The sequence below is a fragment of the Microtus pennsylvanicus genome, chromosome 3, assembly GCF_037038515.1.
Source record: "Microtus pennsylvanicus isolate mMicPen1 chromosome 3, mMicPen1.hap1, whole genome shotgun sequence".
Classification (NCBI taxonomy): domain Eukaryota; kingdom Metazoa; phylum Chordata; class Mammalia; order Rodentia; family Cricetidae; genus Microtus; species Microtus pennsylvanicus.
The window spans coordinates 138,539,185-138,611,273 of record NC_134581.1 but is presented as its reverse complement, the minus strand read 5'-3'; the positions used below and the strand labels follow the sequence as shown (position 1 = coordinate 138,611,273).

At 42.1% G+C, this 72,089-nt stretch overlaps 1 protein-coding gene across 2 annotated transcripts; it reads left to right on the top strand.

Annotated features, from left to right (window-relative positions):
- The first annotated feature begins 15,618 nt into the window (after positions 1 to 15,618).
- Tgfbr1 (transforming growth factor beta receptor 1) lies at positions 15,619 to 67,404 on the top strand. 2 transcript variants are annotated; one of them, XM_075967255.1, is made up of 9 exons: positions 15,619 to 15,796; positions 41,765 to 42,010; positions 46,501 to 46,731; positions 49,440 to 49,670; positions 55,351 to 55,518; positions 55,903 to 56,059; positions 58,099 to 58,223; positions 59,393 to 59,523; positions 63,226 to 67,404. In XM_075967255.1, the coding sequence occupies exons 1-9, from the start codon at positions 15,706 to 15,708 to the stop codon at positions 63,349 to 63,351; spliced, it is 1,506 nt and encodes a 501-aa protein (XP_075823370.1). In that variant the 5' UTR covers positions 15,619 to 15,705; the 3' UTR covers positions 63,352 to 67,404. The 2 variants fall into 2 exon arrangements, with proteins under 2 accessions (XP_075823370.1, XP_075823369.1); XM_075967254.1 differs by having other exon boundaries at positions 46,489 to 46,731.
- Positions 67,405 to 72,089: the final 4,685 nt, after the last annotated feature.

The window sequence follows — 72,089 nt, the reverse complement described above, 5'->3', positions numbered from 1 at the left end:
CCAGCAATAATTTACCCTATTCAAAAGATTATTAACTTTTCTATGGAGTCACCAAAAGATGGACACCCTGTCCTTGGTGGGCCAATCCTTCTGTTCCTGGGATTTTAAAAATATATGGCAAGGTGGGGAGATCCCTCAGCTTAGGTAAAGAGGGCGCCCTGCTCTTCCAGAGGACTTGAGTTGGGTTCTTAGTATCCGCATCAGGCAGTTTGCAATAATAATATCTTTTATTTAATACCTTACATGCCCGGTATATATTATAATAATACCCTATATACCAGCTCTGGCCTCTGTCAGTGCATGCATTCACATGAGCATACTTTAATTCCCCCCACCACAAATAAACATAAACAAAAAAATTAAAATGCGTTTTTAGAAAGAAAATAGCACCAAGGCATTCTCTACCTCTGGCTTAACCATCTAGAGCAAGCCTGAACCAACTTGGCTATCTTCTCCCATCTCGTGAGGCATACAAAAAGATGTTTGGAGCAGAGGATAAAGCTAACTCAGAAGAAGCTGAGATGAGACATGAAGGTGGGATGTAAAGGATCTAATAAAATCATCTGTCCTTGTCAATTTGTGTTATGACAGCCAATATCCATCTTTCGATTTTAAATTATAAATTTTTCTTCTGCCCCTTTGAGCTGGGTTCCTTTCCAGAGAACCTTGTAACCTACAGAATCTTGACAACACTGGTGCTTCAGAAACCAATGGTCCTTCTTCCCGGGCAACAGATGGTGTGGACGTGGATTTTTAAGGCAGCCTTCTGTGGCTACTGCAGAGGACCCAGGTTCAGTTCCCAGAACTCTCATCAGGCAGCTCCAGGTCATCTCTTCTGGCCCCACAGGTACTTGTACACACGAGGTGCACATGCATATGTTCATATAAAAACAGAAGACAAATATCGTAAAAGGCAGCGTAAGCCTTCTCTATTCTTCCCACTTCTCCCTCCTAGGTTTCTAAAAATAGAGAAAACCTCCAGGGAAGGGTCACGTACCAAATCAGTGACAGATGTAGGATCTCGGCACAAAGTCATTTAATGAGATAAAGCTGAAAGTGCTGCCCTCGAGATGTGTTGAATCCATCTATCCCACCTGGCACTCTGGAGGATGCCAAAATCAGGTCTACAGGGAATGCGAAGCTGACTGGGACCACCACTGGCTTAAAAACTGGGACTTGGATTGGAAATGGCAGTACAAGAGACTTGAATGAATGGGCAGACGGTTGTTCATCCTCTAGCTTAGGCAATAAAGGAATCAGGCAGGCTTCTCTAGGGAAGTAGATTTGATGTATGTGGGTGCACGTGTGTGTGATTAAAGAGAGTTTTACTAGAATGGATTACATGACCTGGGCTGGGTAGGTCCAATGTGGTACAGTGCCCGGGAACCTGGGAGCTGCTCAGTCCACAAAGCCAGACCAGTGGCCATCAGGCTGACATCAGCTGAGTCAATGCCTTGGCAGTCACACTCTGGTGCTGAACACCTGGAACGTTCCTGGAGAGTAACTGGTCTTTAGTCTGCCTTTAGGGTCAGAAGCTGGAGTCTGACATGAAGGATGGACAGGCAGCTGCAGCGTAGGTTAAATGCACTCACCAGCGAGGGGTGAAGGCGGAGGGTCTGAGGGGTTTGGTTTCCTCAGACTTTACCTGGCCACCTGTCAGAAGGTGCTGCCAACTCCGAGGAAGGGTCTTCGCCCCTCATTTGAGCCTTTCCAGAAAAGCCCTAACAGCTCTGCCCAGAGAGGTGTTGCTTAATTGATTCCAAATACCTGAAGTTGACAATCAACATGAGGGCTCCCATTTCCAACAGGAGGAAATGGACCTCTCATTCCAGTCCAGAGCCTTCTTTAGAGGCTCCCCATGGCCAGATGGACTACCCAGATGAACTGAGGTCTTTCCTAATAGGCATGCAAGGCTAGGACTTGCCTAACGGTGTAGCTACAAAAGGGAGGCAACCTAGCACCTCTAACTAGCTTCAGTATTGAGCCACTGGGTGCATGACCCCCTGAAATGCTCACCTCTATCACCTTGCCTACCAGAGACCCCCCCCCAACCACATTGCACAGATGAGCTTCAAAGTCCCTGGGTTTCTTTGCCAGAAGGCAGCATTAACTGTAACAGATATGGGAGGGAATTCATATAAAGAGTATTTGGTAACTACAATACAAAGAAATTCTGAGTCTGACTTGCCTAAAATTGAGATGGTTGCTTTCATTTTCTTCTCTCTCAAGCTGATTTCTCCAAATGCTTTAGTTACTGCGGTAACTTTTGTTTCGTTTTGTTTTACTACGCTGTTTTCTTTCAGATATCTGTTACCCACACCCAACTTGAAACTCACCAGGGACAGAGGATTAGCGTCTACTTTGGAGGCTCTCTTGGGGTCTGTGGATTTATGATTCCTTTTGTACTTGTCCCATAAATCCTCGAAGGCAGAAAACAGCTCTGCTCTATGGGTTCTTGTGAGAATGTGCATCCCAGCACTCATACTGAATTCTAGTCGGTTTACCCTTCTTTATTTTTTTAATTGCTCAAGTCAGCAAGCTGAACATGTTTCTGGAGATTTTCTGGGTTTCTGTTGAATTCTGTCAGCAGATGTGGAAAGTGACTGTGTGAATGTAGAATTGTGAACGTGTGCGTGAACTGCGTGCACGCTTGCCTCTGTGTGTGTGTGTGTGTGTATGCACATGCTCGTGTGCACGCGAGTGTTTGTAAAATTAAACTTGTGCAGGTTTCCAACAAAGAGGCCCCATGAGCATGCGCCTAACTGCTTTCCAGTCTGTGCTTCGTCTTTGTGCTTTCCAGAGCATGTGATTAAAGGGGAATTTGAGCCAGGGGAAGGAACAGCGGCAGTCTCTTGTGAAAACCTTTAGCTTGTTTTGTCCACAGGAGTACTTTCTTGGCTGACCAGGAGAAAAGCCTGGCTCTGTAAGGAACAATACAACTTGGATAGGGCAGAAAGATGAGGGGAAAAGGGGCCAGTATTGAAGGGAGACAAGTCATGCAATCCAGCAGGCAATAGATGAAGCAAGAGTGACAGATGACAAACAGGCAGTCAGTTCGGAGGTTCTAACAAGGATGGAGATGGACCGAGAGCAGTAGTATATGTGAGATGCAGAAAGGCATGCACATCACGGAGGTGAGATCTATAGGCTGAGTACAGGCCTGGGATTCCTGTCTTGGAAGGGGCAATGGTCAGAGGGAGGCTGGGCCAGACTGGGAGGAGCTGACATTACAGAAGATGGAAAGGATGCTCAGGTACATCAGGCTGCCTGTCCATGAGCCGATGTGTCTAGAGATGCTGAGACAGGTGAATGTTCATCAGAGGACAGACCTGATGCTGGGAGCTTTCAAAAGCAGAGCATCAGGCCTCTGTTGTGGGACCAGTTCTTGGAAGCATGGTGAAAATGCAACCTGCCAGACCTGAGCCCTGGATTAGAGGGTCTGAGCGGTCCATACCCCACCTTAGTTCCCAAAAGAGGATGATGAAGACCAGAGGTTTGTTTCCAGGGACACGGGAAAAGCAGCAGGGATAGGGTCAGCTTCTTCTATTTTTAGCAAACCAAACACTCAAAAAGAAAAGTAAGGAATAGCTACAAGTATTAAACAAAACACACACACACACACACACACACACACACACACACACACACGGTACTCTCTCTCTCTCTCTCCCTCCCTGCCTCCCCCCACACAAATACACTCACAAATTTATATACACCAAAAAAAAAACCCCAAAGTTCACTTTTGTTTTGGGGTATTCATGGAACATTTATGAAATCAATTATAAACATAAAAAGAAATTACTTCCCTAAATAAAAAAAAATTGTTGGTCACATTATTTCACAACAATGTATTTTAAATGACATTTATAAGAAAGGCCCAAGTGAAAACAAAACAATACAAAACACAAAACAAAATAAAACAAAACATTTTCCTAAAGTAACCCAAGCATTTGGGGAGCCAGCTTGAAAGACGGGGGTGGGGGTAGACAGCCTGTGAGCATATTTCTAATGTTAGCGAAGCAGAGAGACAATGCCAGAAGCAGAATTTCTCCGGTACTCTATTGGCAAAATAGCTTTTGTTTCAACCTGCTTGGATCCCAATAGCAGTTCCAACAGTATTCTATAACAGAAACTGCTAGTGATTTCTAATTTGTCTGTGCAATAGGGGAGGTTGCATGCAAGAGATTTTGCTCCTGGTAGTTAGTAGATTGGGGGCTGGAGAGATGGCTCAGCGGTTAAGAGCACTGCCTGATCTTCCAAAGGTCCTGAGTTCGGTTCCCAGCAACCACATGGTGGCTCACAATCATCTGTAATGAGGTCTGGTGCCCTCTTGAGAAAAAGACCAGATCAGTCATCCTCAACAACTTAGATCATGAAACCCAATATGGACAAGTTCAACAGAACTGCCATAAATGGGCTGCCCATGCATGCTTCAGCATTGCCAGGGCATAAATTTCATTCAAAATTTCAGAAGAAGAAACAAAAAAAAGTCACTGAAAATTTGGCAAGGATAAAAGATTTTGAGGCTAAAATCCTAAGGGAAGGAAGGAGCTCAGGAGAACTGGAGGGCACTGTTGGCTGCTGCTTTGAGGGTATGTGCTGAACCATGTTCCCTTGAGTTTGTTGTCTGCTCTCATAGGGCAGAGGGACTAGAAGACAAAATTCAGGGACTATCAAAGGTCCCTGGGTACCCCTCCCTTCCGGAATTGAAACCCAAAGGGTCTACACCTCCAGTGAAAGGAGGAACCAGAAATAACTACTAACCCTGGAGCCCCCAGAGTTTCCAGAACCTAGGGGCTGGATGAAAAACGACAAGATAATAGACTCACTGAGAATTTGAAGCTACAGACTGGCGTAGTTCTTGAGTTTTTAAAAGTCTTTATTTAGTGTGTGTGTGTGTGTGTGTGTGCACATGAGTGAACAAGAGAGAGAGAGAGAGAGAGAGAGAGAGAGAGAGAGAGAGAGAGAGAGAGAGAGAGAGAGAGAGAGAAAGTACAGGCCATGATACCATGGCATATCTCCACCCTCCACCTCCAGTGCCAGGAACTGAAGTTGAATTCAAGGACCAACAGAACCAGGAGAATCAAAGCCATGATGCTCCAGAGCCTTGGACTGGCATTCTGTGAAGCTTTTCTTCTGATCGCTAGGAGTTCCAAACGGGGACAGAGAAGAACAGTGAAGGACAGACAGAACAGTTCGCATCACTGTGATCAGATGTGCTCAGGGTACAGAAGGCCTCGTGGAGGGATGGGGGCCTTTTGAGCAGTGCTCTTGAGCATGCTGAGCTGCATTGCCAAGGAAGGGAGAGAAACTCTTATGGGAGGCATTCCTTTGGCAGGCAGGTAAAAGCAACAGGGTTCACCCATCAGGAGAGTGTAGGAAAGTTTACCGTATGCAGGCTACAGTATGTGCAAGTGTGTGGAGATCAGAGGGCGACCCCAGATTTATTTCTTTCCTTCTGCCATGTCCTAGGGATTAAACTCAGGCCATCATGTTCTTTGGTGGGAGCCTTTCCCTGCTGAGCCATCTCTTTTTAAAAGTCCCTTCCTTCCTTCCTTCCTTCCTTCCTTCCTTCCTTCCTTCCTTCCTTCCTTCCTTCCGAGACAAGGTCTCACTGTGTAGACCTGGCTGGCCTAGAATATACTATGTAGACCAGACTGGAACTCATAGAGATCTACCTGACTCTGCCTCCTGAGTCCTGGAATTAAAGGCATAAATCTCCCTCTCACATATTTTAATGCCCAGAGACATACTATCTTCATAGTTCAAACAATAAATGAACAAAGAATAAGTCAATATCCTAATTTTTGTTGTTGTTGTTATTGGTTTTTGTTTTTTGTTTTTTGTTTTTTTTTGAGTCAGGGTTTCTCTATGTAACAGCCTTCACTATCCTGGAACTCACTCTGTAGAACAGACTGGCGTTGAACTCACAAAGATACATCTGTCTCCGCCTCCCCAGTGCTGGAATTAAAGGTGTACGCCAGCACTAATCAGCTCAATATCCTAATTTACAGTCATCATAGACTGGCAGCTGTCCTGATGGCAAAAATAAATGTGAAGCCTAGATATAAAGCCTAATCTTTGTATCAGATCTCAAAGAACCTAAGGAAAATGAGGAGTTGTTTATTTAAAAAAATTGATGGTGAAAAGCAATATATAATAGAAATGATCAAATGGAAATAAATACCCAAGAGTTTTAATTGAAAAATTAATGTATTTGAAAAAGACCCATCTATAACTTGCATACATTTGAACTATGCAATAATTGAGATTAAAACATCATAGAAACTATTGGAAAAGAAAATTTAAAGATATAGCTCAGTTTTAAGTTTATCTCTAGGTTAAAAACCTATATAAGGGTAAATCTGATACATTGTCACAAAAATCTCCCCCTAATAGAAACTCCAAAACATTGTTGAAAAAATTTAAAAATGAAAAGATATCATGTCCTTGGAGGACCAGATTCAAAAATACCAGTCCTTGCCAGAATGATTTACCAAATGCAATTCCAATACAACTCTGAGATAACCTTTACTAAAAGGTGTTGACAGGGTTGGAGAGATGGCTTAGTGGTTAAGGGACTGCGCTTTACTTCTAGAGGACCCAAATTCAAGGGCAACCCTACCGTAACTCTAGTTCCAGTCCAGAGCCTCTGTGGGTATCTGCATTCGGCTGTACAAAGACTTACAAATAATTAAAAATACTAAAAGATAAATATTTTTAAATGTATTGATAAACTTTCATTAAAGCTTGCTTATCACTGTAAATATTTTAGAATAGGCAAAACAAAGTTGGAGAACTTATTCTCCTTGATTTTAAGAGTTAGCAGAGTTACCAGAAAGTACAGAAATCAAGAAACATGTCATTAAAAGCCACAAATAGCTAAGTAGAAAAGAAAGTCCAGAAATAGGCTCATGCATCCATAGGGAATTTTTGTGTATATTCATTTCCAATTCATGTGTGTGTCTGCGTGTCCATGTGTGTATTACATGCTTGTACATATGTAGAGGCCACTGGTGTCCTCCACCTTGGTCTATAATGAGACAGGGTCTCTCACTTGATTCAGCGAGTCTAGCTAGCCAGCTTCTCCTGCTGATGCCCTGTCTCTGCTTACTGAGCTCTGGCATTCTGGGTGGACTTGGCAGTCTACTGTGTACTTGTGTAGGTACCGGAAGTTTGAACTTTGGTCTTCACGCTTGTGTCACAAGCCCTTGTCCACTGAGACATCTCTGTAGCCCTCTAAATAATGTTTGAGAAAGGCACCACTTTAGTTCTATGGTGGAAAAGTGCATTCAATAAATCATATCATATACAGAAAAAATCCTTGATTATCCCTCACATTTTACAGATTAATTTAAGACAGCTTAAGGATTCAATTTAAATTCTTAGATTATAAACAATAAGAATACCATGTATAAGGGTTTTTTTGTGATTGGTCTTTGAGAGTGAAACTTCTGTAGGACACTATAATGTGGGTTGCATGGGCTTGTCCATTTGTTAAAGTCCATGGAATATACAAGTATTGTGACAATTCCTTCCCTGGAGAGATATAAACAATGTATACCCTTCCTCATAAGGCCCCAATGATAAACCAAAGTACAATTCCACCAAAGTGCACCCTGGGAAACGAATGAATTCATCGGGCTTACTTACAGAGAACAAGTGAGGGATTACAGGAGTGTGGGAGACCCCAAAGCAGTCATACTGTAAAGTGCTCACTCAGAAGAATTGATAGATTCTCCACAGCCATACAGATAGAATTCCCTCCAGTTAATCTCCCTAATCTATCCACTAAAGTACCCAGAGGCTGTGTCCAATTAAGGTAGAATTGAATACATGCTGAGAGGAGTGGTTGGAATCTCAGGAGGAAAGAGTCCAATGGTCTCCCCAATTACTCCTTCTCTAAAGAAGTGTGCACAGCCAATGGGCCATTAGCTACAGTCTCTTGCAAGCAGACACAGCTGATCTGGTGTGAACAGTGGCTATTTTGCTTGGAGAACCCTGTTCTACAACACTGAAAATGAACCAAATGTTAACTGATATGATTGTGTTTCTATGCAGGTTCCCTGTTTGTAACATAGGTATCATTCTGTGTGGGGCATGGATGCAAGGGAAGTTGCGTGTAGGAAGGGACAGGGGGCAACTGGAAGGAACCCCATGTAATGTCAAGTCATTTTGGCTACAAATCAAAAACTGCCCCCCAAGTAAAGCCAGGGGCTGGGGATATGTCTCAGATGGTAGAATGCTTGCTTAGTATGTACGGAGTCCTGGGTTTGATCCCCAGGTTTGATCACTGTACAAACTGTGAGTGGTGACACATGTCTGTAATCCCAGCACTTTGAAGTTAGAAGGAGAAGGATGATAAATTCAAGGTTGTCTTTGACTATTGCGTTTAAGGCCAGCCTGGGCTGCATGAGACCTTGTCTCAATCAATCAATCAATCAATCAATCAATCAATCAAAATAAAGTCTTTTTTTTTTTGAGTTCTTCGTGACAGGCCTGGAGAGATGGCTGAGCCGTTAAAGGCTAGGCTCACAACCAAAAATAAAGTCTTTTAAAAGCCATAAACATAAACACAACCAATCAAACAAACAAACAAAACTAGCCAGGAAAGAAAATCAGGCAGTTTACAAAGAAGAAACTGTTAGACTATTATCTGATTTCACGTCAACAGCCGTGGAAGGCAGCGCCACTCCACTGCTCCGGACGCTGAAAGAAAACAATTGACCTAGTAATCTGTGTCCAGTGAAAACATTATCTAACAAAGATGATGAAATAAAAACATTTATATCAAAACAAAGCTAAGATGTCATATTAGTTACTTTTATATTGCTGTGATAAACATCACACCCAAGCTATTATAGAACAAAGAGTTCAGTTTGGACTTATGGTTTCTGAGAATTAGAGTCCATGACGGCAGAGCTAAGGCATGGTTGCAGGAGCAGCTGAGAGCTCACATCGCTAGCCAAGAGGAAGGCAGAGAGAACACTGGGGGAAACAGGAGGAGTTTGAGACCTCAAGCCAACCCCCAGGGATACACTTCTTACAACAAAGTCATGCCTCCTCCTTCCCAGACAGTTCCACCATCTGGGGAACAAGTATTCAAATGCCAAAGATTATTAGGGGACATCTAATTCAAAGTGTCCCCGATGGTTTGCTCCAAAAAGACTCAAAAGGGTGAATTTTAGTCAGAATGGAGGTGATACAGAGCAGGGAGTCAAAGATAAAAGAAATGAACATCAGAAGAATCTCTTTGTAATGTGATCTCATAGACTCCTTTATTTTAAAAGATGGAGTCTATTTCATCATTGAGCAGGGAAAAAAATCAATGCTGGCTTTGTTTCTCCTATTTTGCTTTTTTAAAAAGAGATTTTCTTTTTAATTACATGTTTACATGTATGTGCCTATGTAAGAGTAGGAACATGTGAGTGCAGGTGGCAAGGAGGCGGGAGCTGAAGTTACAGGTGGTTGTGTGAGGCTGGGTGTAGATTCCGGGAAGCAAAGTGGGTTTCTCTGTAAGAACAACACAGTACACACTCTTAGTCCCTGCCGTCTCTTCAGCCCCATCTCCTGACCTTCTTTATACAGATACACATTTCTAATTGACTTCCTCTCTTATGAGTCATGTGGGTCAGGGCCCCACAACGACAGGAAAGCTGCACATATGATATCTCTACAATGTGATGGCTTAAGCAAGACCCACATAACAACACCAGTTAGCATTCTAACATGAATGGGAGAAATTTCATAAGGCCCTTAGATCAAGAGCTCCATGGCTACTGAGGGAAGGAGAGTCAGTTTTTTCCAGGGAACATGCTCCCTGATAGATTATCCCAAGGGGCCAGTCCTAAATACACTTACATAGATATAAATGAACTCAATAGGTTGATATGAGTGTGTGTGTGCGCGCGTGTGCAACAATAATAATTAAAGAAAAAGAGGTCATGAATTTGAGAGGGAGGTGGTGGTGAAATGGAGAAGTTGGAGGGGAAAGAGGGTGTAAATGCAATACTCATGATGAAATTCCCCAAAAACTAAAAAATAAGTTAAAAATAAGGGGAATGACAATAATATAAATAACAAAACATAAATACAGCCTTGCAAGGTAACATATGTATATATATATATGATATATATTCACACATAGATATTATATATACAATAGTGATACATATGTGTACATATATAATAGAATTGCTGAATGTGGCAAGCAATAACTTAAGGTTGAAAAAAAAAAAACTCTAGCAAGACATAGAGATTGGCGAGATAAAAGTCAGCTTGAGCTTTGACCAGAAATGTCTCAATTTAGAAACTGAACAGATTAAAAACCCAGCCTGCAATGTCGCAATGTCAATTCAATTTGATAACGCTAAGTCGCTGTGTTCTCAAATATGTGGGCCTGGGGTCAATGTCTGTAAAATCTCCTTCAGGCCTCAAATGTGTTAAGCCACATCCTTCTGATGCAAGTCTCAGGTTCCCAGCTCGTTTATACGTATGCTTCTGACCAACTAATTCAATTAGGTCACTAGAAAAGCTCACAGATCTCAAGGAAAACCTTAGACTTCCTAGCTAATTATGAAAGCTATTCCAGTCTGTGAAAGAAGAGATGAATAGGACCAGCTGTGGGGGAGAGGCACGGAGCATCCGCGCCTTGGAAGGAGGTACCTTTGAGAAGCCTCCATGTGTTCGGCCACCCAGAAGTGTTCCCATTCTTGCCCTGTTGAGCTTTCATGGAGACTTCATCACATAGGCGTGGGTGAAACATGGATAAGCATGTAAAACATGACTGGACACGAAGTTACGTTCTAGAGTGCCTAGCCTGGGTAGAGAAGCTTAGCAAGGCTACCAGTCTGATTTTGCAGCATCCCTGGAGAGGGTAGAAAAACTCTCTGTTAAGTTCAGGTATTATGTCAAACAGGATGGCTAAGTTTCTATGTTCAGTGCCTCCAAGACTCTGTGTGTGTGTGTGTGTGTGTGTGTGTGTGTGTGTGTGTGTGTGTGTGTTGGAGAGGGGGAGTCGTTTTTATACTCAGCTTCAGGGAAGAGAAATTCTAGTTGCTGTGACTTACCTTGAGGACAAAAAGGGAGCTAGAAACCGTGGATCATATACATATACACACATATACATATATATGTGTGTATCATAATTTCTATGCTTTGATTTTGGTCTCTGCTCAGTTCCTGCCCAGACCAGTGGGGTAGGGCAGAAGTAAGCCTAATAAGTGCTAACCCTGCATTGCCATGGTAGCATGCCCAGGCTAGCCTGCTGGAGGAGCTGACTGACCACCTAGAGGAAGGAGCTGACTGACCCTGACAGCGTGCTCATACCAGAGCTTAGCTGAGACGGCTTATGTTGGTCTAGACCAGAGAAGCCACTGTACCTACCCACAGTCTCCTGGACAATAGCACGTGCCCATGGTTCCCAGCCACTGAACTGTGAGGTACATTGTTATTCAGTCAGGAGCACCAAGAGTGAGCAGTCCCTAGCAAGAGCATGAATCAATAATATTCTTCAGGTCAGAACACAAGCTAGAAACTGCTATGTCAGAATAGGCTTATGAACAGAAACGGGATATTCTAAGATTTAGAACGAAGACTTACCTTTCCTCGTGCAGTAGGAAATAGATAAGTGCTTTAGAGCTGGTGTACTCGATCCCCAAGTTTATTTGGGACCCATTTTCCTCCCTGTTAATCCTGCTGTCAGCCATCACCAATATGTTGCTGTGTCTCCAGGAGCTGCAACTATGTTTCAGGAAGAAAGTGAGGACGTGGAGTGTTTGTTTGCCTCTTGTTTAAATGGTGTTTTAGTCAGGTTTCTTTAAGAAAAGTGAACAGACAAACCGTATGTGTCAGTTTATTAGAATATCCCACAGGATGTATGCATTCCAACAGAAGCTCTCTCACACTGGAGAGGCTGAGAATCCAGGAGTTGCTCAGTCCAAGAGGGTGGATGTCTCAGCAGTCCCAGCCCAGTGTTGGAAAAGCCTGGAGAACCGCTGATCTTCAGTCTGCCTCGGATGCCCAAAGAAGCTATGTCCAAGGTTGGTGAAGGACTTCTACAGCGATGGCATCCATAAACTTGCTGAGGAAAGCAGGCAAAACAAAGAAACAGGGGGGAAAAAAAGATAAAGATAAAAATTTCCGGGCTACCACCAAAAGATGCCACTTAGGGTGAGACTTCCCACCAAATAATCTGACTGAGAAAATCCCTCACAGGAAAGGCTCAAGGCTTGGGTTTAGTAGATTCCAAATCCAGGTGAGCTGACAGCCAAGGTTAGTCACCACAAATAAAGGGAAACACATTCAACTGGGAAGGAAACAGATTCTAGTCGTGTTTTTGCTGGACTGATCTCCGCTGAATGCTCATCTAGGTGTGGAGTTTGAACAAGTTGAGATCACTCCAGGCCCCCAGTGAGCTGCTTTCCCTTAAGAAGGTAGGAATCTGGTACCAAGCAAATCTAGGAATGGCTACGGATGAGGCAACTTTGCTCTTTATTTCAGAGAAAGCATCTTACTTAAGAGAATCGTCCGAAGGGAAAAACAGCCAGTGTACTCAGTGTAAAGACTGAGAGGTTTTGCTGAGCAGGGGACAGGGCACTGGAGTAACTTCCAGGACCAGCTCCACAGCTGACCCGCCAAGCAATGATCCTCATCCTCTCTCTTTTCCCCTTGAAATCAAGACATTAGAGAGAACCTTTCGAGAAGTGGTGGAGACTAAGATGGGAATGACCATTTGGGACGGATTCCCTACCTGCAACCATTCATTTGGTCTCACAACAAAGCTGTGCGTAGGCTATTACCTCACTTAGAGGGGCGGTGGCAGGTGGGGGGCGTGCACATGTGTGGTTGTGGGGGTGGGATGGGGAAGGTGGAATGAGTAGTAACCATACAGGTCACAGATCCGTAGCCAGAAAATGCCCAGGGTGACTAGGCTCTGTAAGTCTCCAAGGCTGGGGGCTTCTTCCCATGGCCCGACCTGTCTCCAGATGAACATGGGTTTGTCCATTTTGCTGGATTTAAGTAAGTCAAAGTCTTCGGAAGTTGGCCAGGTGTCCTGGGCAGCAGAACCTCCTGAGGAGTTTACCGGCAATGCGGGTTCTAGGACTGCCTCCCGAGGAACTCAAGCAGGCTTTCCAGGGCCCACACCTGGACATCTGCATGAGGAAATCTGCAGCCAGAGAGCCCGCCCCCCCCCCTTCTAAAATGACAGTTTACTGTTCCACTCTAACCCAGCTTATTTTCAGTTCTGTGGCTCATGGAAATTTCCTCCTAATATCAGGAAGATATGGTTTAAAAATAATCTGTTTCCCCTTCCTGGTCCTCGGTTTTCTAGTGAGCACACTTAGTTCCATGGAAAATGTTAAGGACCTGGAAGTGTGTCACGGACGGCCTCACGTTGATCAGTACAGGCTTCTGAAGGCAAAGCCTTGGGTGAGACTCAAGGTTAACATTGTGCAGAGGGGATGGGCAAAGAAAATGGCATTAACTAAATATTTACTATGTCTCAGACACTGCTCCAGACACATTGTGTCATTAAGGCACCCTGGCCTTATGAGTCAGTCCCTTTCATTTGTAAGTGGGTTAGGTGCTTTTATTATTTGCTACCCACTAATAAAGATAACCAGAGGGGAAAAAACCTATAGGATTAATTATTCATGCGTTAAGTAAAAAAAAAATCTTTTGAGATCTTATGCAAGACACACACTAGACCAGGAAAAGTAAAGTAGGGGAGGGGCATCATCTTGGCATTTGTCTGTACCGCCTGCGGTGGGGGGGTGGGGGAGTGGGGAGCTGAAGAGACAAGAGGGCTAAAGCAGGAGGGCTCCAAGTTCCAGTCTAGACTGGTTTACATATAACGAGATCCTGTCTTTAAAACCCAAGGGCTGGGGGAGGTGAGTGGTTAAGAGCCTTGCTGCTCTTTGCAGAGGAAGGGGTTCTGTTCCCAGCACCCACATCAAGCAATTCGCAACCACCTGTAACTCCAGTTTCAAGGGATTAGAGGCCCCTCTTCTGGGCTCCAAGAAACACAGCATTCGCTTGGAGCACATACTCGCAGGCACACACACAAATCTTTAAAAAGGACGTAGCTTATCTGTAGAGTACTTGCCTAAGAAGTACAAGGTCTTTGGGGCGGGGGTGAGGTGGGGGCAGGCACCGGACATTTGGGTGTGACAAGACCCTTGAAGTCTCCCAGAGTCAATCGCATTTGAAGCTGGCCAGTCAGTCTCTGCGGCTTCAGTGCACTTGAGCCAGGGAAGCTGAGGGCTGCTGGATCTGGAGCCCCACAGAGCAGGCCAGGGAGAGCCAGCCTGTTCAGGCTCTGGCAAGTTGAGGACTTGCTCAAGCGTGTCCTAGCTGCAGCCAAGGTGGAGTTTCAGACCCCATCTCTAACCCCCACGGATTCTCTTCCTAGCAGGATCTAACTCGTGGGAAGTGACTCCGAAGCAATTTACCAATCGATACTAGAGGCCGGCTGATTCCTACTACCGAGCTTTATTTAATTTCTAGTTCAAATCACACAGAAAATAAAATTTTCTCCTTAAAAGGCTCTGCGGAAAAATGCTGTCGGTGCCATGCGGCCGCCTCCGTGGCTGTGTTTGTGTCTGAAGAAAGGACTAGTCTGACAGGAAGAATTACAAATCTGGAGCTCATTTTGGCGTCCCCGAGGGAAGGTGGGTGGAGCGTCTCACAGTAAATTAGGAATTCAGAATGAAAGCGGAGCTGAGTTTATTTGGGTTTTTAGTGACACCTCGAAATTATTACACAGGCGTGTCGGAGACAGCTCAAAGTACCTACGACTGCACCCGCTTCGCCCCGGGGCGGGATGCTCGGTAGGGCAGTTCCCCCCTCCTTCGAAACCCGTGGGACTCTCCGCTTCCCTGCGGGGTCAGGAAGGGTGGGAGGGAAGGAGGGCGGCTGGGATCCCCAGTCTGGGTTTGTTAATGCTGCTGAGAGGCGGAGGCCAATCGGGGGTGTGTCTGGGCTCCGCCTCGGGTATCCGGATCTGGGATCCGACTTTCGGACTGGAATTTGAGGAGGGAGCGACAAGGTCTGGGGCGGACGTGGAGAGCAGGAAGAAATCGGGTTATCTTGCAGGGAGGCTGGAAGTTGAGGCTTTGGTCCAGGCAGGGGAAGTTGAACGGCGGACGGTACTGAGGGTCTGAGTGGCGAGAGTTGGGCTTTGCTGGAGCAGGGCTGTACCGGGGAAGTCAGGGTGGGGTTGGGGTAGAAGAAAAGAGCGTGCAACGGTCACAAGCTTTCCCTGAGCCACTCGCACAGGCACACCCTGCGCTCAGCCGGGACCGCGGGCTCCGTCTCGCGCGCTGGCTGGACCCTGCCCCCACCCGCCGGTAGAGCGCGAGCCGCCCCGCTGTGGCAGGAGTAGGGGCGCCCAGCGGTGCGGGGGCGTGGCCAGAGGCCCAGCAGTGCGGGGGCGTGGCTAGAAGCCGAAGCCCGCGGCCGCCCATTGGCCACCCAGAGGCCCCGCGGGCGGGGCTCTCGGCTGGGTCCCTCTAGGGCGCTCTCGGGCGGCGGGGGAGGCGGGGTCGGCGGGAGCCGGGCAGCCAATGGGCGCGCGTCCCTCGAGCAGTTACAAAGGGCCGGAGCGAGGCCGCGGCGGCGGCGGGGAGGTGGGGCGAGGCGAGGCTTGCTGAGGAGAAGCTGCGGCCGGGGCCGGGCCGGGCCACAAACGGTGCCGGCGGGACCATGGAGGCGGCGGCTGCTGCTCCGCGTCGCCGGCTGCTTCTGATTGTGTTGGTGTTGGTGGCGGCGGCGACGCTGCTACCGGGGACGAAGGGTGAGCGGCGGGCGCCTGCGGGGCGCGCGGGCCGGGCCCGGCCTCTGGCTCGCTTCTGCTCTTTCTCAAACATGGCGCGGGGCCGGGGGCGCAGGTGGCGGCGCCCGGCCGGCCGGGCTTTCCTGACCCGGCAGGCGCCACGCGAGCCGGGGCGGGGAGGAGAGGCGGGGCGGGGGCGGTGTCGGGCGCGGGTGGCCGAGCGCCGGGAGGCTGGTCCTCTGAGTCTCCCGGGGGCAGCGACTGGCTAGCCTGCGGAGGTCGGGGGATGCCCTCGGGGGTGCGAGGCCGGCCGGGACCGTGGCTCCCGAGTCCTTTCCCAAGTGGGTCCGGGCCTGGGGCTGCTGGGGTGTGGGAGGGCACCGGAGTGGAAGCGGTCGGGGGATCGGAGCTTGGAGGGCTCCCCAGGGGTTTGTAAGGGAAGCCGAGGGCCGAGACCCCGGGTGCGCGGCGCTGTCTCGAGGGAAGACACCCGCCAAGGGCGACTCATCTTCCACTCGGGGGGCTTTGTGTGAGAAGCGGGCTGGAAGATGCGCGGAATGTTCGCTCTTCGTGCGTCTAGGAAGAGTTAAGAGTCCTGTAACCAGAGGGCTAGCGGTTGTCTTGCGAGTAGAAACTTGAACGTTTGTTCACTCTTCAGGTTTGGGAACGTTTTAATGGGATTGATGCTGTAGACTTGACCGAATGCTTCATTTTCTCGAAGGGGTCGTTGCTTTGGATATATGGTTTCCTTAAGTGAAGGTAGTTTTAGGATCAGACTTATGTGTAGCTGGGTTTTGAGTGGGAAATGTTGTGTGGTTTTCCAAAATATTAATGCTGATTGTGATACTGGATGTCACCCCGTGGAGGGAAGAGGGAAAACTTTGTCAGTAACCGAATTAAAATAGGAGAAAGCAAAATACCGAGGCTCAGCGTTAGCAACTAAAATACAGTAAAAATACATTTCTGTTGCTGAAATTTGATAACAATTTTTTTTTTAAAAAAACTAAAACAAGCTAAAAAATGGTCTCTCTAGACTGGTTGCTAGCTATTGTTAAACTTAATAGTTAACTACTTACTATGAGTCGATTATAATGCATATACAAAAGGTACACCATAGTACAGTATCTGACACCCATAACCGAACCTTCAGGGCTACCAGTATTTGTCCTGTATATTGACATGAAAACTAAGATGCAGGAGATTAAGTTCTTACTAAGTGCAGAAGTTAGGATTTGCACTTAGGCCTTTCAGAGTTCAAAATCGGTGCACCTGCTACACCAAAGTAGCATAGCCCACCTAAAGAACAGTTGGTATTTAATACTTACAGCTTAGGTGTCTTTTTAAATTTACTTGAACATATCCTCCACATAGGTCTGCGTTAGAAGATACTGTGGGTTCTAACATTGACTTAGAAGATACTGTGGGTTCTAACATTGACTTAGAAAGGAAGACAATTAGGGGCAAAGTGGGAGAATTGTAATAATTATGCATCAACTATAAGTGGCCCTTGCTCTACTCAGTTCTTTGACTAAAGCAATTCATTCTTTTCTACCTAGGACAAAGCACGGCACATGCATGTATTTAGCAGTTTTGATTTGGAGGCTGAGAAGGTTGGTCCATGCCCTGGAAGAGTTTATCTCCTACTTAGGCAATTGTGTAATACAAACTGGCCTAGATGCTCTTACTGCTCAGAGCCTAAACTAGCACTTCATAAACTTTTCCTATTTGCCACTCTCTTTTTCTCAAGAAATTCAAGGTCTGTGACCTTGAATATATAGCGTAGAAAGCAGGTATATAAATCAAACATTGTGATACTAATTTAAAATTATTTTAAAACAATTGATTGGTACATACAGTTTTGCCATTTATTAAAGACTAAAGCAAATTTTCATAGTAATGAGGTGGGTGCGTTTATTTTACATAAAGAATTAAATCATTCAATGCCACTTCACGTAATGTGTTTAGGGCCATTTCAGAAAGTGTTGGAAAGTCTGTCTTAATCACAAGATGAAATTCATTTAACAATTTTTAACTTAAACAGTTTTTAAAATCAAACATTCTAACACACACACCACTTTGTACACATGAGGAATGGAAATCTTTTCTGTAGTTAGCCATTAAATTTCTGAAAGAGTAGAAAATTTTGTATGTACAGCAAAAACATTAAAACTCATAAAATAATAGTCTGGACTGTTTTGGCACTGCGCAGCATGACAACGTGTATGTTCAGAGCCAAGGCCGTAGTGAAGTTGCATGATGCAGCGTAAGCACGTACTGCCAGAAACACCTCAGATTCATTACTCATTTGATTTTGACTTAGTTTTGGGGTGTTGTATATTCAGAAGTCCTCTTCTGTTGCCAGAGTTTTGGGGACCCTCCCTAGCACCTCTATATGGAGTTATGACTCAGTTTAAGAAGCTGTGGCCAGCCTGGCACAGTGGCACATGCCTTTAATCTCACCACTTGAGAGGCAGAGGCAGAGATCTCTGTGAGTTTGAGGACAGCCTGGTCCACATAGTGAGTTCTAATCCTACCTTAAAAGAAGCTGTGGCTTAGATAAGTTAGGCTGATGTTTCAGTGTGTCCTTTTAAACATTCAGAAAAAACTTGTATGTCTTTTCTTTATAATTTAGCTTCTTTTAAAACTGCAAGTTGCTCTTCACTGTCTATTATTTATATTTTGCTGCCAATATAGATTTTTGTAGAGAAATTGGTTCTTTGTCACTGATACACAGTATTACTGTTTATATTTGTATCACATGTTCAAATGCTGTTTGTTGCCTGCCATTTCATGACTTTCTTGGAAAACATTCCTACCAGCTTAGTCTTGCCAGTTACCCCCTAAATCTACTTTTTTTTTTCTTTATGAACCAGTGCCAAACTGTTCTGGGCTGTCCATCGAGGTTTGAAGGTCTCTGCTGTGTAGTTAGTACCCAGAGCAGCACTTGACGAGGCTTGTGATTAGGGCCACCCACCTAGAGAGATGACATCTCCACTACAAACTCTGCGTTCTAGTGGTAGCTGCTTTCCCACCAGTTTCTGACTCTTCAGCCCTCTCACTGCGGGCTTCACCTTGTCCCTTCTATGGGAATCAGAGGACAGAAATTCTCAGACTGACATTCTGTGTAGGCTTCACTTAGCTCTCTTTGAATGCCGTCTCTTGGAAATGTATAGATTAAAGTTTGTGTTACCCATTGCTACCATCCTGTGTTGTTGACTAACTGTATGAGTACGTATTGAGTATCCAGGGTAGTAGTAGTAGTATGTCTTTTCGTTATGTCCTTAGAACCCAGCACTGTGTCTTATATTATGTTCTACATAAATGTGTCTTGATTAAATAAATTCTGTTTGACTGGGTAGTCCTATTTATGTAAGTACAGATTATTCTATATTAATTTAGAGTTACATATTTATTCTATATATATAAAATTGGAGAACGTTGCGTGATATGATAAAACAGCTATTTACTTTGTGATACTTGCTTTGTATAATTCATGAAATTGTAGAAATCAATTGAGAAAAGTATGTGAAGTTTCTGGTTTTTTAGCAATGAGTAGGATAGCCACTGCCCAATAGGCTATTTGTGTTTTGATTGGTTAAATAAGCTACTACCCTTGTAGTGCCTATTGTTAAATGTTTTTAATACAACTTTTTTTATGGAGAGACATATTAGTATTTGACAAGGAAGTAGTAGTATAGACTGAAGTGACTGGAGAGGGCTTCCTGGACACTTTCTGACTAAAAATGGTTTTGAAGGGTCTCTAGAATTCAGATAGACACATAGGAGGATTTGATGATTTTTAAAGTTCTTTATGTTTCCAGTTACTGCAGGACAAGAATCAAGCCAAATTATTTTTTAGAGTTAGGTTCCTTAGTCTGCATTGTGTGTTTGAATGTATACATGGATAGAAATGAGACAGAATGGAAATTTAAGTGGGTGGTGTAAAGGAGAATAACATAATGGGAGCTTGCTCGCCAGCGCTGGGCATTCCAGTTGTGACAATCATAGGTAGATTGTCATTTCAGTTTACCCTGGAGAATCCCAAGAGTTATCACATTCTCAGGGCTCCGCAGTGCCAAACTGAGAAAACAAGGAATTGGGTTTTCTAGTTCCAAATCTGTGTCCTGTCCTGTGCTTTAAAATTAAAAGTAAAGGACTTGAAGATGAGGGAGGAACTGGATTAGTGCTGATTTCCTTAAGTAAAACTGATCTTGAATTAACAAAATTTAAGAAAAGTGAGTTTTTCAGGAGGGAGGGAGGATGCTTATAGGTAAAAAGTCACTGTTTTTTATTGCTCATTAAGTAACTTGGCATAGTACTTACAGTTTAAGAGCAGTGGGCTGACAGGATTGTTGCATTTGTCTTGGTGTTAAGAAAGGTGTAGTTGAATTGGGTGCATGTGGGGGAGGGGCTGCACACTGTGAGCCCTTTGCTGCGCTTTCTTGTCATGACTTACATAACACAATGTTTTCTGAACAGATGGACTGTGGTTTACTATCATGTGATTGGGACACATTTTTACTTCCTACTTCTGGAATTAAGGGCAGATGCTGGCATGTTTCTCAGGGATGTTTTGCTTTTCTTCAAAAAAACTTGCTCTAGGAAATTTTGGACTAGTCTCAAATTTATAGTCACTTTGACCCAACCTAGCTGCAGCATTTAGGGCAGCATTGTAGACCTCCCACCCTTTTTTTGAGAAAAGGTCTCGCCGCTGTAGCTCAAACTTGCTAGGCACCTAAGACTGACCTTGAACTTCTGATCTACTGCTCCCAGAAGAGTGCAGATTTATTTATTTATTTATTTCCTTTTTTTTCCTGTATTGAGGGTTGAACCCAGAGTTATTTTGTTTGTTTGTTTTTAACATGCTGAGCAGTTGAACTACATCCCTAGCAGAGAATGTGTTTCTGAACCGAGTTTTCTTAAGAACACATCCAAGCACTTTCCACAAAAATTAAAAATCATTTTGTTGAAGTAGATCCTTTTTTAACCGTATAGTTGGCCTACAGTCCAGTCACTGTAGGTCAGTCTAGTGACTACTTTATTGTGAACTTATAATTGGTTGACTTACCAGGTTCTTGTTTTTGTTTTACCATATATATCCATTTTTTAAATGCCAGTGGAGTAAAGCTGACTATATATGGGTTCAGTTTTACTGATCTGATAACATTTTTTTTTTGTTTGTCTGTTTGTTTTTTGTTTTCTTGAGTCAGGGTTTCTCTGTGTAATAGTCCTGGATGTCCTGGAACTCACTCTGTAGATCAGGCTGGCCTCAAACTCAGAGATCTGCCTATCTCTGCTTCCCCAGTGCTGGGATTAAAGGCATGCAATCACTGTCTGGCCTAATAGGGTATTTTATAAATCTTTTCCCCCATTTGGCAACCTGAAAACAAGACATGCAAAAATAATTCCTAGCTCAAATAACAACCCCTAGCTATACAAGTAGGCTGCATTAATATTCATTAGAAGAATATAATGTAAGCAATTACTTATCTTGTCTCATTTAACCTAATAGCCAACCCTGGATGCTAGTTAGTAGCACACAAAAGGAGCAGATTCTTTTTTACACACTGATTAATTTTGAAAAGTCTGTGGTGGTACAAATCAAACCTGGGGCCTTGAACATGCTGAGTAAGCCTTCTGTCCTAAATTAAATCCTTGGGGCCACAAAATGGCTGCATTTGTCCCAGGTCTAGGCAGCCAGTGCTCAGAAGATAACTGTGGATTTTGATGACATAGATCCTCTTCAGCATTCTATAGCATGAACCACAGTTCCTAAGGTTTTGTGTTTGACCTTTCACTAATAGAGACTTTTATAGTAGCAAGACTGTACTTCAGTTGGAATAGCTATCTATAGACTAATAATAGCCTAGCTAGTAAGCCACAGATGATGGTGTGCTACCATTAACCCCTTCTATCTGGGTAGACAAGAGTTTGCTTAGGTTGGGACTTAGTTTGTATCTATTAAGGTATATGCATGAGAAGCTTCTGATTTCTGTTTGACAGACAAGAAAATCAGAGTCATATTGTTAGGGTTACTCCAACAGGAAGTTCTTCTTTCCGTGAGAATATGAATCAAACTTCTTATTTTTCTACCTTAAAATTTTATTTATTCATTCATTCATTCATCTGTGTATTTGTGTGTCCGTGTATGCAAGTGCCTATGTCCTTCTCTATCATTCTCTGCCTGTTCCTTTGAGGCAGAATCTCTCCCTGAACCTGGGGCTTATATTTTCTCAACTAGGCTGGAAGCCAGTAACCCTCCCATTTTACGGAGCTGTGCTTGCTACATTTGTGCTAGGATCTGAACTCTGGTCATCAGGATTCTGTAATGAGCTACCGTAACTACTGAGTCGTCTCTTCAGCGCCCCCCTCCCTTTTTAAAATAGTTTTGAAACTTGGTCTTGCTATAGAGTCCATGCTGGCCACTGTGTAGTCCCAGACTTTCCTGGGGCCTTAGCTGCTGTGTGCTAGGATTACAGGCATGTACCGCCATGCCTTGTGGCTTGAGCTTGTCTTAATTACAGTTTGGTTTTGCAACTGCATTTGACTCAGTGTGTAATCTTTCCTTAAAGTTATATTTTTAGGTAATTTGAGTATCACTCATGAACCCAATCATAGTTGATCTTTTTATTTGTATTGGTTTGTAGAGCCCATATTAAACTCCTGCTTTTAAAAGTAAGTATAGAAGTGAAAACAACTGAAATTTTGGATTAGAGAAAAACAAAACAGAGCTATCAGCAATTATTAACATTAAAATAGATGCTTTTTGTATTTCTGCACACTAAAAATATACTTATTTTTTTCAGTTATTTTAGTGTTTATGTACGTGTGTGTGTGTTTGTAGCCAAGTTCATGTCATGCAGATGTCAAGTATCTTCCTATATTGCTTTCAACCTTTTTGAGACAGGATCTCTGACAGAACCTGGAATTTGCTGTTCCTGCTAGACTGGCTGGCTAGGGAAAATTCAGGGAGTGCTCTGCCACATGCTGAGATTAGTTCAGCTGTGCTCAACTTTCTATGCAGGGGTCTTAATTCACCTTGTCCTGCTTGCACAGCTAGCACTTTACCAGTTGAGCCACTCCCCTTCAAATACTCTGAACTATTGTGTTTAGAAGTTTATCAGTGCTGATAAAAGTGCTTTACATGACAAAGTTCCAGTTTGAAAATGTTTTTCTTAGCAAATATTTAGTAATGGTTAGCAAGATGGAAAATACAGAAAACTTAGACGACAGGCTTTCATTTAGAAATTACAGTGCTGAGAGACATTGGCACAGACTCAGCTATAGCAGCCACAAAAACTACTTTGCAGAGGCGGTGGAGGTGTAGCCGTCTTGCAGGGGGTGGTAGGGCGCAGAGGATGGAAAGAGAAGCAGTCCTGGTTCTCCCGTCAGAGTGGCACCATGATAAAGTTTTAAGAATTTTCAGCAAATGAGTAAAAGTTTGTCATGTTGGGGATGGATGAGTAAGAGAATTGTGAAAACTGGGCTAGTAGTTTTACTGTGGGGGGAAAAATGTTTACCTGTACCACAGAGGAAGTGGAACAGGGCAGCTGCCTGGAGAGACTTTGGAATTAGTTTGATGATATTGGAAATGGAGTGGAAAAGGAGCTCTGTGACATGTCAGTCAAATCGGATTTAATTCTGTTTCCTGGCACCTGAGTGGCTTCTTCCCTCACCTCTCCAAAGTTGCTCAGATGTTCCTTTTTCTCCAACCCATTTTACAAACTGTTATAGTCTTCTTTTTTTTCTTTTCTGTTCCCACATGGTCTATTTATGTATGTAAATACCGTATATATTTCCTGTGTTTCTTTCTTTTTCCTGCTAGAGGGCAGATGCCAAGAAAGCAGGAGTCTTTGTGTTGACTGGTGTATCTCAAATGCACAGAAAGTGCGTGGTAAATAAGTAAGTGGCCGCAGGTCTGGACCCCTGGAAAGTGTCTGTTATAAGGAGTCTGGAAAGAGAAAGATTAAAGAAAAATGAATTGTGACTTGAGAAAGTTGAGTTAGAGGTATCCAAGTGCAGCTGTCCGGTAGGGAGTGAAGAGCAGACTCTAAGCAAGGAAATGCCTTGCCACTATCTTCTTTCATCCTGCACTCTTTTCTTTGGTTCTGGAAGTCTGAAAAGCCATATTAAGAAGGGTGTTCTAACCCTGAAGTCCTAACTTGGATCTGGATCCTGCTTGGTTCATTGGAGTGTTCCTCGCTCCTATGTTGCAGGGCCTTACTTTGTGTATTTTCCCACTTGCCTAACACAGAAGATAGGTGTTCAGAATCTGATCTTCTGTTATACTGAACTAAGGAAAACATCCAGTCTATTTAGGAATTTGCCTGGCTCCTGACTGAGAAGACAGGAAGTCTCCTGTTTGGAGTTTAGGTTTACACCATTGGTCTCAGGTCATGGTTGCTGATATTACATGAATCTTTCTTGGAGTTCTCCAATCCCTGTCCTGTTAAACGGTTTGTTTTATTTTGTTTTGTTTTCTGCTACTCTTCTGTCCATGACTCAAACCCAGTGCTGTCTATCTCTAGACTGTTTCATTTTCTATTTGAACTGCTCTAACTGAAGTTTGTTTCCCTTCTGATTTTGAAGGCAGCTTCTCAGAAAGTAAGTAGTGTCTTTGTTTCTAAGAATAGATAACACAACATACCTGTCTATAATTATCTTCTAATGGGTGTGTTTCATTGGGAGCACTTTGCAAAGGTTAAATGTTCACTTGCATGGCCACTGTGAAGGTAGTACACAGCAGTGTTTGTAATGTACCTTGTGTGAGCCTGACATAGTAGATACTCACAAGTGGGAATTAATACATATTTAAGTAAGTGAGGGACTACCTTCAAAAAGAGTTGTTTGACAAACTGAAGGTGATTTCAGCTCAAGGAAGAACTTTCTCAGTAGCAGCTGTCACAAAGTACCTGTTACTGCAAATCTGCAGGAGGACTATGCAGGCAGAGGCTGAAAAGCTGTGGAAGAAATTTCTTGCACTATGTGGAAGATTGGATTTGATTATGTCTCAGCTGTTTCTCCTGGAGAATTCTGTGTATTTTCCTTGTTTACTTAGTGTTTTTAGCTGATACACAAGCTAAGCCCCACTAGGATTCATGTTTCAAGATGAACATTAATTTCATGAGGCTGGGGAGATGGCTCGGCAGCTAGGAGTGCTTGCTCCATTTCCATAGAACCAGAGTTTGGTTCCCTGCACTCACATCAGGTGACTCACAACAACTTTAGTTTCACAGGGTCTCACTCTCTCTTCTGGCCTCTGCAGGCACCATCGTATCCCCATGCAGATACCTACAGACATACATGTGCGTGCATCGTGTGTGCGCTCACACACCCACACTTAAAAGATAAAGTCTCTTTTGAGCACTGGCTTCTTTTAATTTCCGTATTGAACTGAGATATTTTACTTATTGATTGTCTTGTACCCTGGCTATTCTCCAAAAAGGAATTTAGCTTGAAATAAAATGAGACCAGAAGTAATGACTGGGAAACAGAAGGACTGGTAGCTGAAGAGGGCTTTGCATTATACTTAGCACAATACTTAGTTAGCTGTTAATTTTCTAGCAGCAAGGGCAAAGGAGGAAACTGAAGATCTCTTTGCCTATTACTAAGAATTCATGAACAACCCTCACCCTCCACCCCCACACAACAAGATTTTGGTTTAACCCAAAGCGCCAAACCCCCCAAGCACAAGATTACTGTGCTCAAAGAACCCCCAAGGTATAAAGTTACTGCTCAGCCGGGCATCTCTGAGTTCTTGTCCTAAGACCCACTCTTCCACACTTTCCTAGGGTTCAGTTTCGTACCTTCTGCCTCTGTCTTTCCTTATTTAAGGCTGTGATTCAAGTGTGGACATATGAGTCCCTAATACCATGGAACAGCTGATGCAAAGCTGGGACATTGGAATTAAGCTTTGCTAGAAGCTAGAGAGAGGATAATGGATAGAGAACAGCATGAAACTATTTGGGCTGGCTTATAAAGACATTTTCCTAATGTTCTTCGATTGGCCTGTGTCCATCTGGAGGGCATCATCAAAGAATGGTCACCAGAGATGAACAGAACGAGACATGATTTTCTTCCAACAGATCCATGTAGGTCAGATGTTGAGAATGTCTTTGTTTTGATTACTTTAGGGGAGATCACATGTACCCAGAGTATGTTCCCCTGTTTTACCAGTCTAAGATACCCACATCAACTTGAGGAACATTCTGTGTTTTGAGGCTTTCTAGAATCTTCCTGTTTCTTAGCAGAATCTGTTTTTATGTAAGCACCCAGAAAAGGATTGATTTGTATTTGTTACTCTTCATGACTTATAAGGATAGCTTTCCTTTCTAAATTTTATTTATTTACTGTAGTAATTATTATTATTTATTATTTGAGTAGTTGATGACGACTTTAGGTTCTTTCCAGATTTATTTATTTATTTTGGCAGTTGTTGACGACTTTAGATCCTTTTCAGTGTTTCCCTGATTTCACCAACAGGGCAAACCTAAAGTTCACCTTACTTTTGATTACTTGCTTCAGGATAACCATTCCATCTAGGTTTCTTAGGTGTGGACCTCACTGGTTACATAATACTGTATTTATAGTTCTAGGACACCTTGTACAGGCATCCTGTTACATTTCTACAATATAAGAGCCTTAAATATGCATTGACATTCAGATAGATCCTTTGACAAAAGCAAAAATGAAAAGCCTTTGTACTGGACGCTAGGACTAATGGACATATTTGAGAGCGCTGAGCATGGAGGACTTAGCCAGACCTACTCTGAATACAGCGACAAGAGGAGCAACTGCGGCTTCTCATTTGTATGTGCGTGCGTGTATGGTTTTTTTCTTGATTGATTCATTTCTAAATTGAACTGTAATGTGCTCTAATTGAGTCTCTTTGTTTAGCACATGGCTGTTGATTTGAGTATTCTCCAATAGAGAAACTGACATTTTAATTTTGTTATTCAATGTGCAACAGATTTAAATAAAACATCAAGATGGTCTATTGTAGATTTCCTTCAATGGTAATTATATGTAATTATTTTTACCAAAATAAACAAGTTAAAGTAGTTTTAGTTATTTTATCTAATTTTATATTTGGAAAAAAATTACAAACCAGGGGCCAATTTGCTTGTGTTTCTCAGTGAGGAAAGATATTCTGATTGCATGCCCCATACAGCTTTGGTATTGACACGTGACAAAAACAAAGCATAGCAGGATGAATTCTTTCTTCTTTCTGTTTTGTGAGTCGAACATCATGATAGGCAGGTCCTTTACCACTGAGCTTCATCTATCCCTAGATGAGATATATCAACTCTTAAACCCTTTTTAAACATTGTTTTGTTGTCGTTTTGTTTTTGTTGTTGTTGTTTTGTAAAGACAGGGTCTTATTCAACTGCCCATCCTGGTTTTGAATTTGTGATTCCATTGTCTAAATCTCTCAAGTAGCTAGAACCTGTGAGCCCCTGGACCTGGCTTATGGATTGCTTTCTTAGAAACTGAAGTGTTTATCTAATTCTTCTTTATCAATAAAAACTTGAAAGTCAGATATTGGGCTAAGAACTTAAATGATCAGAGAGGTGGTGGAGAAGTGACCAGTGACCTTCCCCCCCTTCCTTCACCCAAAATCCAAAATCCTCCCTGCTACTTCCTGTGTCTCTGTATGTTCTTGGTCCTCCAAAACCTCTCTGGCTAATTTTGGTCAGCTAGGAGCTAGCTCCATCCTGTGATTTAAAGTAAACTTTATTGACAGTTTGAGGAGTGTCAGGGTGCAATCAAAATATCCCACAACAATGAACTAATTTTTCCATCTTAAATTATTTTGCTTTTCTTAGTGTATTTTACTTTTGTGTCTTTTTACTTGTCCTTATGCATGTAAAAGTAAGTCTGTTTGTTCTCACATGCGTGATCACCATTGTGTCTTACATGTTACCTTTTTATTAAACAAAAAAGGCCATTTATTTTAGTGAAATCTCATTTGTCATTCATTTGTTTGTTTTTGAGGCAGGGTCTTACAATGTAGCTCCAGACCATGCTGGCCTTGAACTTACAGAGATCCACCTGGCTCTGCCTCTCCAGTGCTGGAATCGAGTCAAATTCAGCTTGCCCTTATCTGCTGATGGGAAATGTAGAAAAGAGGGTGGTAGGGAGGGAGCAGGCATCCAGCAGAAATGCAAGCTCAGAATTAAGGGTGCCTTGCAAAGAGTGTGCCCTGAGGAAATAGTCTTCCTAAGCAGCTGGGTGCTTTAATAGTTTGGAGTCCCTGGAACTGGGAAAACAAGTCTCACAGAACAGGTGGATATAATCACCTATGATCTATTCTAAACCATAGCTAGAGCTTAGTAATTGCTGACTTGCATATAACTGTCATAATTCTGTAAGAAGAGTCTTCTGTGCTGTGTCTTCACTTCTCCAAGTGATACCAAAGCCCTCAGTCCTCTGATCCTAGCAGGTCTTTATGTTTCTCCCACCCCTGCAGGCTTTCTTCAGTAACCACTTGTTAGTAGCAGTTGGAAGCTTACCACATTTCTACTGCCGAGTTTCTTGATATCTAAGTTTCATGGTCTGAAAACGTATCTCATCCCAGACTTTTCTATATACAAAGTTTAGACTTAAGCATTCACCAAAAGGAGTTCAGTTACTGTGAGGTGGTTGTTTCCACCCCAGGGAGTCTATGAGTCAATGGTTAAAATAGTATAGATACATTGTAGAATTATTACCGAAGAATTCATTTTGCTGGTTTAAGAAATCAACTTGCAAGTCAGGTAGTGGTGGTGCATGCTTTTAATCCCAGCACTCGGGAGGCAGAGATAGGCAGATCTCTGTGAGTTTGAGACCAACCTGGTCTACAAGAGCTAGTTCCAAGACAGCTAGGGCTATTAAACAGAGAAATCTTGTCTTGAAAAACTGAGAGAGAGAGAGACAGAGACAGAGATAGAGAGACAGAGAGAGATATCAACATGCATGGTTTAATTCCGTTTTTTTCTTATAGGAGGGACTATAGTTGCTTGTTTTCAAATTTCTTTTCTGGTGGAGATGAATAATTCAGATGAGAGAAGGCAAGAACACACAAGCTTGTGTAACTACTATGTGTTATCATTTTTAAGTTTTCAAGCTTTCTAATAGTGCCTACCATCTAATTTTGCTAGGGTCAATACATTTTTCATTCAGCAAACAATTTGGAATTAAGTAAAGCTCAATACAGAGGGAATCAACCAAGGGTAGAATGAATTTGCTTCAGTAGAACAGGGAATAAGAATTTAATGTTGTGAATGCTACCTTTTTTATTATCAATAAAAGTCTTAGAGAATTATTTAACACCATAAACTCTGTACATGAAAAGCTTTTAAAAATCTAATTACAGCCGGGTGGTGGTGGCGCATACCTTTAATCCCAGCACTCAGGAGGCAGAGGGAGGCGGATATCTATGACTTCTAGGCCAGCCTGGTCTGCAAGAACTAGTTCCAAGACAGGCTCCAAAGCTACAGAGAAATGCTCTCTTGAAAAACCAAAACAAGCAAACAAAAAAACAAAAACAGAAAACAAAAAAAATAATTATAAGGCAAGTATTAAGTGTAGTTATATTTTGTTTGTGTTTTAACAAATAAGGCTTGCCTGAAGATCAAAGTGCATACTTTTAATCCCAGTACTTCGGAGTCCTATGCCTTTAATCCCAGCACTAGGGAGGTGGAGACAGGAAAGGATATGTCTGGGCAGAGAGACAAATACAAGGCAGGAGGAGGCAGGACCTCAGGTGCAGTCTAAAGCAGTTAGTCCGAGGAAACAGTTTGAGAACAAAATTGCCCTTTTAATCTGAGAATTTGGTAGAGGTAGAAGTGGCTGGCTGCACTGAACTCTCAGCTTTCATCCTCCAGTATCTGATTCTGGGTTTTTATTAAGAACAATTAGAATTCGTGCTACAGTTAAGTCCACGAATATTTAGCAAATTTGAAAGATTATTTTCTTTTTGAAAATTTTCTATGATTGTGTTAATGTATACAGAGGACTGTAAATCTGCCTCCTCCTCCCCAGAAATATTTAAAATGCCACTAAAAAATGTCAAAATAATGTAATTTGTATCTGATAACAGGAAAATATAACTATAATAAAATTAATACCAGACAAAGTAACAATCAAGCTGCAGAACACTAAGGTAAATGATGCTTTATTTTGATAAGAGATACCATTCCCCAGTATGCATTATTAATCTTTATGTAGCTATTAAAATATGTATATATGTCTAAAACTGTTAAAATAGAAGACATTTATATAACTACTGTAAATTAAGAAAAGCAGGATTCAATTTATAGAATAAATATTTCATGAACTCCAATTTTGTAATCATAAATAGCATTCTTTCCTAATACTTCTGGATTTTCCAGGAGGTTTACCATATGGAGGTTTACAAAGAACACTCAAATTAGAAATTAACAGTAAATAAATAAATGCAAAATAGATAATTTAAAAATAATAGATAAAATAATCTTTTAGTTAAGGGAAATCTGGTTATAGACTAGAAATAAATATGCACCCTATATATCAAAAACTGTTGGTAATTCTGCTAAAGTAATGTGTAAAGAAAAATTTGAAGGCAAGGAGTTTGAAGATGAAGCTGGAGAGAGAACATTTCAGTAAATACAATGAAAATAGAAGTGCTGGAAAAATAGATTTTATCAGTAAACTACTAAGTCATTTTTGTAAACGTTATTAAAATAGTTATTTGTTAAAGTTTAAAAAGAAGAATGGTATCTTAATATGTTTCCGCTTTAGTTCTTTCTAAGGTTGGTGAATTTTAAGTCAGTGATTTATCTCTTTCTGTATCCAAGTGCCCCATCATGTTTTTCTTGTTTTACCTTTCTCATTGAGAGAAAGGTCCTGTGAGCTGCTGTGCTTTTGTATGTAATGCTGGGTACTGAATCCAGAGCTTGTATACTTGACTCTACTCACAGAGGTGTGTGTGTGTGTGTGTGTGTGTGTGTGTGTGTGTGTGTGTGTGCAGTTTGCTAATTGCCTTTTTTTTAAATGAATGTGTAGATTTTTTATCAGTTGTCTGCTGCCAGTTTCAGTGGTTCCTGTGTCATCTCCCCCAAATGGTTCCTTTCCATTAACTTTCCTAAGTTTATAGTTATGGGAGCCTTTTTCAGAGAGCTTTTCCTTTTCTGTACTCAATCTGCACTTTGCTTGGCAGTCACCAGTGATGTGTTTTGTTCTCTGTATCATGAACTAGAAGGCAAGAGTCCTCCCTTCCACATCCTCTGAAGGGTGTTCTTTCTCCTTGTGCAGCTTACACAGGCTGTTGTTTCCTATGGCGCTCCTAGACGGTTTCTTCAGCAATGAGTCACATAGGTCTTTTTTTTTAATATTTATTTATTTATTATGTGTATAGCATTCCTTCCACATGTGCCTGCAAGCCAGAAGGGGGCGCCAGGTCTCATTATAGATGGCTGTAAGCCACCATGTGGTTGCTGGGAATTGAACTCAGGACCTCTGGAAGAGCAGTCAGTGCTCTTAACTTCTGAGCCATCTCTCCAGCCCCTGGGTCACATAGGTCTTTAGCTGTTTGCTCGCCCAGGTGTTACTTCAAAGGCAAAGGTAACTATGGAAAGTGGTTACTACATCTGTCTTCTCCCTCAGTTATGGCTTGTTCCTCAGGACGATCTGCTACATCTCTGCACAGCCGAGGAGCAGTTGCCTCCCTACTGCCGCGCTTGTTCTCCAGAGAAAATGTGCAGCCCTTCATCTTATGCTACTTCAGTGCGAACACTACAGGGTTTCTCATTGTTTTCTTTCTTTTTTCCAAAATAAATATTTATTTGTTGATGTAGCACTTATAACTTTCTGTTTCTTTATTTGTAAAACATCGGACGGGAGTCAGCCTGAACATTCATTGCTAACAAGTTGTGGTATGAACTTGCTAGTCAGGAGTGTTGCATATACAACTACACCCAGGACCTATTGCAGTACTGTAAATTTGGGTTGTAACTGAATTGTATTTCCTGTAGATGTCTTCTGTGCCCCCACAGTAAGGTTCTTTTGCCATCCTGATTTAGACACTACTGAAAGTTGACATGAGTGGAGAGATAATAGCTCCTGTGAGTGCCCACTGCTTTTGTGCCTACAGCTTCTGCTGTGCTCTGTGTCAATATTACTTCCTGGAGCTGTCTCAGCTTCTAAAATGGGGAGCAGGATGAAATAGATGCGCTAATTGAGCATCCATTGAGTGAATGCATAACAGTCTTGGATTATTGAGTGCTTTGAGCGCTGTGCTGCTATCTAACCCCCAAGTCTACATTTAACTCTCAAGTCTTCTATAATTGGTATTGTTACAGAACATAAGTCAAAAAATTTAGGCTAAAATAAACTCATGACTTTTCAGATTGACATTATGGCTAGCTGGTACAGCTAAGATTCAGTGTTAAGTCTTTTTGTTCCTGAATTCTATATGCCTAACTATTATGTTATTATAATACCAACTAATCAAATTGTACAAAAGCCTATTTAGGAGAAAATCAGAAATGTAGTTGTTTAGTCACTCATTGCCCGAGCTCTTCTGAGGCTCTAGTGCAGTGTTAGGTACACCAGCCTGCTCTAACATATCCAGCCCCAGGACTGAGAAGAACTTGGCAGACTATAGTTGCACCACATGGAGCTTTATTTCCTGCTCTCTGTGCAATTAATGACAAGATCATTTCCTGTCCTTGTTCTGTGTCATAGTTGGTCTCATCGCCTTGTTTTTGATTCAGGGTTTTCAGTCACAAATACTGATGGCCTTCTGTATGCTCACATTTATGTTCTTATTTCCTTAGACTAAATTCTAAGAAATGAAATAAATGAATTAAAGGATGATTTTTCAAAGGATTGTGTGTGAAAATTATTTTCTAGAGTGAACAAAAGCTTGAAATTGGCATGAAGTAACTGCTCCCTAGGATGAGTAAGGGCTGAGACTGTAAAAGAAGTGTAGAGAAAAAGGACGAGACATAGAGAAGCATCTTAATGTTTTTATTACATTATATTTTTATTGATTATTTAGGAATTTCACATAATGTACCCCACCACACTCACTTCCAAGCCCTCCCAGGTCCATCCCCCACCCTTGTGGTCTTCCCCCAGAAAAAGAAGTGTGTGGGGAGGAGGGGGGAACCAAGTCCAATTTTTGTTGCCTATACTCAATGGAGCATGGTCAAACTCCCAGTAGCCAACCTCTAAAGGAAACTGAGTCCTTCCCCACCGGCACCCCACCAGAAGCCAGCACTGTGGAGAGCTACACTTCATTGTCTTTATTACTATTTTTAAAATTTCTCTCTGATGGCTTTCTGTCTAGGCCATTCCTTTTGGGGTCGGGAAGGGTATGGGCTGTCACAGAAGCCTTCTATGTCCTTTCTCAGCTGTCAGTCTGCAGTAGTTGATACCACTGCAGAGCAGTTTCCTTGCCCTCTACCATCAGCGGGAGTACGGTCATGAATTTCCACACTGTTTCTGGTGTTAGCACCGACTGCAGACACCCACATGGTCTTTGGCATTAGCACTGCCTTAGAGATCAGCGTGGTCTCTGGCGGCAGTACAGACCGTGTACTGCCAGACATCAACACTACCCTCTGCCACAGCACAGACTACCCACCCATAGTCCTCCATGGCAGCACAGACAGTGGACATCCACATGGCCTTCATTGGTAACATGGCCCTACAACATCAATATGGTTCCTAGCCGCAGCAGGACCATGGACCAAGATGTGGCTGTTGGTAGCAGCAGGACCCACGAACATCAGCATTGCCTCAGGTGGCTTCACAGGCCACCCACCTCAACATAGCTTTGTGTATCCACACAGATCACGGACACCCACATGGCCTGTGGTGGTACTACATGTCACAGACATTAACATAGCCTTCAGGCTGCTGTAGGACCATGGACATCCACATGAACCTTGGACTTCAACACAGCCGGGGGCAGTGAATCATAGATACCAACGTGGCCTCTAGAGACAGCATGGACCATAGAGTTATCTTGAGGAGGCCCAAACCAGAAAACGAACCCTTCTTCATCTCAGGCATCCAATCATTGCTCAGAACCAAAGCATGATCCTGGGGCTGGGCAGTGTGTTTGGAGTGCAAGTCCCAGGCTGCTATACACCATCTTTTTGGCCCTACTCAGCAAGGGCGTGTCCCCGTCCACCACAGTCTTTTCTCACACGTCACTGCCTCTCTCCATCGCCCGCTCACCACCGCTCTGTTCTTCATCCTTCCTACGTCTCCATCATATGTTTGTGCATAGTAGTGGCATTGGAAACTGCAATGTGTCACACACTATATTTTTTTGCCCCAACAGCTTTATATGCAAATATTCATTGCAGTGAGTCATTGGATTGATTCAGGGTTTCTGAAGCACCATAAATACTGGACCATTGGTGAGACTCATCTAGGATATCCCGCTCTTGCCCAGTGTCAGGGTGATGTTGCAGCTAGGCAGGTTCTATCCAAGCTCCTGGCTGCTGCACACCTCCCTGCCCTCAGTGACTGCTGCCCCACCCTCCGAGGCTCGACCTTTGTGCTTGGCTCCTGTGGCCAGGAGTCACAGCAGGGCAAGCAGCATCGCTCCATCCAGCTGGCCTAGGACTGGTCCTGTTTAATAATGACCTGTTTCTGTAGGAGCAACAGGCCGCCACACATCTATCTGTACTGGCAGTCCCATCGCTCATCAGGCATGACCTTTGTGCATGTAGCCTGCTGACTGAGACACCGCGAAGGGTATAGATCCGTCATCCTCTGTGCATGTAGCTTCGTTCCACCATCTTTCTTTCCAGTTCTCTGAGTCCCCTGTTTAGAAGCATATTCCCATAAGTCTTGCCCTTTTGCTTTTTAGTTGATCTGAAGCTACTGCAGGCTCTGCAGACTCCTTTTCTGCCTTGAACTCTGAAAGAATGAACAGTATTATTAAGAACAACTTGGGTAAACAGAAGGATTGCTAGGAGATAAATAAAAGCCTAAAATCAGGATTCCTTAGAAACTTGTGAAGTGGTTTCTGTTTGTCAGGAATAGCCATTCCTCCCCATCTCCTGCCTCTGGGTACAGCACACCAGACAGTTCTCCTTGTGTTTACCCAGTCTGAGTCCAGCCCACATACACACATACACATAAAAAAAATGTGGCTCAACTGGATAGTTTCACATTTAGACCCCAGCCTGAGATTATGTTACTGATTGCAAAGATAAAAAACAAACTCAGTGTTTAGTACCTTTCTACTATACTGTCCAACTTGGTTTCTATTCCCCAATCTCTGGGATTATGCAAAATTTCAATTCTGAGACCCACATTTCATTTGAACTTTTAACATTCTAAAATCTGAATATACTTCACAGAGTCACAAAAATGACAGGGAGATGATAGGAATAGGACACACACCATCTCAGTCCAACTTCTAGGACAGAAAGGCAAGACAGAATATTGCAACTTGGGATTGTTGGGTCCAAAGTGGGACCCAAAAGATGGCATTACCACTGACAATGTCATAAATGGGTTAAATTAAGATGTAAGAGAAAGCCAGTAAGAAGCTAGAGCGAATGGGCCAAGCAGTGATTGAATTAATACAGTTTTTGTGTAGTTTGATTTTCTACAACTTGAGCTCAGTGACTGCTAGAGAAGATTCTCTTGCAGAGCTTAGACCTTTATACTGTGTATGTACATCTGGAACCTCCTGTCCTGTTTATCACTCAGTCCATTGTTGTCTTTCACTGTATTCTGAGATGCTAGGTTGGTTCGTTTTGTCATGGAGCTCATTCTTCTTTGTCAATTAAAGCCAGAGATATTAGAAGCAAATGACCGGCATCGTAATTTTTCTTATTTTTCCACAAATTGTCAAAAGTTCTATATACAGAGTCACCAAATCTCTTGCCTCTCACAACTGGTGAATCACAATAATCAAATGCATCTGTCTCCTTAAGTTTGTAGAATAGTTCACACCAGGTGCTTTCAGTATTTTCCAAGCTTCCAGGAGAGGCTTCAGTAACTGTAAGTGTTGGCAAATTGGAAGGCCTATTCCATATACTTAAAATATTCATCCTTATATTCTGTTCCTCTAGAACCCCACTCCTGGTACCATTTTCTATCTTAGGTAGGGTTACTATTGCTGTTGTAAAGGGAGGAAAGGGTTTTATGCTTCCACATCACTGTTTATCAATCGAAAAAGTCAGGACAGAAATTCAAGCAGGGCAGGAACCTGGAGGTAGGAACTGATGTAGAAGCCATGGAGATCTATCTGCTGCTTACTGATTTCTTCTTCTTAGCTTGGTCAGCCTGCTGTTTTATAGAACCAGAACCACCAGCCTATGTGTGGCTCCACCCACAATGGGTGGAGCTTTCCCACATCAGTCACTAGTTAAGAAAATGCTGCACAGGCTTCCCTGCAGCCTAATCTTATGGAGGTTTTTTCTCAATTGAGACTCCCTCCTCTCTGATGACTCTAGTTTGTGTCAAGTTGACATAAAACTCGTCAGTACAAAAGAGATATTCACATTCATGTTTATAGCTGCACTGTACACAACAGCCAATGTATGTAACCAGCTTAGATGTTCGTAAGCCAATGAGTGCACTAATATAGTCCACATATACAGTGGAATTTTGCTCAGCTGTGTCCATGTCGGAAAATGGACAGAATTGTAAATCATGTTAAATAAAGTGAGCCAAACACAGAAAAACAGATGTCTTCTCATGTGCAAGTGGGATTTTAAGTGTGTGGGATAGGTTTAGAACAGGACTGTGAGCATATGAAGGATCTAAGAAGGTAATGGAATACCTATGACATAAAAGAGACTATTTGTGAAGGAAAAGGTGATAAGGAGAGGACATGGAGGATGAATTGTAATATAGCATAATGATACATATGTGTGAGTGTAGTGTTAACTTTCATTACTTTGTGTACTGACTTGAAAGATTTAAAAATTGAAACTAAGACTTAATTTAATTAAAAATATTTTAATTATATTTTTATGTGGAGTGTGACGTGTGTAAGAGAAAAGTGTGCCACTGCAAATGCATGTAGATAGAGAACAACTTAAAAGACTCCATTTTCTTCTACTATGTGGTTTCTGGGGATAAACTAAGGTTCCTAGACTTGGTAGGAAGTGCCTTTATTCACTGAGCCATTTTGCCAACCACTACTTTGACCTAGATATTATTTGTGTGTGCAGGGGTGTGTATGGGTATGGGTGCATGTGCGTCACTGTGTGAGGAGAGGCCAAAGAACAACTTTTGGGAGTTGGTCATCTCCTTCCACCTTGGGTTCTTGGAGTCAAGGTTACGTTGTCAGACTTGCATGGCAAGCACTTTTACTTGCCGAGCTGTCTTGCCAGCCCAAAGACCTTATTTTAATAAAAGAGGAAGGAGGTGGAGGCTGGAGAGATGGCTCAGTGGTTAAGAACACATACTGTTCCTCCAGAGGACCTGAGTTCTGTTCGCAGCACCCAAATCAGGTATGCACAACAATCTACAACACCTTCTTCTAGTCTTCCCAGTCACCCATACGCACATGGCATATACTCACACAGGCACTCTTACATACACGTAAAGGGAAAAAAATAAAAGAGGGAATGAGGTAAACGAGGATCTGGATGTAAATAATAAAGTTACTTCTTGTTTCAGGTGAGATAAGGTGGTGGGTATTGAACCCAAGGCCTTGCACGTGGTAGGGAGCTGCTTTACCACTGACTATATCCCTAGCCTTTGCTTTTTTTGAAGCAGTCTTGCTATGTATGTCAGGCTACACATTTTGGGATTTGGGAATCCTTTTGCCTCTGCTTCCTAAGCACTAGAATTACAAGTGTGCACTACCATGCTTAGCTTGCAGACTGGAACCTGTAAGAAATGACAGTTAAGATAATCAATATGTCTATAATAATCTGTTAAGTTTCTGTTTTAATTTTTCATAATTTACTAGGTCATATAATAGAAATCCTGTATTCAGTCATCTGGTTTAGACTGGAAAAATGGAGTTTTAAAATCCCCTCAAGAGATAAATTTTTGCATAACTAAGATTGTGCTGTATGATATTTATCTTGTCTAGTGACCTTTCTTGTTGAAAGAGTAATAAGAGAAACACTTCAGCTTTTTCAAAATTTCATCATATGTTTACCTCTTTGAAAGGAAAATGCAAAATGTATTTTTCACAATGTTCTTTAGATTGTAGACATGAAATTAGAAAGCATAAAACAATGTTTGGGGTTCATTTACAATGATACACTTAATCTGTAAACTAAATACAAAGACAACAAAATATAGCAAAATGTAGGAGACTGCTCTTCATTTCCCGACTGCCCAACAGCTCAGACCCGAAATAACCACACAAAAACTGTATTAATTCAATCACTGCTTGGCCCATTAGCTCTAGCTTCTTATTGGCTAACTCTTACATCTTAATTTAACTCATTTCTATTAATTTGTGTATCACCACGTGGCTGTGGCTTACTGGCAAGGTTCTGCGTCTGTTTCTGATGGGGCTACATGGCTTCTCCCTGACTGTCTTCTTTCAGCATTCAGTTTTATTTTCCCTGCCTAGCTCTGTTCTGCCCTGCTATAGGTTCGAAGCAGTTTCTTTATTAACCAATGGTATTCACAGCATACAGAGGGGAATCCCGCATCGAGCAAAATGCAAATTAATATAATTATTTGGCATGACAATTTGTTTCTATTTCATTGTAGAAATAAAATGGCCTTAGGTCCAATTTTATTTTTATATGTGTTTCACTGTTCTAACTGCAGTGATAATAAATGCTGCAAGCGGCTGTTTTCATCAGTAATGTTCAAGATAGCATTAATGACCTCAAGGCTTGTTGGTAAGTTCAGGATAATGACATCTCATACCTAACATAAACACTTGCTAGCAAGCATTCCTCAAATATTAGTTTTAATGAGATGTTTCGTTTACTGAAAGATAGGGCTAGTATTATACTATTGTTGAAGTCTCTACTAAATGGTTTTCTAAAATGAGAACAGAAAGTATCATTGAATATTAATAGCCATATATACTGCAAGTTAATGTTTGCAAGGTTTCCTACAAAGAAGGGCTTTGTATGGGTGTGCATGGATTCAGGACACCTGTGGTACTGGCTTTTTTGAGTCTACCAGGTCTATATTGCCTGGTGCATTTTGTATTTTAAGTTTTATTGGTATGGTTTTACTCTATACATACTGTGAAGCTGTCTTGTGTGTAAAGTGTGCCACAAGGACATTTGACCTGAATGAGCTTTTCACACAGCTGTAAAAATAGTAGTGAAAGCTTTGTAATGCTTTTGGAGATGGTGGCTACTCAGGATCCAGAATGTTTATCATTATTGATGGATTATCTTTGGAATGAAAATGGGTATGTAACTCATAGACTGTGTGTGTGTGTGTGTGTGTGTGTGTGTGTGTGTGTGTGTGGTTTTTCGAGACAGGGTTTCTCTGTCGCTTTGAAGCCTATCCTGGAACTAGCCTTTGTAGGCCAGGTTGGTCTGGAACTCACAGAGATCCACCTGTCTATGTCTCCCAAGTATTGGGATTAAAGGCATAAGCCACCACTGCCCAGTACTTTTCTCTTCTTTGTGACCTCTTGTATGGGAAACCATCTACCAAATATAATTTTTTGGTACTACCTCGGGGTCCAGAATAAAACAAAACAGCTAAGCAGCCCCTCCTAGCGTAATGAGAGACACTGACAACTATAGACAGGTTGTTGTGCATCTTTAAGGGTGCAGAGGGGTATAAGAACACATGGAACAGACCCCAGTTATCTGAAGGGGAGGACTTGAGATCACATGTGGAATGGGTCTTTGAGTAGGATCTTGAAGGGTGAGAAGCAGAGGAGAGGTGGGTTTAACTAGGTAGAGAGAGGCACTAAAACTCTTCGCCAAAACTGACATACTATTATCTCTTTCTAAAAGTGATGTCTCTTTATTTTTCTTGAATTCCCTTCATATTTGAGTAGAGTTAAGTTAAATGGCTGAACTCTAAGAAGAAGGAAAATATTCTTTCAATTTATTGTTACTATTTATGTGTATGAAAGAGTGAACGTGGTAGAGAAAACAACTTGATCTTTTCTTTCCATCTTTTATATGGGTTTTGAGAATTGAGCTGAGATCAGCAGGTTGTGTGGCAAGTACCCCACTGAGCCGTCTCATTGGCTCTGAAAATATTTTTTTATAATGATCAAAATAAAACTTTGTTAGTCTGTTAAGATAATAGACAGTGTGCTGATTGCAGCAGCTACCTTTTGAAGCAACTGTTCAAGAAAAAACATGGTGTTCCTGAGTTAAGAGTTTAGCTTCATATTAGTTCAGGGTCTCCAAACAACACACCTTCTTCTAGTAGAGCAGAACTCTTCATTCTCTTGGCAGTGGCATGTGACAGCATGTCCAAAGTGCTACCAACCAATAAAGCCCACTTGAGCCTTGGTTGGTGTCTAGGGCTTTTACTGAGGATCAGTCGCCAGCCATTGTATTAGTGAGATTGTTCATTGCTTGACAAAGTATCTGAGAGTCGAGCATTACCGTCCTTTGTCCTTAATGACTCTCCCTCTCTCTCCCTCCCCCTCTCTATTTTTTCTCATTTTACTATTTCCAGATCCCCAGAACATAGGACAGTAATACCCACATTCAGGGTAGCCACCCCCCTCACCTCTACCCCAAATCTTCCCTGGAAATGCCCTCAGAGGTGTGCTTTACAAGTCTCATAGGTGGTTCTCAACCCAGTCAGGTTGTTGATCTAGATTAACTATCACAGTCTATAGGTCTATGGTCTGCATAGCAGCCGAGCTAAGGACCTACTGCCTCCATCCCAACAAACAAAAATAGGTCTCTTCTCTGAATCACATTGTTAGTGCAAACTATTTGGTCAAATTGGTACTATGTGACCCAAAGCCTTACTTGTAGAGAAACATTCTTATCAGAGAGTACATCCCAGAGGCTCAGCACTCAGATCCCGTCAAGGACAGTTACTCTTGGGATTATGCTGGCCTGCTGAATAAACTTTGCTGCACAGCACACTAGCCATTTAGGAAGATAGCTTTTTCTGGCCTGCCGTCTGCTTAGCTTCTCCCTTTCTAGATATAATAAACTTCCCTGGTCTCATCATTGTTGACCGTTCTTCCTAACTGGATTTTCCCCTTGTCAGTGAGTAATTGGATCACTTACTGTGTTGTTCATTCAGCAAGCAGTTGAATGCTGCTGTCAGGCGTAAGGCTCTGTGGTGAATTTTCAGATGGGTATGAGTCTCTGGCCTCAAAGAACTTAGGTTTTCTTAGAGGAGGAAATAATAAAAGCATTTTTGGTAAGCTGTATGTATTACTTTGGGGAAGCACTTAATCTCACTAGAGGATATCGGTGTGTATATGGGAAAATGTTGACGACAGCAGATACTTCCATAAAGGGATCATTCCTAGAGTTGAGCCACAAAGATTTAATAGGTGTAGTGGGCATGTAGCTAGTTTGCCCATGTGGCTAGAATAGTCTGCCCCATAATAGTTAGAAGATATATGTCTTAGGATTTGCAAGAGTGAGTAGAAAACCTGTGGCTCAATATGCATCTCTTTCTATTCATTGCCATGAATCTACTGAAAAGGCATTTCTAGGCTGTATTGAGTTTGTGGCAGTACTTTTAGACATTGATTCCCAATCACTTGTGAGGGGTGGGAGGTGGGTATATGTGGATGTCTAATTTAGGGCTAGGAACAACTATAACTGTACCTTGTTTGAAATGGGAGAGCAAATTCTTGCCTTATCTAGAAGAAATTTCGTATAATTCTTTTCTAGGAAGCAGATGGAGGGGTGGGTAAAAGTCTAGGTTGAAATTTCATTAAATTACCTTGGCTTCTATTTTATGTGATTCTTGGACATTCTAAGAGTAATATGTTTGCTATTTGAGTAGTACATAAATTGTGTTATAATAGATCAAAAATATACTAATAGTTGTAATGTTGAACTTTTAAACTGAACCTTGGGATTCTTTTTCCTAATACATTTTTTTCTTTTTCTTCAGCATTACAGTGTTTCTGCCACCTCTGTACAAAAGACAATTTTACCTGTGAGACGGATGGCCTCTGTTTTGTCTCAGTCACAGAGACCACAGATAAAGTTATACACAACAGTATGTGTATAGCTGAAATTGACCTAATTCCTCGAGACAGGCCGTTTGTTTGTGCACCATCTTCAAAAACAGGCGCTGTTACGACAACATATTGCTGCAATCAAGATCACTGCAATAAAATAGAACTCCCCACTACAGGTAAGTTGTTGTATTAGCACCCCTCCCTCCCTTCCGTCCTCCAAGATGCTAAGAGAAAAGCTTCTGGACTGTGTTCACAGAAGTCACCAAGCTCATCTTGTTGAAGGTAGAAGCAGAAAGTGACCTGCCCACAGTTGTAGAATTAGGAATAGCCAGGGTCCTGACTCCTGGGTGTGTGTTGTTAGGAAACTCAGTGAGGTCTGCTATGCCTGCAAGGGTAGCCTCTTCAAAGTGAACTCTAGAATCTCATAGGGGAGCATGTCCTTAGGGTTTCCCCTACCTGTCCCCAGAGTGAATTCTTGTTCCTTGTATGCTGTGCCTACATCTTAAGGGCAGTCCAGTCAACAGCCTTTTAATGGGCAGAAATCAAGCGCACTAAGCAGTCTAGATGTTTTCATTTTGTAAATTTTTTTAACCTTGTTTATGGTCTGTATGATGTCATGTAAAACCATATATTTAATACTTTTTTAAAGGTCCTGGAAGGGCTAGAAAGATGACTCAGCAGTTAAGAGTACTTGTTCCTCCTCCAGAAAACCCAGATTCAATTTCTAGCACCCCTATGGTACCTCACAACTATCTGTGATTCCAGTTCAAGGGATCTGATGCCCACTTCTGACCCCCTCAAGCACATTATGTTTCTGGTGCACAGACATGTAGGCAGAACACCTATGCACATAAAATAATAGTACTTGGTTCTGGCGTAGCCAGTAATTTTTACTTTAATATTCTGAATTACATAGAAATTTGCCACTTTCTTTTAAGTCCTAGATTTTTATTTTAATAGTCAAAGGAATATAAAATGGGAGAAAAACTATATTAATGCTAGCAGGATTAATGAAAGGGTGAATACCAGAAGAAAAGGAAGGAAGGAAGGGAGGGGAAGGTAAAGGCATGGTGGCACACACCTTTATTCTCAGAACTCGGGACAGAAGCAAGAAGAACTTTATGAATTTGAGGCCAGCCAGGGCTGCATAGTAAGACCTGGTAGGTAGGTCAGTTGGTCTGTCTGTCTGTCTGTTTTTCTCTCTCTCCCTCCCTCTCTCCCCACTTCTCTCCCCCCTCGTGTGTATGTATAATCAGACATTGAATTTGCATCTTGATTTTTAGACATAATAAACCCTACAGCTACAAGAATGCTTTTACTTTGTTTTTTTAAAAAAATCTTGTATTGTTATTGTCAGTTTTTGTTTGTTTGAGACAAGAGTCCCTTGTAATCCAGTACTTAGAGACAGACTTCCAAAGGTTGAACTCTGACCTCCACATCTGGTGTGTGTGTGTGTGTGTGTGTGTGTGTGTGTGTGTGTGTGTGTGTGTGTAAATGACACCAGACTAGTAAAAATCCTGTGCTAGCCTTCAATTTAAGAACTAGGGATGGGTTGCTACAGGAGCAAATGTTAGATTCTCTTTTTAGAAGCACCTGGTTCCAGTACTCAGGGCCTCAGAGTTCATGCTGACTAAAGTAGGAAGCACACCTGTAGCTCAGGAAAGAGGCCAGGCCTACCAGGCACAGCAGGGATGTAGCTTCCTCATAGTTGTAGCAAGCTAATAAAGCTCTCTGTGGTTAGACTCTGTGACTCTGCTGGCCTGTGATTTCTTTGTGACATTTATATAGGCATCTATAGTTATAATATGGCAAAGAAAATGACAATTCCTGAATTTCATATTTCTATTATTTAAACTTGAAATACTGAAGTGGAAATTTATAGAACCCTGTGGAAAACTCACCTCATTTCTGGTTCCAGTTAGCAAGCAGCAAAAATGTAACAAAAGAAAAGATTCAGTGCTTCAAAAGATGTTGCTAAAAGTTGCAAAAAGATTCAATTGTTTGAAAAGATGTCACCTGGATGGATAAGTTGGATTAGTTTTCCTCCTGTGCTTTAGGCTACCACTTATTAGCAAAGAACTTTCAGTTTTCAGTTATTGACTATAAGTGAGAACATTAAACCATTATTAAAGATTAAGAGAACCAGTTCCTGTACAAATAGGTTTAATGAGAGGTTGAAGATAGAGCTAGGTAGTCCAAAGTGCTTATTAGAAATCCAGAAAATGGCAGAAGAGCCTACAGAAAATAATATTAATCACGATTAATGAAATTCATAAAATTATTAAAAATTAATTTTCTTTAACAGCTTTAAACTACAATTATTTATCTGTGTGTGCATGTGCTGTGTATGTGTGGTTAGGAAGACTATTTCCTGCAACTTCCATACACTGCACTGGGAGAGCTCTTGAAACACAAGAGACCAGACTCTGGTGTCTAGTGAGTCAGCCCTTATGGAGGAGATCCCCAAGCCCTTCCAGTCTCCTACCATGTCTTCTCTCTGAGCTGATACTCTGTATCCAGTGTACATGTGAGTATATCCATAGGAACTGTGCGTGGTTGTGTGTGAGAGAGGTGCAGGCTCTGGTGTGTCTAACCAAAGAGAAGATGGATTTTTTTTTTTACTAACAGTTTTTAAATTAGTTTTTAACATTTATTTATTTGTTTATTTTGTGTATATGTACTGGTGTGCTGGTGCACATGTGCCACCGTGTGTGTGTGTGTGTGTGTGTGTGTGTGTGTGTGTGTGTGTGTGTGTGTGTGTGTAAGTTGGAAGACAACTTTTGGGGACGTATTTTATTTCCACACTTGTATTCTGGGAATTGAACTGATGTTGCCAGGCTTAGTTAGCCATCTTGCCTGTATTTTTAAGTGTGTGTGTGTGTGTGTGTGTGTGTGTGTGTGTGTGTGTGTGTGTGTGTCAGAGGACACCTTGTAGGAGTTGGTTCTCTCTTTTGGGGTTCCTGGGGTTATTAGACTCAGTAATAGACATTTTCCCCTACAAGCCACCTTGCTGGCCCAGTGTAATCTTTAAGTATGAGGGAAAAAAGCATCAGTTCACTTAACACTGGTTATCTATAAAGGAGGAAAATGCTCAGATTTGCCACTTTATTCAAGTTTCAGGGAACAGTAAAATGCTGCATATTGGTTGTCGCCAAAATTCTTAAAGTAACTCAAGACTTTTCATATTCAGAGGTAACAGCTGTCTTCACATAACTAATTAAATATGCAGTCTATAAGGATTTAAGTACTCTTCCTGAAAGAAATTGCTAGAAATAAAATTCTATATGATAAGAAATTATTCTAAATGACGATGTCAAGAATGAAAAAATATGGTGGGGAGCCGTGAACCAATTAAAGCTTGGTAAATGCCAAAGTAATTATAATGAATATATTTCCAAATACTACATTTGAGATTATAATATCATAGTTCCCTTCCCTTTCCTCCCTCCAAGCCGTCTCATATACTTTCTTCCATCTCTCTTTTAAACTCATTGCCTTCTTTTCTTTAATTGTTGACATATATATGTGTGTGTATTAATGTGTTTTTGAAATGAGCAAATATTAATTAATAAGAGAGTTTAAGAAAATATTTGGAAGGGGAAGGAAAAGGAGAAAAATATGTAGCTCAATAAAAATAAAATTGTAAAAAAGATAAAAAAATAATTGGAATGTAATTAAAAATACAGATGGCAAAAATAGTTTAGAAAGAATGTGTATGCCGGGCGATGGTGGTGCACGCCTTTAATCCCAGCACTCGGGAGGCAGAAGCAGGCGGATCTTTGTGAGTTCGAGACCAGCCTGGTCTACAGAACTAGTTCCAGGACAGGCTCCAAAGCCACAGAGAAACCCTGTCTCAAAAAACCAAAAAAGAAAAAAGAAAAGAAAAGAATGTGTATGCACAAACTATTTCAAAAACAAGGCTTCTGTTCCCAGTGCTGGAAGGCAGAGGTGGGAGAATTCCAAGTTTGAGGCCAGCCTGAATGAACTACATGGTAAAACCCTATCTCACAAAAAAAAAAAAAAAAAGGGTGGGAGGGTTTAAAAATAAAAATAAATAGATGAATAAATAAATAACTAGAATAGAAAATAAAAGTAAACAAGGAAGTGTTTTGGCTTTTAAAAGTTGGTATACACACACACACACACACACACACACACACACACACACACACAATATGAGCCTTTGCAGGATCACGAGGAAAGAGATAATTTGTAAGGACTTTATTAACTATATTTGTATATTTTTTACTCTGCTATAAACTTGTTATAGACTTGGAATAAGAAGACGAGAGTGCTTTATAAAACAATTGAGTTGCTGGACATTGTTTCAAATTGTTGGTTCCTTTACTAGTTAATTTGAGGTGACAGTGGGGAGGGAGGTCTAGGAGGCTGGTTTGCTGACCAACTCAGTGATGAACTAGAAGATGGGCTAGGGATGCACCAGGAGAGTAGTAGGGTCCTGACAGCTGAAGGTCCAAAATGGGAGACCGGGGAGAAAGAAGACAGAACAGGGAGCTTGTTCTGGCTGTGAGCCCTGTGTGTGAGGCTCTCTGCCTAAGTGATAGCAGTGGATACTTGGGAAATACGGAGAGTTTGGAAAATGTGGGTGCCACCTACATTATTTTTGTCCTTGTTGATGTTTGTTTCATTTGAGGACCTTTTTCAGAAAAGCAGTCTCCCGGCCTCGGTCCTGTGGAGCTGGCAGCTGTCATTGCTGGTCCAGTCTGCTTCGTCTGCATTGCACTTATGCTGATGGTCTATATCTGCCATAACCGCACAGTCATTCATCATCGCGTGCCAAATGAAGAGGACCCGTCACTAGACCGCCCTTTCATCTCAGAGGGCACCACCTTAAAAGATTTAATTTATGATATGACAACATCAGGATCTGGGTCAGGTAATGTCCTTTTCTTAAGATATCTTAGTGAATCACTTTTGCTAATTATTTTAATTAGCTGGTTGAGGCATCTGGTTTAATTTGCTAAAACTTTGGGATCGTGTGAATGCTATTCCAGATTTCAGCCTAATGAAGGTTGTTGAGCTTGGTGTCTGTCTGACTGCATAGATTAATGTAGATAAATTAGAGCTTGCTTTTACCATTGAAATAAATCAGTCACTTCCACAGTTACATAGACTTCAAAGTATCCTCTCCTATAGAATGATACTTGGCTTTTTGTGAGCTTAGGAGGTAGAAAGTAAAATTTTATTTTATTTTATTTTTTGAGACAGAGTTTCTCTGTTTATCTTTGGCTGGTCTTGGAACTCTCTCTGCAGAGCAGGCTGGCCTCCACCTGCTCCTCTCCCAAGTGCTGGGATTAAAGGCATGCGACACTCCCGCCCAGATAGAACACCATTCTTAAAAAGATAGAGTTGCCATTAATAGATACAGTTACCATTCTGTAGTTCTGGAATTTGGAATGTTATTTGCCTTTTTGGTGATATGAAATTATTATTGTAATGTAAACTTGTGTGTGTCTGCCTCTGTCTGCCTGCCTGTCTGTCTGTCTGTCTCATGCACATGCCTGTCTACCTGCCTGTCAGCCACAGTGCACATGGGAGGTCAGAGGACCATTATTAGTTAGGACCTTTCCTTCCACCATATGAATCCCAGGGAACAAACTCAGGTTATCAGGCAAGTACCTTCATCCACTGAGTCAGTGGGCCAGTCCAGTTTATTGTCTATTTTTAAAATTAAACTATTGCATTTTTAGTAGCTTTTTATATTTAAGAGAATTTAAAACAAAGAAACAAATAAAAATAATAATCCTATTAGTGAATGTACTATGATGTTTGCTTTTCTTAGTTTTGTTTTTTGTGGACTCAGAAATAGACTGCCTGATTGCCAGAATCATCTTGCGATAGAATTTTGCATAATAGTATTTTTTTTATTTGAGACAGGGTTTCTCCGTAGCTTTTGGTTCCTGTCCTGGAACTAGCTCTTGTAGACCAGGCTGGCCTCGAACTCACAGAGATCTGCCTGCCTCTGCCTCCCAAGTGCTGGGATTAAAGGCGTGTGCCACCACCACCTGGCAATTATATTTTTTTTAAAATCAAAGGAAATTACGTTTTATTTTTTCTTGCTTGTAGTTAGAAGAAGACTAAGAGAAGTGTGTCTGCTTTACAATTTTGGAATTTGATGTGTGGCTATCAGTCAACAGGTCTAGATTCTGACATAATCTCTATAACTTTGGTCGATCCATATTTCCTCTTTAGGCTTCTGTTTCCTAATATAGAAGTACAGAACAGATACTTTTGGAAAAAATACTTAAAAGTGGTTTACTGAGATCTTGAACGTGTCATACTGTACTTTAAAAACTATTGGTTGGTTTTAAATAAGGGCAAAATTTATGGCCATTATGAAGATTTTGAAACAAAAATCTGACTGATTTTAAAATAAATGATAGTAGAAGAACTTTAAAGCAGTTGTGACTGAGGAATAGTATTACTCTGAAGCACAAAAACCACATTAATGCTTGGAACACATGTAATAATGTCTTTATTGTAAGGAAATTAATACATATTGGTAGGTATGCATACCTTATCACTCATTTAAGTTCTTGAGGAAGCTGATTCTACAAAGACCTACTATGGCATTTGGTAAAAATATGGAGATGAATACTCAGTAGTGTGTTCTTTTTCTGACTGTTAGAACATATGAAAACTGTGCATGAAGCCAGGTCTTCCAAAGCAGCCATAGGGACCCCTTAGGTAGTCCCATGTGAAAGAGAGCCAGTGAGAGGCTGGGCTGGACTGGGCTGGAGTGCTGGAGATAGGACAAACTTAGGGAAGAAGTAGACAGAAAGTATGTTAGGACTTTGCAGATTTCTCCACTGATTCTGAGTTAATGCAAATGGTTCTCAAAGAAAAATCTCCTCACAAGGAATCTGGATCCACAATAAGTAGGGGACAAAGTTGCCGAAAACTAGGGTGATTACAGACCATTTGTAATTAGTCTCTTGGATCTGTTCTCTTATTGCTGAACTTACACCCAGGGAAATTACAACAGCTCATGTTCACAAGCCCACTGGAAGGGTTCAAGGCATCACCATGCAGATGACAGCTGATTTCTAGCAGAGGTCTGTTTATTTGCCTTTGAAATGTGGCTGTATGAATTGGAGGGTGGAGTTACTCTTTCTCTTTCTACTTCCCTTGTGCATCTGGGGCCACCAGGAGTTCTGTTGTCTCAGAGCTTCCCCTTCCTTTTGGACCTCTCCATGCAAAAACTTATTCTCCATTGTTCGCTAGCACTGACTGTGCAGCTGATGTTGCCTGTTTGAGGTCGTCCATCCTTAAAGTCACAGCAACGAGCAGTGCGAGTCAGTGAATGACTGTGAAGTTCAAATGAGATTGGAGTTGGGGGTCTAGGGGGTGTGAAAGGACTTGGCAAATTGAGTTATGTCCAGATGACAGGTGTCTCTGAATTTTTTTTCTATATTTACTATTGTTTTTTCCCTTTTCATTTTTTGGAGTTGGGGAGGCAAACGTAGTCTGTTTTTCCAATAAGGTAAACATTGAGGAACAGTACCCACCCCTGTCTGCACTGCCTGCTGTCACCTGTGAGGTGTGGGCTGTTGGTGATTACGCTGTACTTATCTTTGTATTTAGGGTTACCACTGCTTGTTCAGAGAACAATCGCCAGAACCATCGTGTTACAAGAAAGCATCGGCAAAGGTCGGTTTGGAGAAGTTTGGAGAGGAAAGTGGCGGGGAGAAGAAGTTGCTGTGAAGATATTCTCTTCTAGGGAAGAACGTTCGTGGTTCCGGGAGGCAGAGATTTATCAGACTGTGATGTTACGCCATGAAAACATCCTGGGATTTATAGCAGCAGACAACAAAGGTTACTGATGTTTCCTTTCTCATGCGCGCACCTGTGTGTATGCGTGTGTGTGCGTGCACACTTGTGTAGGGGTGCATGCATGTGGATGATGCTGGCTATCTCCACACTCATTCTCCACCTAATTTTTGAGATAGGGTCTCACTGAACCTGGAACATAGCTGTTTGTGTAGACTGATCTGCTAGACGTCTCGAGGATCTATCCGTCTGCCCAGCTCTGGGATTACAGGTCTGCACTACCACATCTGGATTTTACGTGGATGCTGGGAGTCGTGTATGACAGGCGTGTCACCAGTTGAGCCATCTCCCCAGTCCCATTTCCTTACTTTTAGTGGAATAAAACAAAGTCTAGAAGAGCTTTGTTTTAGCAGAAATGACTACTAAATAAACACTCTTGGATTTGATGAGAAATAGGTATTTTTTTATAAAGGTAGTGTTGATTAGGTCAAATACAATCTTTTAGAAATAGAACATCATGACAATATATTTTAAATATGTATTTTGTGTGCCACTGTACACATGTGGAAGTCAGAGGACCACTTGTTAGAGTCTTTTTTCCGCCATGTGGATTCCAGGGATTGAACTCAAGTTATCAGGATTGGATTGGCAGTAAGGATCTTTACCCACTGTGCCATCTTGCTGGCCCATGGTAGTATATTTCTAGATCTTTTATTGATTTGTAAAATAGAAAAAAAGCTATAAAAAATGCTGTATACTTTTATTATTTTAAAGTTGGCCATTAGTTGAATATAGTCATAAAATAGAAGGAAAAAAACTAAAAATAGTGGACTTCTCAGTATAAACCAGGCCCCTCACATACACCCAGTGCAATGGTTGATTGGACATCTCGGTATTAGATCAGTCTATCTGTCTGTCCCCATCTCCCCACCCCTGCCCAGTACTGGGGTTAGTAAGACATCTCCGTGTGGACCAGCACACACACACACACAGTGCTGGGTTAGTAGGTCATCTCATTGTAGACCAACACTCTCCCTACTCCACCCCCCACACACACACACACAGTGCTGGGTTAGTAGGTCATCTCATTGTAGACCAACACTCTCCCTACTCCACCCCCCCCACACACACAGTGCTGGGTTAGTAGGTCATCTCAGTGTAGACCAACACACACACACACGGTGTTGTGTTCAGGGTAGACCAGCTTCCCTCACTAAATTCTCTAGTTTCAAGCCCAGGGCCTTCCTTGTACATGCTAGACAAATGCTTTACGATTCTGCTCTATCTCCATCTACAATGGCCTTATTTTTAGGGAGAGTAAAAATAATTTGTGAGTGTATTCTTTTCTGACCTGGCAGGGATTAAATAATTCTTCGGTACTGTAAGGAAACTCAGATAAACCAAAGAGTTTTCTGCTGAATTGCCTTGTTGCTGGAGCCACATGAACACTAGGGACAGTGTAGTGCCAGTGTAAGGTGTCAAGGCCCGTGCTCAAGGGGCAAGGAAGCTGCACCTGTGAGTCAGAGTGAGGGGTGACTGCCAGCAGCCACCTCAGACCCTTTTTGTGTTTCATGGCTTCAGTTAGGTAGTACCTTATGCCACAGTTGCCCCTCCAACATTTGACCTAACTTTTGACATCCTAGTCCCAAATCTAGTGTATTTCCTGCTTTCCTATTAAAAACAAACAACAACGAAAACCACAGCAATGACTGTCATTTGTGTCTTGGTGAAACTTGAAAGTAGGCTCTCCTTCCCTTTTTCTAATGTCAGGTGGTGCTATGAGGGGTTTTACAATTTCTTTTGGCATTTTTGTATTTTTTTTGTTTATTTTAGCATGCATTAAATTTAGAGGCTGTATTAGTTTATGTCATTATTGGGGCAAAATGCCTGACAAAAACAACTTTGGGAAGGAAGGATTTTTTTTGTTGTTGTTGTTCATGAAGGTAGCAGCACATAGGAGCCGGTCACATTGCATCTGCAGTCAGGAAATAGAGGGTGGTGCCTGACCCCCTTTTTCCTACTAATGCAGCCATGGAATGTAGTGCTGTTTATATTGAGGGTGGGTCTCCTCACCTCATCTAAACCTCTCGGAAACCACCCTCACAGACGACACCTAGAGGTTTGTCTCTGAAGCGTCATCCTAAATACAATCAAGTTAACAGTTAAGATTACACCACAGGCCGGGTGGTTGTGGCACACACCTTTAATCTCAGCACTCGGAAGGCAGAGACAGGTGTATCTTGGTAAGTTTGAGACCAGCCTGGTCTACAGAGCTAGTTCCAGGACAGGCTCCAAAGCTACAGAGAAACCCTGTCTCAAAACAAAAAACAAAACAAAATAAAAAACAAAACAAAACAAAAACACATAAGCTAAAAAGATTACACTACAGAGGCCCATTCTGATTGGTTTTCATTGGTTTCCTAAACTTCTTAGGCTGTGACATGGGGAGGCTTATGGTGGTGGAAACAGTAATGGATAGTTAGCAGCGATTATCCTCACTCCTAACAAGTCAGTATTTAATTAAAAACAGAGAAGTAAACTAAAGTAATGATCAAAGTCTGACTGCCCTTGGCGCTCAGCTTTCTTCTATTTTGATTGCTTAGTTTACTCACCCAATTCTCAAGACAGCATTTTTCTTACTGTATTTTTATAAATTTTCATTTATATTTTCTTTTTTTTTTAAGATTGCTTCAGCTGGCTTTGAACTCATGATCTTCCTCATTCCATCCCCAGTGCTGAGATAACAATGTGTGTCAATACCAGCCTGCTCCTATTTTTTACTATTTGCTTGTTTGCTCAATCTTACTCTTCTGGCTGATTTGTAAAAAAGGCTCTGGTTCTACAAACAGTGATTGTTCCCTTAAAGGCTTACCAAGTTTGTGATTCCAGGTTCTACTATGGTGGTGGCTGTTTGCACTTGAAACTGAAACTTCTTTTAGGCTCCATCAGGCATGGTCCAGGTTAGGACACACAGGTGCTAACCGCTGAACCTGTTGTGCCCTGAAGTGTCACTTATTCAAGCAGCAGTCAGGTGGATGCTGTCATCTGGTGGTCATGATGAGAACTAACTGACCCTACTGACTTTCTCTTATCCCTTTTTCTTTGTTAGGGCACAACCTATGCTTCTTACCTCAGTTCTCTTTTTCTTTATCTTCATCCTCTTGATTTGGTTAGTTTTGCCCAGGCCAGTCTTAAACAGAACAACATAAAAAGATTTATTTTTAATTATATCTGTGTGTGGATATGTATGCTTGAGTACAGGTGACCAAAGAGGCCAAATGCATAGGTTGTCCTGGGGCTGGGTTTCAGGCACTTGTAAGCTGCCCAGTAGGGTGCTAGGAATTGAACTCTGATCTCCTCAAAAGCAGTATGTGTTCTTAACTTCTGAGTCGTCTCTCCGTCCCTTGGGCTGCCCTCTTTGTATGTATAGTCTTTTCCCTCTTCCTTCTTCCCTGGTGGATACCTCAGGAAACCTCCCTTTCCTGCATCTTCTCTATCTGTTGTGTGTTAGGCCTTTCCGAACACAGTTATGCATGCAGCAGACATGCACACGAGCTGCTGATGCGCCCATACCAAGAAAAAAACTTCAGAAATTGAAGGAAGAACAGTTTAAAAAGGAAAAAAAGAGAAGAAAAAAATAGTGTCACTAATCTCATAAGTTCTTTTTAGAAGTACCAAGAATGCATGGGGCCAAAGAAATGGCTCAGAGCCTTCATTCAACTCCTAGCACCTACATGGCAGCTCACAACTGTCTATAACTCCAGTTCCAGTACCCTTTTCTGTCCTCTGTGAACACTAGGCACACAAGTGGTAAAGAGCCATACATGCAGGTCAAACACCCAAACATATAATAAAATTAAAAATAAAGGAATCTCCATATTCTGTAGTTCCATCTTGTTTCTTGATCTCATCTCCCCTCCCTACTCCTCCCTCAACTTTCCTCCTGCTCTCCCTTTGTTGTTTTGGTTTCTGGTGTTGATGCTATTGTTGGTTTTCCAAGACAGACTCTCTCTGTATAACCCTGGTTGTCCTGAAACACTCTATAGATCAGGTTGGCCTTCAACTCAGAGAGCTGCCTGACTCTGCCTCCTGAGTGCTGGAATTAAAGGCATGTACTACAGTCTATAAAATATAGAACGTATTTTATGTTTTCTTTTGTTTATAACTAGTAGGGATCAGCACATTTTAAGGTCTCATGTGCTAAACATTGTATTACCTATTATATATATATAATATATATATTGTTATATTGTTTTTTCTCTGTAGCCTTGGTGCCTGTCTTGGAACTAGCTCTAGCTCTTGTAGACCAGGCTGGTCTCGAGCTCACAGAGATCCGCCTGCCTCTGCCTCCCGAGTGCTGGGATTAAGGCGTGTGCCACCACTGCCTGGCGTATTACCTACTTTAAAAAGAAATGCAGTTCTGTGTTCTCTTTAACATCTTAAGAGTCTTCGAAGTAGGTTGCTGTTCTTGTCCAAAAGAAGCATAACCCCTCAGAAACTTGTCTGAGGCCATGTAATCAATAGTATAAAGACCCTCAATTCCTTTCTGAGTCAGTCTGACTTGTTTTAGTTAAGTTTTCTATTGCTGTGGTAAAACACCATGACCAAAACCAAACTGGGGACATAAGGGCTTTCAGCTTATATATCATGATCACAGTCCACATGAAAGGAAGTTGGAGCAGAAACTGGAGGCAGGAACTGAAATAGAGGCCATGGAGAACGCTTTGCTCTTCATGGCTGGTCCAGCCTGCTTTCTTTTAGCACTCAGGACCACAAGCCTAGAGGCAGCACTGCCCATAGTGAGTGCCTCCCCCCAATCCCCCCCTCACATCATTTTTCAGGCTCATACACAAGCCAGATTCTTTCTTCCCAAATGACTCTGGCTTATGTCAGGGTGACATAAAACTAGCCAGTATATGACTTTACTGAGCTGTGTTTTCTCTTGTTTTACCATCTACTTCTAAGTTTAATAGCATTTAACTAGCATCCTTACTGTTACTGCTTTGAGAAATCATTTCAGATGCATGTATCAGCTTACCTAGGAACTCTTAGCACCCGCATTCCAAGTGGTTTAGGTTCTACATCACCTTGTGTAAAATGAAGCTTAGTCTGATTCTTTTCAGCTGTCTCTTCTGACACTTCCTTTCTCAGCATCAGAGGTACCACTGTGTTTGGTTTCCTGAGGTAACAACATTGAAGCTATAATCAACTTGTCTGGCATCTTTGAGAACTGTACAGTCTGTCACTAAAACTTGTCAATCCTCACCAAAGCTCACGTCAGTTTTGTCACATGCTGTTTCATCCACACTGAGGCCGTGCTGGGCTCCCTGGGTGTTTCTTATCCCCAATCCCTGTGCCCTTCTTTCCCTCCAGAAGCAAACACTGCACACTAACTAATCTGACCCAGGTTCCTTCCAAGGAACTGAGGAGCCCCAGCTCTGCTACTCTGTAGTCTAAAGAAAATCAACATTGTGGGAATATGAGTCCTTTTCTCCTAAGTGAAAATATTTATCCTTGCTTTGTCTCAAGAATAGGGGGTGTACTCCAAGGGACTATACATAAAAGTGTAGAAAAATTGAATATAAGAATGTGGAAGAAATTCATGCAAACTTAAGGTGACGTCATGTTGCAATTGTGTGATCAAGACTGAGAGTGGAAAGTGGTAACGGCTTGAGTAGCTGTAAATGCGCTGCAGCCCAACTGAAATGTGTGCTCTGACTTCCAGACAATGGCACGTGGACTCAGCTTTGGCTGGTGTCGGATTACCATGAGCACGGCTCCCTTTTTGATTACTTGAACAGATACACTGTTACGGTGGAAGGGATGATCAAACTGGCTCTGTCCACCGCAAGTGGTCTTGCCCATCTTCACATGGAGATCGTTGGTACCCAAGGTAATACTTTCTATAGTTCTATTATTTAAGCTTAAGTTCCTGTGAATGTAATATCTATTCAAAACTTAACTGGAAATGTATAGCTTTTAAAATTTGAATGTTTTTCCAAGGCAAATCTCAGAAATACGGAAATTTACTTAGAGATCAATAAACAACTTTTTCACCTTAATTTTTTCAGTTGTTAGATTTTGTTGTCTGAAAATTTAAACAGAACTTCATCCCTTTGGCACAGTGACTTAGTGAGGTTAGTAGTAGCCTAGTTGTTATAGGTGATGTGGCTCGAGTGTGTTCACAATGGGACAGGTGAAGCTTCGGCACCTAAAAAGTGAGTTGTGGTTGCTGTCATTCGTTAAGCAGTCATGTCTAACTTTTGGTTTCCAATAGGAAAGCCAGCTATTGCTCACAGAGATTTGAAATCAAAGAATATCTTGGTGAAGAAGAATGGAACTTGTTGTATTGCAGACTTGGGACTGGCTGTGAGACATGATTCTGCCACAGATACAATTGATATTGCTCCAAACCACAGAGTAGGCACTAAAAGGTATACTTAGGAATAAATGGTGTTTAATAATGCCTTATGTCAACTCCTTTTCTTTCCTATTTTCATATACTCATCTCTTCTGAAACTCAAACTTGGTCCTTTATTAGACTGTTCACAAGCTTTTGGAGTCTTTACTCCTTTGAAGCCTGGTTACCTAACTTGAAAATGAGCCTGTTGATAGAGCAGCCCTTCCAGAAAGTATCATTATGAACTTAACTGGGTTAATTGTAAGAACAGTAATGTCTTAGTTGGGGTTTCTATTGCTGTGAGTAGACACCATGACCATGGCAACTCTTATAAAGAAAAACACTTAATTTTGATGGCTCGCTTACAGTTCAGGGAATCAGTACATTATTATAGTGGGACATGGTGGTGCACAGGCAGACATGATGCTAGAGAAGGAGCTGAGCTTTACATCTTGATATGCAGGCAACAATAAGTGGTCTGTCTCTCTGGGTGTGGATTGAGCATACATGAGACACAGTGACATGCTTCCTCCAACAAGGCCACCTCCTAATAGTGCCACTCCCTATGGGGATCATTTTCTTTCAAATCACCACAAATAATAACTAATAATAGTCTATAGCTTGCCATGGTTTCTGTACTGTAGCAAGGCTGTTTTCATATTTTCTGTTGTCTTTCTTCCTTAGAACTTTTGTATATGCTGTCCTTAAAACATACATCCTCTACTGTTCCTTAATAGCCCTCCTGTCTCCAGAAAGCCTTTCCTGGTCCTCAGGACGCTTACATGTTCCTGGCACAGCACCATGATAAATGACAATCTGAGGCGTTTGCTCTAACTGTTCTCATGTTATGTTCTGTCCACTTATGTGTCTGGGTCTCTGTATTCTATTGGATTGCAAGAAGCTTAAGAGCAGTTTTGTGTTCCAGGTATTTGTTGAAGTGCCTAATACACTTTCGTAAATATTTGTTGCATTCGTGTGTTCTCAAAAGAGCCTCTGTAGATAGGTGTTACTATTCTTAATTCAGATGAGAAAACCTCCGAGTTGGCTAAGTAATGTGTGTCAGCATGCTTCTGACAAGCTGAGATGGACTAGGAGCCTTACTGTGTCTAAAAATCACTTCATAATTCCTTCAGAACTCATTCCTTGAACTTGGAGAAATCCAGCAACTTCAGACAATCTAAACTGTAATTACAGTTTCTGGGTTCCATGGGGATTTACAAAACTCATGACTGGCTGAGTGAGCCTTAGTAGTGGTCTGTAGGACCTGTAACTGTAGCAGAGTTTTAGAAATTTCAGAGCTGGACAGTGGTGGCGCACAGTTTTATTTCCTGTACTTGGGAGGCAGAAGCAGGCAGATCTTGCCAGCCTGGTCCAGAACAACAGGACAGCCTGGGCTACACAGAGAAACCCAGTCCCAAAAACTAAAAAAAAAAAAAAAAGAAGAAGAAGAAGAAGAAGAAGAAATATGCCCCTAAACAGTAGTGGAGGGTGATGTGCACCAGGGTGCTTGTAACAGCACAGCTGTTGAGTGTGTGTCTTTCAGAAACCATGATCAGAAAGAAGACAGATGGCATGGCACTGCCTGCAGTGTCAGCATTTCATGGGATGTAATCAACATCATTAATTTGCAAACCAGTTTAGATACTTAATATTTTGCTTGAGTCTGATATGATCTCAATTATGTGATATTTTGTGTATGTGTTTTTATAAGGCATCCGAAAGGACTGACCCTTGTGTTAGCACTCATGGTAAGGGGGCGATTTTTTTTCACTTTGTACTTTATATACTTGGGAAATTTTTTATAGGAAGTGTGAATCATTTTTTTAAAGCAGCTCAACCAACATAAAAAGAAAAGAAGTTTGTTGGGTTTGATTGTGTACATCTTTAATTTGGACACCTTGGAAGCAGAGACAGGTGGATTTCTAAGCCAGCCTAGTCTATATAGTAACTTTTTCAGGCCAGCTAAGGCTTCATAGTGAGACTCTGTATGTCTGTGTCTTTCTCAGAAGGAAAAGACAATATATGAAGCAGTTCAAAATGAATGTCAGCTAAAATGTTGGCTTCTTTTTTTAGGTACATGGCCCCTGAAGTTCTAGATGATTCCATAAATATGAAACACTTTGAATCCTTCAAACGTGCGGACATCTATGCAATGGGCTTAGTGTTCTGGGAAATTGCTCGACGCTGTTCCATTGGTGGTAAATCGCTCTCCTTCCCCCAGTAGTCTATCATGAGAAGTTAGTCAAGAATTTTCTTCCCCCTTGATTGGAATTCTACAGTCCGTAGTCTGACAGGTGACCACTGGAAACACCACAGGGAACAAAAGATAAACCTCGCCAGCACACAGCTTCATCCAGTCCTCTCCTCTTGCTGTTGAGTCTCAGTGTCAGAACCTAGCCTCTTGTCATCTTGGATTGAGTTATTTAAAAGGCCACCTGAGAAGTTGTTTTTAGTATGGACTCAACTACATCTTTTTTGTTTTGTTTTGTTTTTTTTTTTTTTGTTTTTAAGACTGTAGTTGTTTTTTCCAGCTTGATTATTGAAGATCCATATACATTTAATTGCATTGACATTTCGTACTTTTTAGATTAAGTTTGTTTTAGCTTTTGGTTTTATATTAGCCTAAGAACTTACTTGTCAGTGTTTGCTCAAAACATTGTCTCTTAGGCTTAGGAATCTGGGATGAGACAGTAAGGGATAGCGTATGTTTGGTGTTATAACATAGGATATGTTAACATGGAGAAGCAGAGGAAGGGATATGTGGGCCTCATCCCTTTATAAGTATATACAGGCATCCAGCCAGAGGCTGCGGTCACAATAATGTATCGTCTTCTTCTGCCTGCTGGAGTTACAGTCAGAGTGTCCGCCTGGTCACCACAGCACTCTGGGTTCCTTCTCTGTTCTGTGATACAGTGCTCCTCAGAGGCAGGCTCAGGGAGGAAAGGCTCCCAGTTCCCAGTTACAGCTATCCTGGAAGTCACAGTGGTGGGAGCCTGAGGGAGCTGGTCACATGACATCCAGTCTAGTTACACACTCCAGAATCCCTTGCTGAGGAAGTAGTCCTGCCCATAATTAATATGAGCCCTCCCACGTCAATCAAAATAATCCCTCACAGGCATGCCCAGAGGTCTATCTCCCAGGGATTCTAGAGTTGTCAAGTTGACAACATTATCCTTCACAAAAGTATAGATGCAGTGATGGCCCTAGGGTGGAGTATTGGTGCAGGTATGGGGAGATACATGCAGAAAGCTGTGGATGTCTCTGCACCTCCCCACTGTAGAGGCGGACCACAGTAATGAACCTGTCGAGTAACCTTACAGTGATAGGCAGTTCCTGATTAACTGGGATTGTTTTCTAACCAATACAGGAATTCATGAAGACTACCAGCTGCCTTATTATGACCTTGTACCTTCTGATCCATCAGTTGAAGAAATGAGAAAAGTCGTTTGTGAACAGAAGTTAAGGCCCAATATTCCAAACAGATGGCAGAGCTGTGAAGTGAGTGCTTCTTTTGTTACTAGGCTTTGCTCCACTGTTTCCACTTTCTGGAAGGGAAAATTCTCACTTCTTTCTCTTTCTCATAAGCTAATAAGTAAAGTAGAATAATTTGCTTTTCTTGAGTATTAGAAAGACTGTGTAACATTTGCAGTGGTCAGTGGCATGTCTGAACATTGTTAGACCTCCAGATGGAGTAAGGTGCTTCTATTGGCGTGAGTACCTCCCTCCAGGGTAGCCCAGACACTGTCAGACACTGGGCAAGAATGAGGACTGTCAGTCCCAGCTCGGCTCCCTTTCAGACTCACACATGGGCAGGTTGCTTCAGTTCTCTGGAGCTTAGCGCCCGTTGTCAGATGAGGAGCTTGGGCACAGTCATTGCAGATGTGACCTGAGTTCCTAGGATTGTGTAGGGCTGCTTCTAGGAGGGAAGGGTCATCCCCAGCTCTTAAAGAATGTTGTAGGAATTCATTCTTAGCTATAAATTCAAAGACGTCATTAGACAATTTTTCTTTTTTCTCGTGGTTTTCTGAGACAGGGTTTCTCTGTGAAACAGTCCTGGCTGTCTCTAGACCAGGCTGGCCTCGAACTCACTGAGCTCTGCCTCCCAAGTGCTGGGATTAAAGGCGCGCGTCAGACTCATTAGACAGATTTTATTGACAGCAGTTTCTGTCCTGGTAGTGGAGCAGGATGTGCCTTCCATACTTGATGTCTGATAGTTTAGGGACGTCTGGACAGCTCAGTGGTTCCCCACTGACGTCTGTGTGCTCCCTCTGGGAGGTCTGGGGGTTGCTCTCCAGTGTCACTTTAAAGCAGGGCTGTGGTACATAGACCTGTTATCCTGGTAGTCCAAAGGTAAAAGCAGGAAGAACTGGAGTTCAAACTTAACTTCAGCCAGTTTCTGGCCAACCTGGGCTACATGAGACCCTATTTCAAAATAACGTTAGATCTCTTAATGGGGCCTCAAAGAATGATACAAAGGTGGTTTTAGGAAAGTTTCTCTTGTAATCTGGTAATTTCTACAAAGCTCTACTGTTTGTTGTTGGTAAAGTACCAAACATACACATTCCTAGAAAGAAAGTCCAGAGGACACATACCCAAGCAGTAACAACTTACATGGGGAATGCAAACTTAAAGAGAAAGAATGTTTTTATTTTCCTTAAGAATTTTTTAAGAGTAAAAGAAATCCTTTTTGTGTGACATCTTAAGTAAAATGCAGTATGCAGACCCAGAGGAGACAACTCAGCGTACTCAGAGTTTTCATGTGCTGGAACTCGACAGACAGGGGTGTGCTTGAGAGCACAGATGTGAAGTGCTCACACACATTTAATAACCGAAGCAGTTTAAGGACAGACGGCTTTTCAGTGGGAAGAAATTTGCTAACATTAAGAGCATGTACAGTGCAGTTACTATCACGGTGTGCTGATCTCAGTTCAGTCACTGGTGTTCTGGGTACATATTGCTATTTCAAGTTTCTCCTTTTCTAGGGTTTACAAGGCTCTTAAGTGTGTGTGAGGCCCCAGTTCAGTGTCCAGCAGCACATGGGCAGGGTACACACCTGCCCCAAACGAACAAGTACATAGTCTTTTGTAGGGCCTTCTGCTCTTTCCAGTGTGGTTCTCCCAGGACCACTGTGTAGCTGATTGTCCTGGAATTCTTTTTTGGATTTTTTGTTTTTGTTTTATTTTTGATTTTTGTCCTTCTGAGCCTCTGTCTTCCTGTTCCTTTGTTTACTCCTCTCTTTCAGGACTCTGTTCAAATTAAACATTTCCCCCTTCCTACTGAGATGAGTGCTTGCCTCTCTTGGCGTGTTCAGTCTCCTCTAAATTGTTTTTCTCCTTGGCATTTGCCACCCTGAAGGTCTGTATTTTTCAGTAATTTATAAATTGGTTTATCTCTGCAATGCAAACTTTTTGAAGACAAGGATTTTACAAGTTTGTTCACTGTTGTGTCTAACACCTGCAGACAAAAATATTTGTTTAAGTGAACATATATGTATGAATTGGCTCATGGTCCTTTAAATCTAGAAGCTTATATTTTTTAGGAAATACTTCTGAAGAAGTCTTGGATAGCTTCCCATGTTGTTTTCTCTTCACCTCTGCTTACCTGAATATAAGACTACTCCCGTCCCCAATTTTTTCCCTACTTATTGGGAGATTTATCAGCTTCATGTTCTAATTCTGTTTTTCCACATATATGTTTGTAGTGATAAGGCGAGCAGGCCTGCTTTTTGTCCCGCCCAGCTCCCGCATGGCTAGCTTAGCCCCGGAGATACAACACACAAATTGTATTCATTTAAACACTGCCTGGCCCATTATATCTAGCCTCTTATTGGCTAATTCTCACATCTTGCTTTAACTCATATTTAGTAATCTGTGTAGCACCACGAGGCGGTGGCTTACTGGAAAAGATCCTAACCTGCGTCCATCTCGGGGCAGAGAATCATGGCGTCTGACTCACTTCCCTTCTTCCCAGCATTCTGTTCTGTCTACTCCACCCACCTATGTTCTGACCTATCAGGCCAAGCAGTTCCTTTATTAATTAACCAATAAAAGCAACAGATAGAAAGAAGACCCACTACATATATTCTCATTCTCCCTCCCTTTTCCCTCCTCCTCATGACCTCCACCTTACCTTTCTCTCAAAATTTTAATTTCTACAAGTACTTACTTGTTCTCCGAATGTTCCTCCTCTTCACTACTTACAGAACCTTATCAGCCCATCACTAGACATTTGTGTAGTGCTGTAGTATAAAATACAGGGACTCGGGGACACTGAGGGAGGGAGAGGGAAGGAACTTTGAGTATAAAGACTACACACAGACCAGTGATGAATACCAGTGTTTGGTGGTGCCTGTGCGAGGGCTGAACACGGGACCTCGCACATCCTGTGCAAATGCTGTTCCAAGGAGCTGCACCCTATCCATTAACAGTAGAGCTTTGATGTGGTGTTCTCTGTCTGTATCTTCTGTTGGTTTCAGTTTCTCCATTTCATGTTACTTTTTTCACGTTTGACCAGACCCTTTTCACTTTTAACGAGGGTCTAGGTGCTGGTAGAACCCGTGTCATATGACTGCAGCTTCCTTATGTCTCTTTGGGTTGTTTTCTTAGGAAGTCACTGTTGGTGATCTGTTCAGGTCTGTTCTCTTGGGCTGCCCAAATTTCCAGAAGGAGATACCTTCAGAGTCCACCCAAGAAGAGAATGTACAAGCACTACTTCCCCTGTTGTGGGAGAACGTTTACATTCTGAGAGTTCAGTATGCTTCCGGCGTGGGATGCCTGCACTTATGCTCTGTAACCAGAGATAGGTCTTCTCTCAGATGAAAACTCTCAGGTCTGCTAGGATGGAGATGTGGCAGGGTCCCTAGCTGTGAAATGTTGGAGTGAACAGTGCCAGGGTTCCAGCCCTTTGAGCCATTCTCCCTACTTTCTACCCTAAGCTTTGTTCTAAAGTACTTAATAATGCAGTTAAGTTCTCACCCAGTGTCTCAGGTGGCATCAGCCTTTTGAAGTCCCCTGAGAGAGCTCCACACCCACAGCCTTTTCAGAGCTGGCACCTGGGTCTTGATGGATACTAAAGTCTGCATTTGCTACTACAAACAACGCTGGAATAGGAACCTTATTTAAAAGTCACCAATAGAAGGTCTTCTCAGATTAATGGCAAGTGGTATATATGCATTAATTATTTTCTCATATTTTCTTGTAGGCCTTGAGAGTGATGGCTAAAATTATGAGAGAATGTTGGTATGCCAATGGAGCAGCTAGACTGACAGCTTTGCGAATTAAAAAAACATTGTCACAGCTCAGCCAACAGGAAGGCATCAAAATGTAACTGCAGCTTCATGGGGACTCTCCTCTCTTCATATCTGCTCCTGGGCGTGTTTGGGAGGCCTGTTCTACCTCACTGGGAGAGCGGAGGGCACTGCTTCCTCTTGCTGCAGTGGAATATGGTCAATTGAAAGCTTCCCAGAGTTCCTCTGGGCCCAGAGGCCGCCACGGGGATCCTTGCTGTGCACTGCGGACGCTTCTGCCCAGGACAGTTGCAGGATGTTGTGTAGTCTACTTTGTTTTTAGAAGGCCTGCTGGCCCCCAGGGAGCTGCTGTGCTGGTGGCCGTCCGTGCAGTGAGGGCTGGGCGTCGAGTGAAATGAAGCACTTGTGGTTTTCGCTCCTGGTAGTACATTCTCAGAGGATTCTGAACCACTAGTTTCCTTGATCCACTTTGAATGTACTGTTTTATAATTTTTCAGGATCTGAAACTAACACCTGAAACTCTATAGTCTAATAAAGAAACGGCCTCGTGTAGGCATGAGGGGCACAACTGATGCATTGTGTTTGTGTAGTTCCTGCTCCTCACACTCAGAACTCAACATGCCTTCAGCGTGGGCTGTGTGCACCAGGAAGTGCCACTTCTCCATCTTTCTGAATGGAAACGGACAGAACTTCTGCAAGTCTGTGTTAAATCCTGTATTGTTTTCATTCAAAAAATTTATTTTTCTGAGTAACCTAAATCTTTTCTGGTTTTTTTTTTTTTTAAGTTTTTGTGGTAGATGTCATTCGATATTTATGCCTTTCTCCTACCCAAATGTGCTTGAACCACTGAGGCAATGCAGTAGCATTAAGAAGCAGTTATTGGTCATGTGGGAACATCCCCACATTGAGCTTTGAAGCTTTGCAGCTGAGATGTGTTTTCTGAGTTTATTTTAAAAAGCCAAGTGGCACTCCAGACACGTACAGTGCTTTATATGGATTTAATCATTGTGGCACACAGACTCTTCTGAAAGGAGAGCTCTGTTTGCTGCCTCGTCAAAAGTTGTATGCGTTTCTGTAAGCCATTTTTTTTTCTTCATCTAATCAAAGACTGGTTTTTCTGTTTTGAAATGAATTGCATTTAAAATTCAAATGTGGTTAATGTTAAATAATAGGCCTTTTCTAGGAAGGCAGAGATAGTTAATTTGAATATGCAACAGGTGTACTTGACTTTCACATGTTATGTAGCTGTATTTGTGGATTCTATCTTGGGAAGGATAGAGTTAGTGGAGTTCTGAGGTCACTACACTTTGAAGAAGGCAGCTTTTAATTCAGTCTTTTTATCTCATATATAGATCTTGCAACTGCATGGTTAATGGTAGCACTAAATACAGCGCACACCTGATACGGGGAGAAGTGGCAGCTAGCAGCCATTTGAGTGGAGGCTCCCTTCATGTTTTCTTGGCCACATGAAATGTTCACAGTCAGCCTGTTGGGTCTTTTCATCAGTGCTGGAGTTAGCTGGTTAAGCCTGGGTTTTATTTCCATGCTCTCAAGTCTTTGCAGGTCTCATATGACTTTCAACGTCCTTTCTATCACTGTGATCATATTCTGAGAGGAAAATGTTATCATTGCTTGAGGCAAGATGTTGAGCGTAGTGGTAGCAGTTCCCAGATAGGAAGGTCAAGATGACCTCTAGTGTTTATTCAAGAGATTGTGACTATTGATGCTGAGGCAGCTGCTTTCTGTTTATGTCTTATCTCAACCTACGATAAATCTGAAGACTATTTGGTCTTAAACCAAAGTAACTGTAGGATGAATGACATGTTACATAGGCATTAGTGTCAGCTTCGTGCATTTAAAAACATCGTGGGGAAAAGTGCTTAGAGTTTAGTATTTTTGAATACAAATTTGAGTTTTTTTTCTGTAGTTATCATGATTTCATCAGTGTGAGTAAGCGTGAGGGTTTGTTATGGTGTGTGTTACGTCACCTGCTTGATAAGCTCTAGTGCTGTGGTCAGGTACTTTGGGGCCTTTGTTTTTTGTTCTCTCCATTTCTAACCCTTTAAGATTGCTTTATGGAAATCCAGGGGACCAATGCATTTTATCACTAAAACTATTTTTATATAATTTTAAGAACATACCAAAAGTTGTCTGAGTTGAAGTTGTAATACAGTTTCTCGCTTTCATACAAGGAAATGGGTTTTTCCGAAGATGCGTTTCATCACATCAGAGGCTGAAGAATCGTTATGTTGTTCTTGCCTAAGTGGATAAAATGTGCTTTTGATGAATCAGGGAACTTTTTTAAAGTTGGAATTTAGTTCTCAATTGAGTTTACGTGTTTATAGCTAATTTTTTGTCGAGGGGTAGTTTGCTAATCCCAAGTGGCCAATATGAATATGAAAATAACTTAAAAGCTGAGATAGATCATGGTTACTGTGGCTATGACTACAAATACATCTGACTAGAAAAATAATTTTATGTTATTTTGTAATATAGTCTATTGTTTATATCACCTATCAGAAATACCCTCCTCTTTCCAAGACGTAGTATGGCTAAAACCTACTCTGACAAATGACTCATCACCTTGTCAGTGCCCTGGCCGAGAGCGTGAGGGAAGTGCGAGTTACTGAGGCGTAGACAGCTTGGGCCCCTTACATTTCAACTGTGTTTCTCCTGGTCTGCCTTTCTGCTGTCCCTGGCTCAGAGATTTGTCCCCCACCCCACCTCCAGCTTTTGTACTGAAGAGCTGCTTTTGAGACCTAAACTGAAGTGGTTGATGAAGCTCTGTGACACTTTCCCACTTCACTGAGTCATTAGATGTCACGAGGAGTGGTCTGCAAACATGGGGCCGGCGATGCTCTGCTTTGATGCTAGCTCTGGGCAGAGAGGAGGGTGACAGCCAGGTGGCAACAGGAGTTTGCCTCAGAAACAGTGGCCAGCTGTGTTCCTAGTAGAGCGGTGAGGCCAAGGAGCTGAGCCTGTAGCCCACTACTGCAGTAGTGCTCAAGAAGTGCCTTGAGGCCCTATGTGGTGCCATGGCCATCAGGAACTCCAGACTTTGGTTTTCAGCACAGGTTAAAGTGGTCACATGACTATTTGCAGTCCGTACATGTTTGGCTCTTTCCCTATTATCAGATAGTAAAACCAATGACAAAGTACTGATTAACACACACACCAAAATCTGCCCACTAGACATAGCAGAAGTTTGTGTTTTCGCTCAGTGCACTGAAAGGATGGTCGCAAATCATTTCTTTGTCCCTTTGTCATGGAGTGTTCTGGCTCCACATGTGGAGATCCCAGATGTTCTGTCGCAGTGCAGAACATGTCAACGCATTAAGAGTCTGAAGAATAGTCCCCGGTGGCAGTGCAGTTCATGTGTTAGGTTGACGTTTCTGTGGGCTCTCTCTAGGAAAGCGGAGGGCTGTCAGTACGCTGTTTTCAATCCTGTTATGCACTCTTACAAACATTTTTAAAATATGGTCAGTAACATTCAACCTCTTTATTAAAACTTAAAGCAAATTTGCTTTTTGTTTTCAATGAGATTTTGAGTTGAGTATCATGAACTGTGTTTTGATAATCCCTTTTTCACATTGTGCCAATGGAATGGAGTAGTTGATATTTCTTTGTATGTCAAGGAGATGCTTCAAAATGTCATTTGCTTTAAACTTAAATTACCTCTCAAGAGACCAAGGTACATTTACCTCATTGTGTATATAATGTTTTAGTATTTGTCGCATCCTCCGGGTCTGCAGTTTATTTCTGTAAAGTGTGAGTGTTATGTTGCTAAGTTCTCAGATGGTACTGTATTGTTTCTACTTGTACCCCAAATAACATCATCTATACTGTCGTCTGTATTTTATTGTATTTGTGCAAAATCTTTTGACTCTGTTGGTGTGATCTCTGCCCTTTCAGATATGTACAGATGTCCATAGAAATGTTCATTTCAGTTGAATGATTTTGGAAGCCTGTGAAGAAGAGAGAAAAACACAACTGCGTTTCCCCCATAAGTTTTTAAAATTGTACATGGTATGTGTAGTAATATTCCAGAAGAACTGTAAATAGAAGCTAGGAGTTACGTCCTAACACTACAGTAGAAAACGGAAGCAATGCAAATAAACTACTTTTTCCCACCAGTGCCAGTGGCTCCATTCTTTTCTGGAAGACAGAAATGAATAAGCTCCCTAACTCGGTCAGGGTGTCATAAGAATCCACTGTTTGATGAGGTCCAACAGTCCCAAGTTTGGGAATAGCCTGGGTGTGCATGCTTCCAGGGAGCTTGGGCTGCATAGCACAACCTGCTTCAAAACAAAACCCAAAGCCATTAATGGTAAAACTGTTAGAAGAATTGTCAGCTAAAGCCCAAGTGACACTCTTTAGATTCAGATGTAATTGTGGGGAAAATACATAGTATCTGTCTTGCTTAGGGTTTCTATTGCCGTGAAGAGACACCGGGACCATGGCAACTCTTATAAAGGAAAACATTTAGTTGGGTACCTTACATTTTCAAATGTTTAGCCCATTATCATGGTGGGACATGATGGAATGCAGGCACATGGTGCTGGAGAAGAAGCTGAGAGTTAATACATCTTGATCCACAGTCAGTTAAGAGAGCACACTGATTTTGCACAGGACCTGAGTGTGGCGGACTTCTCGACCAGCGAGGAAGAACGACCACCACACCAGGATGCTACTCAGAACACGCTTTACTGGAGTGTCCTTGATTGATGGGGAGCAGGAAGCGAGAGGGGCAGGAAGGGAAGGGCAGGGAGCGAAGGGGAGAGAGAGCATGAAGCGAAGGGGCGAAGGGCACTGAGGCAGCTGCTTAAATAGGGAATTGGCACACGGGTCGCCCTGTGATTGGCTGCCACCAACAGCTGACACCAGACCGCATCGGGATAGGCTCAAGGATCCTCATCCACCGTGCATGCGGGAAGCGGGGGACACGCAGCTCTCAAAGGCATAGCCAAATATGGAGTTGTTTATTTCCAACAAGACAGCATGTCGGCGCCATCTTGTAATGGCGATCCTGTCCGGCTCACTACACCTGAGTTCAGTTCTCAACGCCCGTTGGGGGCTCACAACTACCTGTAACTCTTATCTACAAGGATTTTGATATCCTCTTCTGGAGTGTTTGTTAGCATAACGGTAGACATACAGAGCAATGAAACAAAATTCAGGAAATGAACCCTTAGAAGATGACCCGGTGGGAGAAAGGGTGACATTTAACAGTTGCCACTGGGGATGGCCATATTTCACAAGGAAAAAGCCAGCAAGAGGGTTAAATCTTTATAGAGGTCCCTGTTCTACTATACAGTTCTTAGAATGAAGTATGAAAAACCACACAAAGGACTTCAACAAAACCCATTAAGAAAACAAATTGATAGATTGGAATTTATTAAAATTGAAGGTGTTTCAGGGCAAACATAACATCATTAAGAGTAAAGGGACAAACCAGAATGAAGCATCTCAAAGTTACATGCCTGAAAAGATTGGTGTTTAGGATATATAAAGAACATTAAAATTACTTTTCGTGTGTGTGTTGGGGGTGGTACATGTTTGCGCATTTTAGTGCACAGAACAGCCTGGGGAATTAGATTCTGTGCACCATGGAGACTCGTGGAGACTCAAACTCACGGTGGTTAGCTTGTTGACAAACACCCTTTGAGCCATCTCCCTGATGCAAACAATATGAAGAGCTCAAAAAAATCAATAAGAGTCCAGTTTAAAAGTGGCTGAGAGTTTGGTAGGCATCTTCCTGAGAAGATACATGGATGTCTACTAATTCTTCATAGAGACTACTGGTGACAGGTGTAGTGACATGCTTGTAATCCCAGCAGTTGGGAGACTGGGGCAGGAGGCTTGAAAGATCCTGTCCTTTTTTTTTTTTTTTTTAAGAAGAAGAGGAGAAAAAGAAAAGACAATATATACCAACTGTTAACACTTTCTTTGGCAAAGCCCTCCACTCATTTCTGGAATGTAAAGTGACAGAATCTTTCAAAAACAAATTGGATTTCTTAGAAAGCTAAGCATAACCTTGTTTCATGACCCAGCAGTTCCATTTCCGTGTATTTATGTGCAGTAGACTTGCCAGAGAAGAAAACAATATTTCCAATGAAACCTGGTTATTAGATAAACAGAAAAAGTGTTTATTGTAAGAACATCCTTGCATTGACGAGAACATACTGTTTGTTGTTTGCCCAACACTGAAATGTAACTGGCCACCCTGTATGTTTGCTTGCTAAATCTAGCAAGTGAAAACACACCCACACAATGACTTACATGTGGATACTTAAGCTGCATTTTCATAACAGGCAAAATATTATCCGTGTTATCACACTCATTGATGAAAGAACAGTTCTCACCTCGGAGGAACAAAAGAGATGGTTTGTTCACTTCTGAAATAGAATGCAGTGGGGTGTCACTGGTGCTGTCTACTGGTGTTGGCGGATTTCAGTCTTCAGTGTGACTTTAGTTCATGAAAGCTCGGGGAAGGGAGAGACAATCGTCATCCTCTGTGGTTGGGGGAACAGGAAAGCTGCCGTTAGCACACATTCTCCACTAAGTTCATTTAATTGAAATAATTAGCATACCCCGTAGCGTATTTTGGGATGGATCTTAGTGTCTTATTGCAGTGATAAAATACCACAGTAAAATTCAACCTAATAAAAAAAGGATTGATTCTGGCCACAGTTCAAGGTACAGTCCATCATGACAAAGCATCAGGGACTGAAGGCAGCTACTGGTCACATCACAGGAAGCAGGAATTGGCAATGGCATGATGCCCTCCACCTCACATACACAGCCCAGGATCCCAGCCGGGATGACTACTCTCTGCAATGAGCCTGTCTTCTCATCTCAGTTAAGACAGGATAATCCCCAACAGGCATGCCCAGGGGCCTATCTTCCAGAAGAGTCTAGAGCAGTGGTTCTCAACCTGTGGGTCACAACTTCTTCAAGGATTGACAGACCCTTTTACGTGGATCTCCTAAGACCATGGGAAAACAGATATTTATGTTAAGATTCATAACAGTGACAAAATTACAGTTATGAAGTAACAATAAACGTGATTTTATGGTTGGGGGTCACCTCAACATGAGGAACTTGTATTAAAGGGTCGCATCATTAGGAAGGTTGAGAGTCTTTGTTCTAGAGTTGTCAAGTTGGCAACACTTAGTCATCATAGGATGATAGCCCCGGATTCCTTCTGCACAGTCGTGAAAGAAGCAGAATAAAAGAACTATCATTGGCATCAGAGAACTTGGCACAACAAGGATGCTCTGGCACTTTTTCGCTGGGTTCACACTTCTGTAAATGTACTCAACCCCATTCACTGCGCACACACAGTGGGTAAGTTTTATGATGTTTAACCTATCCTTTGATAAATCTGTTGAAAAGAAAGCTCGCCGACTGCCAGCGTTCTCACCCAGTACTCCGTGTACCATACTGAATGATCCTCACGTGTATTACTTCTTGCTGTTGTTTCTGCTCGGTTTGGTGCTAGACTCACCTCGCCCCTGCCCTGCTCACCTTAGTCATCCCAAGGCTCGGCTCCAAGGCCAATCCTTCAACAATCCTTCCCATCCTGCCTGTGGTAGATCATCTAGCTTCCGTGGGTCCAGGTCTGCACTTTTCTCCCATTTTAACCCCATCCCCCTGAAAGAAGCAGCTGTTTTCCACATTTAACCAAATATCTAAGAATTAACAAGCCAGTGTGATGACTTGCATGCTAACTCTGCTATGTCCTTGGAGTCTCAGGGAGGTTGGCATATTTGGGTGTTCTTCAGTAGTACAATACTGCTTCTAAAGCATCTCCTCGGAATGGCTCCACAAACCACTTTGTTTCTGCTCTTCCTGAGATCCCCCTAAACCACTACTGTTGCTGCAACAAGATGTGAACACCCCCCAAACAATGATCATGTCTGATCTATTTCTACAACCCTCTCACCTACCCCAGAGTTGGGCTCAGAACAACCCCGAAGAGCTTGGTGGATGGGTGCCATGAACCCATGGCTTGCTATATATAGTCTGGGCTCTAGGAAGCCTTGCCAGACTAAGTACTTTGATTCCTCCTGGATGCCACAGTCATGGCTGTGTTTGAGTCATTCCAAAAGACAGTCCATGTGACTTTAGGGCTTTGCACCAACCTAGCAGAATAGGCATCAGAAATACTTGTGAAATGATACATGCATGTATGCAGAGGACCTGCAGTCTAACTTCCCCCCAACATGCAAACATCTCTGCTGTGGCAAATGGGGTGGAAAGGCTCACTTTCAGTCACCAGGGTGAATTCATGGTTTTCATTAAGTATTGTTTATGCAAAGTGAGACTTAAATTTAAACATTTTTTTCTAGATTAAAAAAATAAATCTTACCCTGTTAGTTCTGCCTGTTTATCTCCCTAGGCCCATGTCTACCTCTGCCCTGGCAAAGTAAGAGATTTGACATTATGTTCCATTGGGCTCTTGGGTATGGTGAACAAACTCCATTGCTGGCCAGGGTGCAGCACACTTTGAATCTTCTCACTGGGAAAGCAGAGGTAGGCAGGTTTCTGCCAGTTTGAGGCCAGTCTGGTCTACTTAGAGATTCCCAGGCCAACCATACGTAGTGAGCCTGAGACACCATATCCAAAACAGAACGAAACAAAACAGAACAAATCTTTCCTAAACATTGGCCATGCCTTCCCTAGCTTCTCTCTGTGAGACCCACACATCAATCCTTATGCGTGCTTATGGTGGAGGATAGCCCAGTTTTCAGCTGGCCATAAGTCTCAAAAGGTGATGTTATGTAAAACAAACCAAAAAGCCCAACCCGAAAAACAA

Bases quoted from the DNA above. Each gene is read 5' to 3' on its own strand.
- Tgfbr1 (XM_075967254.1), top strand. From the start codon at position 15,706: ATGGAGGCGGCGGCTGCTGCTCCGCGTCGCCGGCTGCTTCTGATTGTG. The intron at 42,011-46,488 runs GTAAGTTGTTGT...GTTTCATTTGAG, and splicing joins AATAGAACTCCCCACTACAG to GACCTTTTTCAGAAAAGCAG. The intron at 46,732-49,439 runs GTAATGTCCTTT...CTTTGTATTTAG, and splicing joins AACATCAGGATCTGGGTCAG to GGTTACCACTGCTTGTTCAG.